Source organism: Anopheles arabiensis, chromosome 3 (assembly GCF_016920715.1).
Source record: "Anopheles arabiensis isolate DONGOLA chromosome 3, AaraD3, whole genome shotgun sequence".
In the NCBI taxonomy this organism is placed as follows: Eukaryota; Metazoa; Arthropoda; class Insecta; order Diptera; family Culicidae; genus Anopheles; species Anopheles arabiensis.
The window spans coordinates 13,324,011-13,393,433 of NC_053518.1; the positions used below are offsets into that span (position 1 = coordinate 13,324,011).

At 44.3% G+C, this 69,423-nt stretch overlaps 8 protein-coding genes and 2 non-coding genes across 15 annotated transcripts in view; 4 read left to right on the top strand and 6 right to left on the bottom strand.

Moving 5' to 3' along the window:
• Positions 1-391: 391 nt before the first annotated feature.
• LOC120904960 (very long-chain-fatty-acid--CoA ligase bubblegum) lies at positions 392-22,790 on the bottom strand. 4 transcript variants are annotated; one of them, XM_040315513.1, is made up of 9 exons: positions 22,319-22,790; positions 10,029-10,471; positions 9,713-9,923; positions 3,184-3,285; positions 2,689-3,089; positions 2,169-2,619; positions 1,815-2,084; positions 1,577-1,697; positions 392-1,468 (listed from the first exon to the last, which is right to left on the bottom strand). In XM_040315513.1, the coding sequence occupies exons 2-9, from the start codon at positions 10,406-10,408 to the stop codon at positions 1,395-1,397; spliced, it is 2,010 nt and encodes a 669-aa protein (XP_040171447.1). In that variant the 5' UTR covers positions 10,409-10,471; positions 22,319-22,790; the 3' UTR covers positions 392-1,394. The 4 variants fall into 4 exon arrangements, with proteins under 4 accessions (XP_040171447.1, XP_040171448.1, XP_040171445.1 ...); XM_040315514.1 differs by lacking the exon at positions 22,319-22,790 and adding an exon at positions 17,238-17,336; XM_040315511.1 differs by lacking the exon at positions 22,319-22,790 and adding an exon at positions 16,580-16,742.
• Positions 22,791-25,559: 2,769 nt separating this feature from the next.
• LOC120903146 (COP9 signalosome complex subunit 2) lies at positions 25,560-27,851 on the bottom strand. The gene is made up of 4 exons (XM_040312396.1): positions 27,795-27,851; positions 27,213-27,533; positions 26,313-27,127; positions 25,560-26,217 (listed from the first exon to the last, which is right to left on the bottom strand). Exons 1-4 carry the CDS (start codon positions 27,849-27,851, stop codon positions 26,073-26,075), a joined length of 1,338 nt encoding a protein of 445 aa, XP_040168330.1. The 3' UTR covers positions 25,560-26,072.
• Positions 27,852-28,246: 395 nt separating this feature from the next.
• LOC120904489 lies at positions 28,247-30,552 on the bottom strand. The gene is made up of 2 exons (XM_040314498.1): positions 30,437-30,552; positions 28,247-30,322 (listed from the first exon to the last, which is right to left on the bottom strand). Exon 2 carries the CDS (start codon positions 30,297-30,299, stop codon positions 28,635-28,637), a length of 1,665 nt encoding a protein of 554 aa, XP_040170432.1. The 5' UTR covers positions 30,300-30,322; positions 30,437-30,552; the 3' UTR covers positions 28,247-28,634.
• Positions 30,553-31,800: 1,248 nt separating this feature from the next.
• Positions 31,801-32,902, top strand: LOC120903029 (BLOC-1-related complex subunit 8 homolog). The gene is made up of 3 exons (XM_040312209.1): positions 31,801-31,979; positions 32,061-32,238; positions 32,320-32,902. Exons 1-3 carry the CDS (start codon positions 31,922-31,924, stop codon positions 32,663-32,665), a joined length of 582 nt encoding a protein of 193 aa, XP_040168143.1. The 5' UTR covers positions 31,801-31,921; the 3' UTR covers positions 32,666-32,902.
• On the bottom strand, positions 32,808-35,189 carry LOC120903028 (probable ATP-dependent RNA helicase pitchoune). The gene is made up of 5 exons (XM_040312208.1): positions 35,014-35,189; positions 34,774-34,902; positions 33,991-34,680; positions 33,627-33,928; positions 32,808-33,555 (listed from the first exon to the last, which is right to left on the bottom strand). The coding sequence occupies exons 1-5, from the start codon at positions 35,075-35,077 to the stop codon at positions 32,905-32,907; spliced, it is 1,836 nt and encodes a 611-aa protein (XP_040168142.1). The 5' UTR covers positions 35,078-35,189; the 3' UTR covers positions 32,808-32,904.
• Positions 35,190-37,983: 2,794 nt separating this feature from the next.
• Positions 37,984-39,639, top strand: LOC120901915 (short-chain specific acyl-CoA dehydrogenase, mitochondrial-like). The gene is made up of 2 exons (XM_040310280.1): positions 37,984-38,201; positions 38,273-39,639. The coding sequence occupies exons 1-2, from the start codon at positions 38,180-38,182 to the stop codon at positions 39,463-39,465; spliced, it is 1,215 nt and encodes a 404-aa protein (XP_040166214.1). The 5' UTR covers positions 37,984-38,179; the 3' UTR covers positions 39,466-39,639.
• A 488-nt stretch (positions 39,640-40,127) lies between these two features.
• Trnae-cuc lies at positions 40,128-40,199 on the top strand. The gene has a single exon. It is a non-coding gene; the product is annotated as a tRNA-Glu (tRNA).
• A 134-nt stretch (positions 40,200-40,333) lies between these two features.
• Positions 40,334-43,424, bottom strand: LOC120901914 (glycine--tRNA ligase). The gene is made up of 4 exons (XM_040310279.1): positions 42,864-43,424; positions 41,079-42,759; positions 40,810-40,997; positions 40,334-40,734 (listed from the first exon to the last, which is right to left on the bottom strand). The coding sequence occupies exons 1-4, from the start codon at positions 43,233-43,235 to the stop codon at positions 40,624-40,626; spliced, it is 2,352 nt and encodes a 783-aa protein (XP_040166213.1). The 5' UTR covers positions 43,236-43,424; the 3' UTR covers positions 40,334-40,623.
• Positions 43,425-52,341: 8,917 nt separating this feature from the next.
• Positions 52,342-52,421, top strand: Trnal-uag. The gene has a single exon. It is a non-coding gene; the product is annotated as a tRNA-Leu (tRNA).
• Positions 52,422-54,600: 2,179 nt separating this feature from the next.
• LOC120902203 (forkhead box protein D2-like) overlaps positions 54,601-69,423 on the bottom strand; it is a 22,582-nt gene continuing 7,759 nt past the window's right edge. For 2 of the 3 annotated variants that reach the window (XM_040310760.1, XM_040310759.1), the window contains 8 exons: positions 59,346-59,406; positions 57,943-58,426; positions 57,777-57,882; positions 56,072-56,445; positions 55,874-55,952; positions 55,742-55,817; positions 55,572-55,652; positions 54,601-55,488 (listed from right to left, as the gene is read on the bottom strand). In XM_040310760.1, the coding sequence (XP_040166694.1) occupies positions 55,391-55,488; positions 55,572-55,652; positions 55,742-55,817; positions 55,874-55,952; positions 56,072-56,445; positions 57,777-57,882; positions 57,943-58,426; positions 59,346-59,406 (1,359 nt within the window). In that variant the 3' untranslated portion in view covers positions 54,601-55,390. The remainder of the gene's footprint in view (positions 55,489-55,571; positions 55,653-55,741; positions 55,818-55,873; positions 55,953-56,071; positions 56,446-57,776; positions 57,883-57,942; positions 58,427-59,345; positions 59,407-69,423) is intronic. The other variant, XM_040310761.1, reaches the window with a different exon arrangement.

Here is a 69,423-nt window from a genome sequence, read left to right on the forward strand (position 1 = left end):
TACGTTTGCCTCTAGGCCAGAGGAAGTCCCCCTTACATCTAGGACATTCTTCGCTTTACTATTGCCGGGACCAGAGAGCACAATCCATTAGATGCTGCCAAGCATTGTACAGTGAATGTAGAGCAATATATCTAGGCTACACTGCTTTAAACGAGAGGATTTGAAGAAGAATTGTTCGCCCCGCTCCCGAGAGCGAAGATACCTTTAAGTGATAAATCAACCAGATCCGAAACGGCAAATGCCATCCAGTTGGGGACAAACGGAAGGACAGAAATCGACGAGGGAAAATAAGACGTCCCGCTTATCACCGGCGAGGTTAAAATCGATCGATCCGGCATTTCGGGAGTTTCCATTTCGGTAGCGCACTGACAATGTATATTACAATAATCTATTTTCTAGTCTTACAAAACAAACCCGGTCGGTGTTTGGGATTTTTATTCCTCTTTTCGTACGAATCGTGGCGCTCCCTAGACGATTAAGAAAGCCTAAACGCACAGGTCATCTATTTACAGCGAAGCCGTCCGTGCGTTGAGCGTAATTGTCTTTCCCATCCCTAGTCGCTGTATCGATTGAACGTACCGAAGCGCAAACTAACCACTGGGCTTAACTTGACATTACGCGCGATACATCGGCCGGGAACGGCTTCTTTGTACATCATAATATTACAACAAGGGACGAAAGTAGGGACAACTGCTACAACCACTACGCTTCGTTCGCCCATTCGTTCACCCATTGCGTCTGGCACTATGCGTTCACTCTCGATTTGCACCACTTCCGGGCGTAAACAACTCTACATAATATCACCAAACAACTTACGAATAGGGGATGAGGAGAAAACAAAAAACAAATGTGGTAACAAACTTATCGGAAATTATTGTTTAGCGCTGGGGCTAAAACGTTAAGGCTAAACAATCACGCTACACGCGCGCGCGTTTGTAGCGGCTAGCGTGGCCTTTTTAGCACCCGCCATACCGTTCTAATAGTGTCGCACCAGTCCCATCGTGTTCCGCTTTCCGCAATGCCACAAAAAACAGCGCAGAAATATGCAGAATGCTTACATAATTTTGTTATATATCTGTGTGTGTGTGTCCGTCCGTGTTTTTCACACTATCTACGATACTCTTAAACGATATCAATTGCAAAGAAGCAAGGAAACATTTTGCAAAACATGTTACCACTAAACCACTAAGCGCACGCACACCCCCCCCCCCCCCACCGAATGGTGGTCCCGTGCGGTTCTGGGTGCGGTTCGGAGAGGGTTGCGTGTGTGTGCGGAAGCGAACGCCCCGGAACGCTTCGCAAAACAAAACCGATAACGAAAGAAAACTTAGCATACATTGCACAACTTGTTTCGCAAAAGACGATAAACCGAATTTAAGCGCCGGGCTTTGTTTCTATGCGTAGAACTTTTCAATAATGTCCTTGTTCTTTTCCGCCACGACGTTACGTTTGATCTTCAACGTAGGGCCTGCGCGGGTAGGATGGAGATGGAAGAAACAGAGAGAGAAGAAAAGAAAGGAAAAAGTTTTAGTAAAAATAGCTCACTGGGTAGGGTTGGCGGCATCCGGGGACGTACCTAGCTCGCCGCCAGGCACGGAAAAGTCAGACTTCAGTAGGGCAAACTTTTGAATCTTCTGTGCGTTCGAGATGGCTTTCTGGTTGGCACGATCGATTCCTTCCTGGAGTGCTTTCAGCACCTGTGAAAAAGACGACAAAGCGACGGAGCTCAATTAATCAATCACATTTTGTGACGCCAGCTCCTATGAACGGCTGGGTCGAACAAGTCATCCAATAACCCAAAAACAACACGCTACCTTCGGGCAGGGACCAGCTGCATGGATCTCGCTCAGCTTGCTGTACTCCACGCCGAGCTCCTTCAGCGCGGCGATCGTTTCCGGCGTCAGTTCGTCCTTCGGTTCGCCGCTGTCGAGGTTCATCTGCGTTTTGAGCGTGAGCAGCATGGTCAGGAACTTGCGCTTATCGCCCACCAGGAACGCATTGCTCACGTACGGCAGCTCATTCTTCACGAGATTCTCCACGTGCACTGGCGGGATGTTTTCACCGCCCGCAGTGATAATAAGTTCCTGCGGTGAGCCAGCAAACAAACAAAAAAAGGGAGCGATTAGCAAAACCGCAAAAGGGTAAACTACTCGAATCTCCCCACATACCTTGATGCGTCCCGTAATGTACATGAAGCCAGCCTCGTCCAGATATCCCACATCGCCCGAATGCATCCATCCATCGTCGTCGACGGCTTCGCGCGTTTTGCCCTCCTCGCCAATGTAGCCCATCAGTACGTGGCGGCCCCGCATGCAGATTTCACCGTGCCCTCGCTCGTCCGGTTTGTCGATTTTCGTCTCACAGCCGCCGAGCGGTTTGCCGATCGTGTCAAAGTTGTAGCTATCCGGTGCGGTTAGCGAGTGCGCACCGGACGTTTCCGACATGCCGAACGCTTCCATGATCGGCAGATCCAGGCTCATGAAGTACTTCTTCGTCTCGCGGTCCATCGGTGCGGCGGCCGTTGCCAGCGTCAGGCAGCGGCTAAACCCGAGCGCATCCTTCACCTTCGACAGGATGTAGTTCTTCACCAGACGGTACTGCCACGAGTTGGTGGGTTTGCTGTGGACGGAGAGCAAAGCGGAACTGTAACAAAATTTTGTAAAAAAACTAAAACTATCCCATACGCACCCTTCCATGGCGTCCAGATGGTGCTGCAGCGTTACACTCTTCGCCCAGCCGGCCACTAGCTTCTTGGCCGCCCCGCTCTGGGCACCGATCGCGAGCATCTTCTCCTGGATCTTCTCGTAGACGCGCGGCACCGCCAGCATGCGCGTCGGTTTCGCTTCCTGCAGCGTGTGGAGCAGCGTGCCCTTCATCGCATCCTTGTCGGCGAAGTACACGGTGCAGGCGAACTGCAGCGTCAGGAAGATGTCCACCATCTGGGCGGCGACGTGGCTGAGCGGCAGGAAGGACACGAGCACCTCCTCGGCGTACCGTATCTGGTGCAGCCGCTTGCCGATTGCGTACGAGTCCCAGGTGAAGTTATCGTGGCTGAGCATGACACCCTTCGGATTGCCTACCGTACCGGACTGGAGGGAGAGGAAACAATGGGAAGCGAATTTAGCCATGGTGCGGCACACTTTTCGCAGCGTTGGTTCGAACAGGAAAGAGTTTCTCCCTTACCGTGTACACCAGACAGCAGCATTGATTGATGGCGATGTTGGCAAGGCGTCTGTTAAACTCTTCTTCCACATCATCAACGTTCATTTCTTCCAGCTCCGACCACTGCAATAAAAAATGAAAAGAAACGAAAAAGTTAAAGTATTGTATTGCTTTAAAATTGTTTTAAAAATAATCTTTTAATGGTGAGTTAAATTGCGGAAGCAGTAAATTAAAGTACCATCTAAGGAATTAAACCACCCCGAACATAGCAATGGAGCAATTTTGGCCAAATGTCCCGTAACGTAATCACACATCGTTTGCGGTGCGGTTTGTCACAGAGGGAATGGGACGGGACATCTTCATCTGCCAAACAGAACGAGTTCTTTCCACACTCATAGCCCGGCAAAGGAGAATGTAGATCGTTAAAAGTGAGAGAAAAACGCAACCATTTCACCTATTTTCTTCCGACATCGGAAGCTGCCAGCCGTGGACCGGTTATGCGCAACCACAGATTGGTGATTCGTGTCCGCAGTCCAGTCACGACCTGGCATGAAGTCATTTTGAGGCGCAATTTTGGTGGGCTTGGTGAAGGAAAAAAAATAATAGCACCCACGAATGCCTTGCCTTCGTTGCCTTTGCCGTTTGTTTGTGCTGGCAGGAAGAAAACGTGTCCTGAAGTGGAAATTGTCTTGTGCAAACACAGCCACACGCACGCGTTGCAAGTTCAAGCAATCGTCGTTTTTTCGTATTCGGCTGGTTTTTTTCTTCTCCCTATTTGCCTTCTTTCATTAGCAATTCCCACGAGACAATTGACAACTTCCGCAATGCAATCGATGGTATGGTTAACCCACGAATCCTTTCGATAAAAATCAGGGAGGAAAAGGAGGGATACAGAAGCCATCTTCTAAAAGGGGTAAAGGAACCGGGTTCCCCGTTCTGTAGATACTTTAAAGATTGCTTTGTTTTCCGTGCTTTGTTTCGACATAAGCGAAGTCGTATCGTTATGTGGTATCCCCCCTTTTTATTAGTGCCAACAGAACAGAACCCGCATGAGGTGGAAAAGCATGTTCTCGGTCGGTTTATGTGGGATGAAGCTTTGTCTTCCGTGCAGTGCAGAATCATTTCTTTCCATCATCATCTACGCGATTCAAACAAGACTGAAGGGAAGAAGTCGTTATGGGAGTATCGGGTCTTGAAGAAAAAGAGGACCTTTAATAACATCATTTGGTACGTGTGTCCAAATAATTCACACGCTTGTTTGCTTTAAAATGTTTTTTTTTATCCGTTTAAAAATATCAATCAATGTTCCTGATGCATATTCTGAATTATCAGACTCATGCTATGCTACTACCTATTTTTACTATTAAAATGAAAAATTAGATTATTTTTAATCATTTCTGGGGAAATTTCTGAATCCAAAAACACATATCTTATCGAATTAATCTTCATATCTTCTTCTTCTTTGGCTCAACAACCGTTGTCGGTCAAGGCCTGCCTGCACCACTTGTGGGCTTTGGCTTTCAGTGACTAATTGATTCCCCCCCATAGCAGGATAGTCAGTCCTACGTATGGCGGCACGGTCCATTTGGGGATTGAACCCATGACGGGCATGTTGTTAAGTCGCACGAGTTGACGATTGTACTACGAGAACGGATCGAATTAATAACGTATCGTAAACGTCGAATTTGGCTGTTTTCTTCTAAATAAACCTATTATTTGTGTAGTTCCACTTGAATTGGATGGTTTGTGCTATTAGATTAATAATTTCATACGACTATGTCTGACGATTACAAGTTTGTTAGTTTTTGAAAGATTTTTAAAAATCAACTGAAAGGATTTTTTTGCATTTGACAATCGGTGTGGTGAATCAATCCAATTAAACTTTGGTAACTATAAGTCATAAATTCATAAAGTTGAAATACAAAAACAACAAAGCCACATAACAATATATTATTAGGCAAAAGATAAGTTTTTTTTGCATGTGCATTACAAGAATTATAAAAAGACAAACAAAACTGATATTGCCTTACTGTATAAAATACTTGAATTGATGTTAAACACATTGGACTTTTATATCCAGAAAAAGTTACCATCATTTGATGGGCAAGGACTATCCACAACATTCCATGGTTCGTCAGAAGCAGAATATGTTCCACCACTTCTAACAAATATGTTTGGAATTCGTTTCAAACTGATGATCTAAATCAGAAATAGCCATTTCATTACTAGCATGGGCATACTGCCCCATCTTTTCTTATTTCTCGCAACCGGTATTACCGGCTACAATCTTAAAGATATTCAAAATATTGAGATATAGAGAGAGCGTGTGTTTTGCAAAATGGAAAATGGAAACTTCCTCCCACATTCAAGTGTTATTTTGTCCTTGAACTAGCGCAGCACTCTACAGTATGATAAATTAATATTTCCCTACAAATGCCCAGCACGCCGGCTACAAACGCGCACACGCAAGGTACCCAAACATATCAATCATGCGCTGAAGAAAATTGACTATTTGTATCCAAACCAACCACCAACCAGCGTATTCTATCCTTCAAAGGCAGTCGAAAACATCCCTCACCCATCGACACATTCCCCCCTCACAGAAGTCCCATCGTTTGGCCACAAAATTGGAACATGATTGGATCGGTACAGGTCGTGGAGTTCTACCGCACTAAGAAAACGCCGGTTGCAACGGCTCGTCGTTCGGGGGAGGTCCTGCTACACTACTTCCTGCTGCCATGAATTGGTAGCAATTTGCTGTCGAAAATGTTTCTCTCTACCAAGCGCGCTCGCTAGCCGCAAAGCGGAAGAAGGCGATGGTGTGATTTATTTGGTCCGATTATTTATGATACATTGGAACGCTTTGGTTTGTTCGCGCTGGAAAATGGTAAGGGATCCGTGCGCGTCTCCACAGCTTCCCAGGGGCAAGTGTAGAAGTAATATGGAACCAAGCCAGCAGCGGGGTTGTACACATGGGACGGAAGCCGTTCGGAACTGGGGCGTCCGTGTGAAATAATGTTCTCTCCAATGGTAGATTTTTAAGGCACAGAAATGCTGTGCCTCCCTCCCAACCAACGGCGGGCTTCGATCATCCGACCTCCACACTGAGGCTGCCGATGATGCTGATGATGATGCGACAATGTTGAGTTTGCAGCAGTTTGAGCAGCACGAGATTTCGCCCTCGCCCTACACCCGGTGGGGCAATCGAAAGTGAAATGACAAGTGAGAATATGTCGAACCGATGTAACCGCCTCCTACGCCCCCCAAGAAAGAACCACATGCCACCGCATGGTTGGTGGTGGTGGTGGTGCTGGTCGTGGTGATGATGGCAAATGAAAGAAGGAATAAAAACCTTCTTTGAAGTAAAATGGGAGAGCGCAAAAGAAAAATCACCTCACACGGTATGATTAATGATGTTGTAGCTGCAGGTTTGTTTTTTTTTTTCTTTTGCAGCTGCTTTTGAGCTTTGCCGATCCGATCGATGTGATTTTTTTTTTAGTTTTTCCTACCAGTCCAGTGACCCTAGCAAGAGGGGGCGCTTAGTTTAACCAAAGGTTAGCGTTTTTCTAATGGTTTTGAAATGAGTTCAGGAAAAGTGATAATTAAAAAAGGTCAAGCAAAAAAGTAACAACAAAAAATGATACTTTAAGGTTGGCTGGAAGCTTACACAACCATATCGTTATCAATTTTAATTTGAAAAATATCCCCTTGATCAAAGAATGGCACACTGCGCCCTTCATTCGTTTTCCATTAAATAACACATCATTGAAGAAACTGAAATGAAACCTCCTAACCTTTGCTCTGCAAAACCTGCTCACTATTCATTAGTTTCTACGGGGAAACAAGAAAAGCACAATACACGAAAGCCCCCCCACTCATTAAAATGATCCCAATCTGCAATTAGTTAAAGCATTCCCCGCTGCTAGAGCTATTCGGCCACTTCTTCTAGTGCCATTTTGCTAATTTAATCCAATTCGCAGCATTTTATGTTTGCTTTTTGCTAATTTCTACACCTTTCAGTGCAGAGAGAGCCCCCGCCGGCGGTGTGATGTGCAAATTCGTGCACGGTGCAATTTCGCTTCCGTTGGCCGTCCCAGGCCCAGGCCAGTACTATTTGCCTGCAGGTTAATACGAAAAAAGACCCCTCCACGGCACGTTTTGCTAGCGGAATGAATTTTAATGCGGATTTTACCGATTGGATCTCTCATTGCCCGTGCAGTGGGGAGTAAAGCGAGAGCGCGGTGGAGCACAGTGAGCAGAAACAAAAAACTTGCTTTCCTCTTTATTTTTTCCTCAACACGCCGATAAAGCAGATGAAAGCTATTATCCATTCTTTTTTCACACGCTACACTCCCGCGGGAAATGGGAGAGACAGAAACAGCGGAGGAAATTTCGATATAATTTGATACGAGTATTTTTTTATTTTTTTTTTTTGTTACTCCTCCTAGGATTGTACCCTTTGATATTATGTCCACCAGCTCTCGAAGCGTTCTGACACCCCACACACACCACAGGTTGATAATGGAAAATCCAATAATATTCTAATTGAATTGAAAACACCTCACTGTCATTTGCTATTCCTTTGTGGAGTGAATATGTGTGTGTTTTTTTTTTTTCATTAGAAACATACTTATTTTTATTTCCACTACAGTAAGCACATCAAACGATTTGCTGAACGACAGTAGTTCAAATGATCAATCAAGGTCAAAATTAAAATAGTTCAAAATCAATAAATTTCTAATTTATTGTGTGACACTAAAATATCTTTTCGAACACCGTTTGGTTTCATAGTTCTACGGAAATCTTTAAATATTTGTAATTAATGATATTGTATTTTATCCTCCAAAAGCTAACCAATACCCGCATTCATGGATTGAAGTAGTAGAAACTCATAATATGTTGGAAATTTAAGTTTTACTCTAATAAGATAGTAAAATTCGGCTTCTTAAGATGTTTCTAGCGTCTTTAATATACATGCGTATAACATTTTAATAATTAATAATTAAAACAACTGAATCCAACCAATGTCAAACATAGTAAAATGCATCAATTATACGTTAAAGCATGTGAAGTGTGTGGAATCCTGAGAAAGTGTGCCTTTTTTGTTACAACAATATCCAACACCAGCTTCGACTAAATGTGCACTAACGCACTATTACAACAGTGTTTCAAGACAATCCTCTTTTTAAACCCTCTTCTTCTATTTGGTGTAACCGTCCTACGCGGACATACCGGCATATATAGGCTTTCGAGACTTAATTCATTACCACGCAGCCGGAGAGTCAATCCTTGATACGGGGGAACGGTCCATTCTAGGCTCGAACCCATGACGTGCATGTTATTGAGTCGTTCAAGTTGACGACTGTACCACGGGACCACCCCCCCCCCTCTTTTTAAAGCCATCGAAGTGCTTATCAAAAACGAAAACATATCGAAAAAAGCCATTCGGCTGGTTTCCAAACTCGTGCTTAGGTTGTATGTTCGACAGTATTGTAACGATAATTCCTCTAAGATCAAATGGGAAAAATGCCTTTAGACATAGTATTGACTAATATTGTTTTGGTTGACTATAATGTCATCTTGTTTAGTACACAAAACCCGTCTTCGTAGGAGAATCTTTGCCTCTTCTTGATTTCTTTTTGACATTGATTTTTATGATTTAAAAAATACTTTAGAATTATAACTTGTCAACTCAAATCAAGTAGAAATCAGTGAAGCTTAAAGAGTACATCAATTAAGCATAATCGTTAAACGATAGTTCAACTATAAATTATATTCAATCGAGGCCTATGAGTTCGTCAGTGTATTCAGGGAGTGATCAAAGTAACAAAACTACTGTTTAGTTAATGAAAGAAAGGTGCGCGCTATTGCTATTACCCATTAGCTTAATCAATGTTCTATAACACTGATAAAAAGAGTTGCTGTATAAAGTTACAAAACAGGCAGTTTTTAAAACGGGAATCGAATTGCTCAAGGGGTCAACCGACACGCATATGATAAAGCACAGTAACACTTCAATAATTTACAACAAAAAAAAGATAGACATCCAACTGACTCATTACTCGATTGACCCTGGCGAAAGAAAGAGAGAAAGCGAGAGAGCAAACAAAAAGCACCGATCCCGATACGGACCCGAAAGGCCAATTGCAACTGTTGATTTACAACAGTGCTTGAATTGATATAAAAACATACATTCCACACCATCACACTACACCGACTACGCGGCGTTTGATGTTTCCCCGTGGCTCAAATGAAGTGAGTGTGCAAAGGGATGCAAAACCATTGAACGCGCATAAAAGATATCGTGCACGGGACAAAAAAAAGCCCCTCATAACTCCAATGGCCAATGGTGCTGACTGGTCACTTGAGCCACATTCGTAAAGCTTGCTGACCAAACCAAACCAAACCAAAGCGACAACGAAAAAACACCCCCTCAAAAACGTCCCTGTGAATACATGTGCTGAACGTTGATAAGTGAATGTGAAAGAAGAAAAAACGCCACAGGAAACTCAATTTCACTGTGGCGTGTGAGGAGGATACTGAAACTTACACGATAGAAGCCATCGTCCCGCTTGACGTACGGTGCGTACGGTGGCATCGTTTGAATGACGGTTTTCAGGTGCGGCAGGTTCTGACGAATGGAGCAGATTTTCTCCATTTGCTTCGCATCGTCCACCACGACGATCTGGGCCCGGGAGCTTTCCAGCACGTGCTGTACCGATTCGGCCGAGTTGGTCGTGTACACGCCGGTGATGATACCTCTGCAAATAGACAGGGGAAAAAAATGGATTAAAAAACGTACCAATGAATGTTTTAGTGTGAACACAGTAGCAAACACACACCAAAAAAGCCCTACTAATGCTTACCCGGCGTGAATGGCCGACAGCTCGGACACGAACCATTCCGGGCTGTTGAACGCCAGCACCGCCACGGTGTGGTGCGGCTCCAGCCCAAGCTTAATAAACACCTTCGCCATATGGTGGACCCGTTCGCGGTACTCGCGATACGTCACGGTTTGCCACTGTTTCTGCGCGTTCCGGAACACCATCGCCGGATGGTCGGGATGGTCGCGCACGGTACGGTTCATCAGGTCCGGCACGGACAGGGGGTCGAGCGAGGCCAACCCTTCCTTGGCGATGCGCAGCTTCACCGGGACGGCCGGATCGGTCGAGGTGTAGCTGTCGGCGGGCAGGACGCGGCCCGTCGGCCCGGCCGGAATCTGTCCATTCTCCTCCTGTCCAGGCATCGTTGTCTAAGCCTGTTGCGGTAGTTGGGAATCGATCACCTGCTGGCGTGTGACGCTACGCGGCTGAAAAAAAGAAGAAAAAAAATGCAATAAACGGTTAATGAAGCAAAACAGCATGGACTGACTTCTAAAGCACAATCTAATGCAATACAGCGAGGTTATTAATGCGATAGCGCAGTACACCATAAAAGGGTCTTTATCTAACGATCACGCTCAATCGTCGCGATTACACGCTAATTCGATTGCTCCAATATTTGCATCGTCATGTATCGGGCGAGTGCTGCTGTCACGAGGATGTGGTGGAGGACGCGTATTTGACGTCATTTAATGGTAAAGGGAAAGCGTTGCGAGGAAAAATACAAATGATTTGACGTTGAAAGTTTAATAACAGCTTATTAAGCGCTACTAGCATGCTTGTTTGTTCTGTTGCTTGATAGATGGCGCTTTAAATTTACAAAACATCTGCTATACTCATAGTACGATGCAGTATCCATATTGAAGCTTCTCTATTCCATTGTTTATCGTGCAAAATCCATACCACAACCACATGTTGCCGTTGACGAGAAGACGTTCGACGCAGAGTACGTGACGTGCATCCTCAAAGAGAAAAAAAACATGCGACAACTGACATGCGAGCTTGATTGATAACGGGTAATCACCATCAACGTATCAAGGGTATTACATACATGATGATGCGCACCAGATAATCCAACCAAATAAGAAAGGAAGCGGAAGCAGCGCCATGTTGCACCACGTTGCATGCAAACAATCCACACACCAGCGCTGTGACACTCCTTGGACATGGTCGCCATATCGGACTTTATCTGTTTTTCCAGCCAGAAGAGTTTGCCACTAGACTTCCCAATTTCACTGAGCTCAAAATTCAACAGCACCAAGCAAGTGGAGGCGGCAAAAAGAAAGCATGCAATACCTTCAACACTTCAAACACGCGAACAACGTGGACGTACAGACAGCAACAGCACACCAACAAACAAACAAAAAAGCGTGGTAACACAATTCTGGGTTATTGCACAATATTTTGAGCACAGCTTAAGGACAGCTCCAGAAGTGGAGAGGATGCGATGGATGAAACTGATGACTACTGATGGCACACTTCACCGACACCAGAGTGCACGCTGCCGGTTTCGGTTCAAACATCAGTCGCCACAGCCACAGAAACTCGAAAGGGGAGACTCGAGTACGATGATGATGCATCGTCGATTCGGAACAGGACATAACCAAGACTAATAGTTCTTGTTACACAGTTTGTCATGGGTTTTCTTTTTTTTGCGGGGAACGGTGGCCAACGATAGATCCTAACCACGCGATATACCGCACCGCCGGTTCAACCCGAAAGTGAACCGAAACCCCCCTTGAAGCAATCAATGGAGAGGAGTGGGAAGCGAGGTGCCGGTACCAATAGGGCTCCAGAGTACACTCCTGACACATACACACACATAAAGAGAGATTCTCTCAAACACTTTGTCGAAAAATCCCAACCACTCGTACACGAAAATGGGCAAAACACCCCCGAAAAAGCTCTCCCGTTACTCTCCGCCGATAGCATCTTGGGCGGTATTTCGCGTGTGATGATAAAATAGGATAAAATGCAGCATATGCAACGCGCTGGTACTATGCGGTCGTCCAGCAGTCGGCCAATATTTGCACTTGCCATGGTGCGCCACATCACGACCAAAGCAAAGGGCGGGAGTGTGGCTCGGCAGCAGCATCGATGCGCTCCCTGGGGATGCCGGGCCACGATTGTAAAACCGTAAAATCCCTATTTATGAGCACCGACAGATTCTGCAGCACCATTCAGTATGCCCGCACCCGCCTTCGGGGCAAAGCAAGCCGAACTTCGACTTTCGCAAACTTGCTGCTCGACCATTTCTTAGCCACGTTTGTAAGGTCGTGGATTGGATTGGCCGAGGTTGAGGTAGAGAAACAACCCCGAAACAACCGAAAACTTTGCCTCCTTGCGGCCATCATCAGACCATACACCATAACCCACTGAAATGGCTGCAATACGTATGGGATAAGCTGTTTGTGAATAGGAGCAGCACAAGGGCCATAGCATCAGCAGCATCAACAACGTTATCCGTAGCACAAGATGATGAAGAAGAACAAGAAGAAAAACGAGTTACCAAAATGCTGTAGCACTCGATGGCGTGGCCGGGCCGAAAGTAATGCCCGAGAATACTATCACTTCCGGATAGCACACCATACACCACCATATGATGGAAGCTGTAATTTCTTTACTGCACTTTCCATCACAACTCCATCGGTCGGTGCCTACATGCGCTGATGCAAACCGGCGCACGATAAGTGTCCTCAGGACTATTAGGAATGTTGTGTTTTGGTGTGCATCGTTGCCCATGATGCTACAGCATCGACGAGATGGTCTATTTTTATGACTTTGCCGGTACGAAGTAATCTCTCAAAGAATCATCCAACCTCATCAAAGCGAACATCCCTTGAGCGGAAGGGAAGACACCATGCGAGAAAGTAAATGTGATGGACGAATCAATCAAACGGAACTGCAGGTATATCGTGCAGAAGCTCGATGCAATTTCGTTGATTGGTAAACATACCAGATGGGCGATAGATTTAATAAGTTTGTGCAAATGCTAACGTTTCAACCGTAATATCGCATCCCTGGTATGCCTGGAAGTTATTGGTTACATTATTAAAAACAAACGAGTACTCGTTTCTCACATGATTCACTTTAAAATCACTTGTTCTAGGATATCTAGATGTTTTATCGAGAAACTACTCCAGGATCTTGCACCTTGGCAGGAGTTTGTTAGATATTGTGATTATACTGTTCAATTTCATCATTTTATTTCATTATTTATTGTTTTTGATTAAGCGTGCTGGAGAATGCAACAACATTACATTGATCACACTGATCAGGAATGATGATGATGATGACCCCTACAGTATAATTCAAATCAGAGCCTCGATTTATCACGTATCAATCACATAAAGTCATCTCATTTTTGAAATTACCAACTAATAGACAAACTCTCTCACAAAATGATGGAAAAAGATTACAATTGTCCTTGGGATTCTTGTTGATTTTTTTAACTGATTCCAAAAATGATTGGAATTCATGCCTTGGTTCATTGATTTATTGACATCAATAATTCCAACAAAGGGTAATACTCAATCAATCGTGGGACAAACCCAACAAAATGCGGGACATAACCTAAAAACCGTATGCAATCCTGTAAAGTACTTCTGGAATATCGGACAAACTTATTTGGACGAACTAACCAGATTAGTGTTGAAATTAACACATCATAAATATTTCAAACAATTGAAGCTCCCCAGTATCATTAACAGGAATCATCTGGAGAAGAATTCCAGTTGAAGAGGAAGATAAATCGTGCTCTGGACAATACTTCTGACTGACAAGAAAATGTCTGATTTATAATAATGCATATTATTATAAATTCATTCAGCCTTCTGTAAACAACAAATAGTGAACAGTAGGAAGCTCTGCCGCTGCCATTGTCTTAGGATCCAGTATCCATATGTTTCCGCCTATGAACCTTCTTTCAACCAACACCGATAGCATCATATCGGCCAAATTTCACACATCATTCAAGGGGCCAAAAATAAAATCTTGCCCTCCCGCTTGCTCACTCGTACCACTCGGGATATTTCTTCCCGTGTCCACTTCCCGTGACGTTATTTCCCGGTTTGCGATAACACAATCGCAAACCCACCGGACTGCACTGCACTCTCAATCGGCAATTGAATTGTATTAATTTCACCCGTTTAATCGATTGATTGGCCAACCATTTGGCAGCAGCCTGGTGCTGCCTGCGGCTCCATCTTCCCATCAGCTGTTGCACCTGCTCGGCTGGCAACCAAAGGTACGCGCATATCTGCTTCGCACAGAAATGGACAGTGCAATTTAAGCAATCTCATCCCGCGCAACCAAGCCCCTCGATAAGAGCCCTCGATAAGCGATTGCGGTGGGGAGTGGGCGCATGCAGCTGGCGACACCCGGTGAAGCTCGAAGCTATTTTTGTACAGCAAATCATTTGAATTCTATCGCTACATATCAACAACCACCATCATTCCCGCTTTTTATTGGGTGGATTTGCACGTATATGCAGCAGGATTTATGGTACGATGCTGATGCTACGAACGAGAGCTGTATCCCCTCTCTCAAGCTCACGCAACCACGCAAAGAAGGCTAAACTCATGTTGCACGTAGCCAGCACGCATTAAAGCCGTTTACTTGATGCAGCTAGCGAAGCGGCAAACATGCATTCTTCCCACCTGCGGGCAATACACATTTCATATGCAATCAGGCATCATCATTTGGTCCGCCGTGTATTTAATTCCATTTTTATCACCGGTAGCAGCACCAACGCCTGGAGCACGGGAGCGTATTTTGTGCAAACACTTCCGCAAAGATAATATTAATCCTTGAACACGGTAATGATGGCCGGGCAGTGGCTGTTCAATGTATTATAGAGCTATACAAATTAATCACCGAATGCAACGGACGATTCCGGAACGCATTTTATTGGTTAATCAGGGGATATGCATGGCTATCATCGTTAGCAGTTTTCAGTTTACGAGCAAAATTAAATAATCTTTATTTTTTTATAATATAATTATGAATTAGTATTCCAGATTATATTTAACATTGTGTCAACCATCAGCTGATGGTCATCGTGTACTTTTTGTCTGGTACAAAGCTTCTTTTTTTTAAATTAACTCTATATGCATGGTAACCTTGTACTTCCTCATATGAAATGCCTTCAACGTATCAAACAAAGCGTCGCCCCACGATGACTTGACAATGTCGAATGAAAAAGCCAATCACAATTCCAACACGCACACTGCTTTGGCAATTGGGAAATCCGTCAACAATCGCTGCTCTTCTACCTTCGACGTAGACAAGGTACTCGCATGTTCCCTCCGCTGTACGCTTATCACAATGCCTGATGACGGGCCAAGGTGTTGCAACAATCCAGTAGCACACGCAAAATGCGTGCCACTAATCAAAACATTAATGTTCAGTGTGTACAAGTGTGTGCAATGCTCTAAACGCGTATCCAAAATTGGTGAGCAGCAATAGCAGCCGCACCACCACCACCGTCACCTTCGTGCTCCAATGTCCAGTGACAATCCCGATAACACAATCGTTGACAGGTTTAATACCCCTCATTAACGATAATCAACAGCGGAACTAGCTTAATTGAACTGTTTACTATTGGAGCTCGATTTCCAATAGGAAGTGTTTAGGATCCAGTTATTAATGCTGAAAAAATGATTTAATCCTAAATCCATGGATAAGATGATCGTACAAAACGAGCACACACACACACACACACACACACACACACACACACACACACACACACACACACACACACACACACACACACACACAATCATACATAGAAAGGCACACCATATATCATCGTGTAGCAACAAAAATGCACCCTAAAGCACACATTTTGAGCGGTCACTATCAGAGATCACCGGACCTTGAACTTTGCTCTTTTGACTGCTGATCGGACGGGAGGGAGAGAGATGTTACCAGTTTACGTAACAGTTTGTGCGATAGTACAACTTCATCTCCCTGCAGCTCCGTGTTACTCTGAATGAACAGGCGCTATCGAGCCTAAAGCGAGATAAGGTAGTATCTCCAGTATGAGCCTGCTGGCCCTTTTTGACTTCTATCACACACCAATAGGTTCTGCTGATTGAGAAACATCAGCAGAAAAATTGTTACAACTCATAGTCGTCATTTATTGAGATGTTCTGGGATGTTCTTGGGGTAACAATAACCTCCATGATGCAGATACTATAAAATCACCAACTCATCCGTAGGTGTAGAATGAATTGTTACTGTTGTACACAAGATTTATGAAAACATCTCAACGCTTCTCAAACGTTGCCATTAAACCATCCAGCAGTCTCCAAAAACCGTCCAAAAACGATATCTCAATTCATCAAACATAAAGATCCAAAGCATTTACCCCATCATGATGGTGCTACTATCACATCAATTATTTCGCCCAGAAATCATAACCACTCACTCGTCCCAATGCGTTTGTCCGGTGACTGAACTCCAATGGTCACAAACTCTCCTCCGCCTTTCGAACACGTATGCAACCTCCTGGTGGACGTCACAAAACTCACCAGAAACAAAAAAAAACCCTGAATACTACGCCAACCACACCAAACTACAGCCAAATCGCACCACTTTCACCGTTCACCTGCGATCTCCGAGCACGCTACGCCAGAACTGAGCACCGGTCACGGTTCGATCTCGCCACGAAACCACCAGTGCCAGCCTCTGATCCCGATCCCGAAATGCCTGTCGAAACGGGTAATCTAATCATCAATTGCTGGTTCCGCGTCCTCCTCGACCTTCCCGTGCCATGGGAGCGGGTGGGGCAAACGAGAGGAGGTACACTGATACCGATGGCAGCTCGAGCCTCGGCACCTTGTTGCATCGTAGCGTGCGCGCCGGTCCAAAAATATGCCACCGATGACGTTTCATTACGTTCATATGGGAACCCTATGCGAGCGACACGTTGTACACGTAGTATAGAAGTTGGTTTTTTGGACACATTTGAAGATTATCAAACCAACTAAAATACATTTTAAACAACTAACTTGCATAAGCTCACTTCAACTGTCACAGACTATGCGTTTCGTTGATGTTGAGCCTCCACAAGCGACACGTAGCACAACAACTTCTTCTGAGTCTAGCGATTTGAAGCCATATAACGGTAACTCTGCCATATCTTACTTTATATTACTTTCAAAATATTATTCGAAATCACTAACTTACTAACACTAACAACTAACTCAAAATAGCGACCCCAACCGGTAATACACCATGTCTAAAGCGCCTTTTCATCGTCGACACTAAACACAATCTATCACAGTGCTGGTTCTACCGTACTACCGCCGTACGATGGCGCTTGCTGATAAAAGGACCATTGCCGGGCCATGCCAAACCCCCCAATACCACCGTTCAACAACGTGCAACAACCTATCGCTGCACCGGTTCGCGGCCTGATAACGCATACATGTCGGCGGCGGTTTAGGAATGAAAACACTTCTTGCCCGTCGTGCCTCTGGGCTGGCCGGGAAAGTGGTTATTTTTACCCGCCCATGGGGTCAAACATGGATGCGTCCTGGAGCAGATATCACCTCCCGGATGCTTTTGTCGGGGTTGGAGGACTTTTTGTGACCAAGTTGTTTTTACGGGACGGTATTTAAAAATATAAACGAGTTGGAAAGACAGCTGATAATAAAAGCCAGGATGAAGCTCTAGAAGTTTTTTTCCCCGTCCCCTAATCTACAAAACGCCCTTTGTACCCCTACTACTGCCAGTATTGTATGCGTTCTAAGTAATTGATTTGAGAATAAAAACAGAACGTGCCACATTCAACTGATTAGCTCTCATTTGAGGAAAGGTCATTGTATTTCGGTAAATTATTTTAGTTTGTTTCCATGCAGTGATCTATTTTAGGGGAATTTAACATTTTTATTTCATTATTTACAATTTGTTTTTGAAAAACATTTACAAATCATTACGTTGGATAGGTTTATTATTTACGAATGAAATTTTAATTTCCTATACAACCTCATTTACAAAATAAAATCAGAAATTCAGAATCTGATGATGCTAGAAATCTTGTAAATCCTAAAAACAATGATTCAGGATCATGAATAGTTAAAGGTTTCTGATTCGTCATAATAAACACATGAATATTTATGGTTCAGGATCATGAACTCTCAAAAATGTATGATTCAGAATCATAGAGATTCACCCGTTCCTGATTCAAAATCCAGAATGCTCAAAACTTTGATCCAGAATGCTTTGAGTCGATCAGATACATAAATTAAATGGCGATTCAATTGTAATTCATTTGAATTCAAGTTATGATGTAGTAAAAGAACAAACTTCTTTTATTTTTCTCCTATCTTCCTACCTATTTTGACCTATCTTTCATATCAGCTCCACTCTCGCGTGAAGATCAACCCACAACTATACCATACTGAATACTCCGTCAATACCCGATCCAAACTCGTTGCACCAACTGGTCATAGTCACTTAGGCTTTCTTGCACCTATTGATCATTCGAGTCGACCCGAACTCGGTACACCCACGAGCTAGATCGGATTCCGACTCCGAGCTAGCGCATCTGCTGTACCCACGGGTGAAAATCGATTCTGACTGGCTAGCACCCGCCTGCGGGACGGGTCGTGAATTGAAACATATGACCCATCACTACTCCACGCTGCTTTGATACCGATCGGCAATCTACGATCGGGTCTTATCGCCTTACTGTACTTCCAATTACGTCAGCCAACAACTCAAACTCATTGATCGCCCATCGTACAGCAATATATCGACGCCGTTCGTGCTTCGTGTCTCCCGAAACCCCGCCAAACACGTTGTTTTTTTACCCAACTCCTTACCCGGCTATGATAATAACCGTGCCAGATAATAAATCAATACCACTACGCATGCAAGCAACCCTGCACTATCGCGCGAAGGGTAAAGATAATTCTAATCGCTCCAACAACCATTCGCCGATGGGTCCCTATCTTTCCCCTCGGGTTGTTAATAAGCTGTTACGACTGGGAATTGAATTTATGGTGGTGTCTTTAAAAAAAAAGGAAAACAAATCTTCTCTCCGAGCGTGTGTGATACCGAGTCTATAATACAGCATTTTCTCGAACGTAAAACAAACAAACAAACATATCATTGTACAGACCGCATATCACTTGGATTCCTATAAAATACAGCTACAAAACCTAACTTCGAAGGCACTGGGTTGTGAGGAGAAATAAAATGTACAACACTGTACGCAAGAAAGTCTTAATCACACTATGCCGGAACCGAACGAATCATCATGTAACACATCTCTTCCTGCTGCTCTAGTTCGATGCTGGGTTGCTCTCCGCCACGTCAAAGGTTAGGAGAGATTAGAAAGCAATCACTTTTTCCCCCTCGAGCCGTGCGCTTATCTGTAAAACAGCAAAACAATTCTGTTGCTCGCAATGAGGCCGAGATCCACATGCTACTTGAACTTGACTCAACTAAAGGGCAGCTCGATTGCAGTTTGTGACCGACCGTTTGATTCGCTAGTGTGACCTCAGCGCCGTTTTGCATGTCATTTATGGAGCAGCTTTTTCATCAAGCGTATGAAGTGGAATCGTCACACCATGCCATCGGTACGCAAACAAATATTTTGGTTTATTGTTTTGTTGTCGTCACGCCACTACGCACATCACCCTATATGCAGCTGAGGCGGTGATAGGAATCATCCGATGATTGGAATGTCTCATTGGTCATAACTGTTATCTTTGCCGAACAATGGTTGACACTATCAATGCGAAGAGAGGGCACGTCTTCAGCGGGTAATTGTTTCTTTGCAACAGCAAAACACGCCCAATTATCTATTGGCACGTGCTTGCCGATGAGTGCATTTGATACATATAATTTAAAATTTATGCTCTTATAGAAATAGAAAAAGAAACTCATGGTAAAAAGCAATATCGAATGTGCAGTAATTTAAAAGATCTTCAATATATATTTGCTTCAATTGTGCAATTCTTTATTAAGGAACTCATGAAGAACATGTAATATTTTAATAACACATGATCTCTAAAGACCGAATTTGTCGCGTTTAAAAGGCGATACTTGATAATTTCAAGATTCAAAGACTCACAAATCCCAGTTCTGTTCAGGAATTAAAGCCTTACATGTTTGTAATAGATCCTACATCTATACCGGCCATGGATCTTGTACTCTGTTTTTATTGTTTCTAAAATTGATCCCAACAAACCCATACTGATCTTGAACGTATCATGTCCGGATTGGAATTAATCCCGAACCAGTAAAGGAACTGCACCTGATCCCAAACTCTTATCGGCCCTGGAACTGATCCCGAACCAATACCGCTTTTCAATCATCCTAAGCCCAGAGCAGTTTTATTAAAGCACCGTAGCAAAATTAGAAATTTAAGTACTCAATCGAAAAAATCTCAGCTCCGCTATCGATTTGTAGAAGTAGCGCCATCTGTTAGCTAATAGCATTACTAAGAAAATGATGCCCATAATTCTACAAAAGTACTAGGCGTCTCCGTCTAGGGGGGAAATGGGAACAAAATGAGTGAAGTGGATAAAACAGGAGATAGAACAACAGTAAAACAAATTATTTACACAATATTTAAACACCGCTAAGTAATGTTTTATTGCGCTTTAATGAGTAATGGGTTGCAGTGTAGCGATCAACTGCTTACAACTTAACCTTGGTGCGATAAACCTCCTATGGCCTCCTCCGGCACCCTCTCGTACTAATTAGTCATAGATAGCCATTAGATCAACATTTTTTGTGTCAAATAGAAAGAACACTCTAGAATATAATTAATAGGATGAGTAAGACAAAAAAGATTTTTAGTGAGAAGAACCGCTTTTGATTAATTGTAAAATAAATTTCACAAAAAACAGCAATCAAAGGGAAGGGTACCATATTTGTATGCCCAGAATAATGTAGTATCGTCTTGGTTAGTTAATTTCAGTGCAATGGTAAAGCTCGTATAAATGAAAAAATAACTGAAAAAATACAATAACACTTAAAAAATAGCTCAAATACACCTTTTTGTTGAAATTTTATTCTTTTCAGTGTTAAGTTAAAAAAATGCTCGTTTTTATTGTGCAATAAAAAAAAGTATAAAACAACAGAATTATAGAAGCATAAAACAATTAAGCCTTGTTAAAAGCAAAATATACCATACTCATGTATGCTTTTCCACCTGGTTCGAAGCATGAAAATGTAACGCAAACTTTTTACCCACCACAATGTGTGGAACTTTCCTATAGTGTATCATCAGCAAAGTGGAGTTTCATTGCACTTGTGTAAACCACGCGACCCAATGTTAGCAACATTGTTGTTGTTGTATTTTACTGTTAAAATAAAACCACATGCGCCGGTCCGGAGCACGTTTTCAAGCGTCGTTCCGTTATTTCTATGTCATAATCTTCGAAAATTATCTCCTTGCAAATCCAATAAAATGGACAAAATGTCTCATTTCAACGGAGCATAACATTCGCACACAAATGTGTGTTTAATTAGAGGACAAAACGAGCAAAAATAACCCAAAACCCAACGGGTTTTTTCGAGGTCATTGGCCACAGCCATACACAATCTCGCTTAAACTCGGCGAGCCCCTAAAATTGCCCTTCCGGAAGAAAGTAAAACAGAAAGCATGGAATCAAATGTGACGAAAGCGGAGAGAGGAATAAAAAAAAACAAAACCGGAAAAACAAGTGATAAGAATATCATCGCCGTAGATCGTTAGTTACGCGACAAAGCATGTGTGTTGCAGACGGATGTTTTTTTGTATTTTTGTTGCTTCCCCAACTTGATGATCATCAAATTTGCTAAAATACTAGACCTTTGGACGGCGGCTCTCGTGATTTTGGACAAGCAGCACAACGTGGTCATTACCATTTGCAAACATTTACCACACACATACACAAAAAACACGCACTTCACCCCACATGGTGCGTGTGGATAGGCAGCAGCAGTAGCAACAGATCCTCCACGCTCAATAGGCTTCTATTGACCTTCGGTTCTCTCTTCTAAATGGTCTCTCTTTCTCCCTCTCTCTCTCGCTCTCTAATCCTACGGAGGGATTTCTCGATCTCGTCTCTCGTAGCAACCTGCGCCGAGCACGCGTTAGATACCTGTGTGTCTGCCTAGACAATGCGATAAACAAGAGCCCAAAAATGGTTCCCTTCCTCCTTTGGTTCGGTTGGCACAGTTTTGAGCGACCGAACTCTTTCACTCACTCCTTCTAACGTCCACGAACCGCAAGCCCTACCATACCAGTAGCACAACAAAAGCCTTACCTGTTCTTTTCTGCGCGTATGGCGCGAGCTACGACCTCGTGGCCTTCGCGCGTTGACGCTGCAGGCACGCGGCTTCAAATAGCTTTCGCGGGCAAGGCGATATTTTTATTGTGGTACAGCGATTCGCATTTGAGGAACCACACGATTAGAAACACAAACTGTTTAAGGGACGATCAATAGACACATGCACACACACACACACTATGGTTGGTTCAAATGCTTCAAATGTAGAAAACATTCGATTCGTTTTGGCAACTTCTCTCAACTATAAACCCTGTCGGTAGCTGAACAATAAAACACACAACAAACTGCTTCCCTTCCCTTTTCAAACCACAAAACGACGCCGGGGCAGTCCCGTACAAACACTACTGCGATCGGCAACAACACGCGCGTTGCCGCCTTCGGAAAAACCCGCCAAAGCCGACTACGACGACGACTACGACGAACTGTGTGTGTGCGTTGTGGGATGCGCGAAACGACTAAGCGAAGTACGACGACGGTTGGGTCATTTCGACACTGCGACACCACCGGGACTGCCGGCTTCTTCCATCAAAACTGGCAAGGGTATTTTTTATTACTGTTGTTCCTCTTCTAATCGCGCGACTCTTTTCCTTCGCTCCGCAGCACACAATCCTAGTTGTCTCATCGGATGCTGTGTTGTCTCGTTCCCGTTTCGCGTGTGTTCGTTTGTGTAGTTTTGTTTTTTGTTTCTGCTTCCACACGCACTTCAGCACAGTTTGAGCAAACACTTCCCCCCATGTGTACGTATCTGGTAGTGTCGTGTAAAAAAATGGTGACGTCATGACTTTACGCTATAATCGAAGCTTAAGCGCACTGTTCTAAGGGCTAATTGTTAGACGCAGAAAAAACATAGCACATCGTGGATAAGTTAATCGTCATCGGTCCGAACGTCGTCAACCTTACAATCTGCTGACTAACACCTGCACCGATCGTGCGATTTGTGATCCATCGTACGACCGCGAAGGCTATCGATTTACAATAATGATGTTTGTGTGTAAGTGGGGGCGGAGGAGTGCTGGGCGGTTTTAGAAGATGCAGTTGTAGCAACAAAACAAAACATCCCTCCCCGGGTCGGTCACTCGACCACGACCACGACAAACCAAATGCGGCACACACGCGTTTTTTAAGGGCAATTTCGTGCCCCACCGTTATGCTGACCGAGCACCTTTTTTGACGACCTTTTTGACACACGTGTAGTACGGTTGCCATAAGCAACGACACGTTAGCCGTGGCTGCATATGACTTTGGGTGCATTTTTATCGTCTCTTGATATGGTGCTTGCCGCTGGTTGGGGAGGGAGGTGGACAATTATTGCCGGCGTCTGAACGTGTGCAATACACAAGTTACGATGGAATGTCTTCCTGCTTCCTAGAATGCGCTAAAAGAATAAAGCAATTATCCGCAGTGCGCGATACTCAATAAACGCGAATTCGCAGTAGGCGATTCCTCTAAATGTGTGTTTTGCAAATGCAAAAACAGCTTCATGTGTGTTTTGCAAATATTTTAATTCTTTGAAATATTTTATGCTCTTTTTGAATTTCTTTAATGTTCTTAATGCAATTTTGCATTAAATTTGTGCAAAAGATACCTGTTTTATAACAAAAAAACTTTAATGCAAAACGCTGTGGCGATATTTTTCAACCTTCGAACCGGTCGTCGAATAGATAAGTCAGTCAATCAATCCTTGCTTAGGGCGACGGTCCATACGAGGCTTGAACCCAGGACGGGTATGTTGTCAAGTCTTCCGAGTTGACGATTATACTCCAGGTAGTGGCGGGTTTACAGTGTTGGGGTCCCTAAGCGGTAAGAATTGTTGAGGCCTTCTGTACATGATTACCTGTGAGTACCCGTAATCCGTCGTGGATAATGTAACATTTCAACTTAAATTTTGTTGCTGTCGGTGGGGGGGTGGTGCTCAGGGTTCGTCTAGCACGGGGTCCCAACGTCCATCACCCACGGGGCCCTCCTTGATAGAGGCTGGACTAAAGTAGATTCGATAGTTTCATGATTAAGATAGATGCTGGTACTATTTTTGGACCCAAATTAAAAAGTTAGCAATATCAGGGCCTGCAATGAGGGCAGAATCTGTTTCAGGACCGATATGGAATATTAATCAGTACAAGGACCGGTATGGGTTTGGTTCCATTACCGGTAGGTACTAGGTTTCAGGATCTGTATGGATTCAGTGTAAGTTCTGGTATGGGTTCGGGATCAACTCCAGAACCGGTACGGCTTTGGGAGCAATTCCAGGACCGGTATAGAGTCAAGATCAATTGCAGGACCGGTGTGGGATCGGCATCAATTCCACGACTGGTATGATGTGAGGATCATTTAAAGCAGTGCTCCCCAACCTTTTTAGGATCGCGGACCACATGGCTTTACATTTGCCGCGGCCCACATCCGTTCAGGGCATACATTTTAAGATTTAGTTCAAAGTTTTTTTTTATCAAACATATGTTTAAATCTCATTCTAGACATTTCTGTTGAACATTTATTACTGATTGTGAGGAAAAATAAAAAAAAGCTTTTCTTTTGCAAAAATAAATTGTTTCGCGGACTACACCTGTTAACGCTACGGACCACAGTTTGGAGAGCACTGAGTGAAAGGACCGGTAATGGGTTAGAATCAGTTCCAAGACCAGTGTGGCTTGTTCTAAGACCTTTATGGGATTGGAATCAGTTCCAGCATCAGTATGATATCTCTAAAATTCCAGCATCGACATGCGTTCATGATTAGGCACAGGATCGGTATGGGTTCTTAACCAGTTTCTCTTAATGTGTCCCTTGGAGTTAAAAATCCCATAGAATTTGCTTTGTCTTTTAAGAAATCCATTGCTCGCATCCTAAAGATATAAAAATGTCTTGAAATTAGCTTGCATAACCCTGTAACCGAGCTAAATTAATTAATTTTGAAGAAAATAAAGAAAAAGTAAGATTTATAAAAATCAATAAAAGTAGTTTTACATAATAAATAAGTAATCGCGCATAATGGAATAATAATAACATTTCTGAGTGTTTACTTACCTTCACTGTGGCATTGAAAAAGGGTGCAACATTGAAAAATTTCTTAAAATGAAAATGCAAGTTATAACCAAATTTTCACGAACAATTCATACCTAGAACGAGAAGAATATGTTTAACCCGGACAAGATCTTCCATCAAAAGCCGGTTTTCCTTCTCTGGGTATTCTATCAACAACATCAATCCACACACACACATACACGCTGTTGTAACAATATCGCCATCCGCATGGGGTTTATTCCTTTCAATTATTGTTTCTGCCAGCAAACTCTCTGTCTCTCTGTCTCTCTCTCTCTCATCTCTCCCTGTCGTGTGGTGCGAGCCGGTGTCGGTTAGATTATTACCACCGTAAGAGTAATACTCCAACCGTACCATTTAACTTCAAAAATATTGTGCCTTAAATCTCGCGACTCGTTGCCCTGCGCGCATGCCGCTGTGTGCCGCCAGCTGCTCTTCGAAAAAAGGGAACATCAATAAAACAGTGTGAATTCGATTAAGCGCAAAAGAAACCATGAGCACGGATTTCCATCGCCGCGGACACTTTTCCTTTTTTTTTGCGTGTCTTGTTGCGTGTCTTCGTTGCGTGCGCCTCCGTCGTCCGAGATTTCGTCTTCGTCTTATTGCTCCGCGGGATCCACTTCCTTGCTCCACCCACATTGCCTTACAGTGTTTACACAGTTCCGCTGGTTCCGTCGCCTCAGCCGTCCGGATTTCAGGCCATCTTGTTAATAATGGCCGCCTGCACGGAATTGATCTGCGTCGCCAGCTTCTCGATCGCGATGTCCCGCTCGCCGCAGCGGGCCTCTTTGTTCAATTCCAGCACCTGGTTCACCTGATCGATACGACCCTGAATCGTGCTGCATGAGATGAAAGGTGAACAGGTGAATTAAACTCACATAAAACCCAGCCACTCACACACACGCGCGCGCGCGCGTGCCTCCCCACCACTTACTTGTCCAGTATGCAGGACACGAGCAAACTTTCCACCTCGGCCGGCTCGATGTTCAGCTCGCTCGAGATGAACGGTATCGTGATCTTCGTGTACGGCCGGATCAGCTTGATCAGCACCTGGGTGCGGATGTTGCGCAGCAAGTCCTCGATGTGCTCGCGGATGAACTGGTCCGCCATGATGTTGTTCCGATTGTTGCGCAGGATCGCCTCGAACTCCATGATGTCGTTGTTCTGGTACGCCATCACCAGATTCGTCATCGCCAGTATCTCCGGATCGTTCTTGTACGGTTTCGCCTCCTGCGAGTCGAACGGGTTGATGCCCGACTTCATCAGCATGTTCGCGAGCACCAGATACTTGAGACAGGTCGTTCGCCGCGACGAGCCCGACTCGTCGTAGTTTTTGAACGCCTCGAAAAAGTCCGTGTGCGCCTTCTCGAACTCGCCCTCGCGCAGATGCATCTTGCCGCCGCACTCCCGTATCACGCCCATGATCAGCGGGTGCGGGATGGCCGACTTGATGTGCAGCGACTGCTCGTACAGTGCCTTCAGCTTTTTGTTGTTCTTCTGCACCGTGTACATCTGGATCTCGAGCGCGTAAATTTCCAGCAGCTGCGTGCCCTTCTTCAGATCGTCCTCGCCGTCATCGGTCTGGCAGGATTGGTGCAGCTGTTTGAGGATTTTCTGCAGCTTGCCGAAATCGTTCCGGTCGAAGTAAAGCTTGCCCAGTTTGGTGTTCGTCTTGAACCACAGCCGATCGTTCTTCGCGTCCTTCAGTGCTTCCAGCGTGGTTTCGTAGAAATTTTGCAACAGCTCCATCTGTGGAAAAAGAAGGAAAACATAGCGCAGTGCAACCGTAAGCACTTTTGCAGGTGATTTTCCCCCGCTGGCCCCGGCCACTTACATTTTTCGACGTGGAAATGTAATCCAGAATAGAGTTGATCGATTTCTCCGAATGGTTGCGGGTGACCGCACTCTTGATGTACGTAAGCAGCTGCTTGTACCGTGCCATCATTTCCTGGTAGTTTTGCAGCTTAAAGTTTAGCTTGATCATCTGTTTCAGCGCCTTGAAGCCCCATTCGCCCTTCTCGCCGTTCTCCAGGTCCAGCACCTTCTGGAACGATTTCAGCGCGTCCTGGGGCGCTTCCTCCTTCAGCGCTTTGCTGTTGTAGTACTGATTTTCCAGATCCACGTCCGGTTCCGAGTTGCTGTCTTCGGAGTATTCCTGCGAGTAGAGGTAAAAATGCATTACTCCTTCTTGTTTATTCGCCGATAATATCGTGCGGCTAGGTCGATCTACGACGGCTGTGTGTATTTCCACACCGGGCCACTGGGCAGTGAGTTGCAGCAGCAGAATGCACAGTGCAATCGATCGATCGGTGTTGTCGGTGGTTGCTTGATATGCACACGGTGCAAGCAGCAGCCGAACACCGGGTCCCACCATCATCATAACACGGCGAGAATGTGTATGCCGCAAGTCTCTTACCAATCCGTAATCATCGTCGTCGTCGTCGCACATGAAATCGTCATCGATGTCGGACATGGCGGTGGCTGTATCGCTAGCTTTTCTTGCTTAGCCCCTCACAAACTGCAACAAACCAGAGAGCTTTACCACTTTCGCACCGTTTCTTATCACGCAAATGCTCATCAATTGAACAATTATTCAACACAGAAGAGCAAGAGAGCTCGGAAAAGTCGCGTTCGTTTTGCTTGTGGGCAAAGAAGCATGTAGAATGGGGTGGGGGGGGAGGTAGCGGCGCAACTGTCACCGATGACAGCGCGTTCCGTGATGTCAACAAGGGGTAGGAATGTAGCTAATTTAAAATGGAGAAACCACAACAAAAGCGCGGCAAATTTAATTCTAACAATTTTCGATGTACATAACAAAGCACTCAAATTTGTTTTACTTTTCATTGTATTTTATTATAAAAACACTCCCATTACATCACTCATGGCGATTACAATCGAATTAAAACCGTTCGCATGCAAGTGTACGTCTTCACGGCGAGTCATTTTTTTAAATAAAACCGTTAGTTTACGATTAGAACGATTCTGCAATAGCAGAACTGTTTAAGGAACATTCAATTGATCATTAAATTATTTGCCACATTAATCACACTCAGAAAGGCCCGAACAGGGTATTTTAAATTGTCACCATTATCGTACCCCTGCGGTAAGTGTGCCAGGCAAGTAAAATCTTACAATTAGAGTTTGTTGTTTTGCTGCGTTTGTTAAACCACAGCGTGCAGCTGATGCTGCTTCTGCATGCACGAAAAAAGGTAATATACGGGACAACCGTATCTACCGGAATATTATTAAGTTTGATTTAAAAATCTTCAACTGGCTCGAGCGCTGCTTCATCCTCTTCATCCTCGTAAAGCGCATGCATGACAGTCTCAAAATGCTCCAGAAAGTACACGATCGTACTGTAGTCACTGTATCGTAGGTATTTGTTCAATTCCTTCGGCACAGGCAATAGGTTCAACCGCTCGAAGAACAGAGACTTAACATCGGTCGCTTTCATCCCCTGCAGTACGGCTTCCCGCACGGCATCCCGGGCGGCACGTTTTAGTGTGAAAATTTGCCTCAACGGCACGCCAATCGGTAGCAACTGAATCGTATTCCACGTGCCGAACAGGTGCACGAACCAGTACAGCAGCCGATAGCCGTGCAGGTAGGCCATACCGATCGCGTCCGGTCGCATCAGTATGGTGGTGCAGTACCGCAGCAAAGGGAACACTACGATCGCTCGGCTATGCTGATCGTCCGGCGTCATCAGCAGCTGAACAATATCATCGGCTGTGTCGTTGTACATCGTCATGAGACACTCGATCGCACGGTGATATGCTGCATTGTACAGTGTGCCGACGTCTCGCACCTGCATCTGGCAGAGCCCCAGTTGGGCCACACAAAATGCGTACCGCACGCCCACACGTATAACCTTTTGAAAGTATCCCAGCTCTATCGTTTGTGCAAATGTGGCAAAATCGGACAACAGTTGCAGCGTCGCACATGTGTGCTGCTCGGCGGATGGGGTAAATGCGTTGACGTACAGTTCGCCCAGCTGATCGTACCAAACGTCCTGAGCAATTTTGCTCCCCATTTCTTCCAGGATTGGTTCCAGTTGCTTTCTTTTGACCGTTACCGGGGCACATTCGCACAGCACTAGCAGTGCGAGCAGCTCATACTCGGGAAGCAGCCGTTTGTACAAAGAATGGATCTGTACCCGATGCTCCCATATGCGCTCCGTTTCGATGAAATACGGTATCAACGAGGTCGACAAAAAGCTGTGCAGGGCCAGCTTCAGGATGTCGTTCACGTTGTAGCGTCTGGGAGCGGTCGGGTTCGCGATCGGGTGTGCCACATTGAACAACGCCTTAAAGCAAGCGACCTTCTTATCGAAGCTATACGATGCTACTTCCGCAAACCGTTCCATCCCTGTTAGATCGTCTTTCTTCTTGTTGATAAACAAATAGCCTACGTTGCTGGGTCCGTCCAGAAAGCATTGCAACATTTCCACGTTCCCCGTTGCCGTGGTCACGCTGTACAGGGCTGCGAGCGAGCGTTTCACGTATCTGGATTTGTGTTTTGCCTCGTGTAGAATTACTGCCTTCGCGAGATCGACACGGTTTTGATTGACGGCATATTCTAGCGGCGAGGGACTGTTGTACTGTTTCGTATGCTGCATCAGATAGGTGATCAATTTCACCGGAGCTTGCTGATAGCAAGCGAGCTGTAAGGGCGTCATACCATCTTCGGTTTCGGCATCAACGTCCGGCTTGATGAATTCTGCGACCAACTGCACCATTTCGAGATTCCGGCTCATAACTGCATGGTGCAGTATGGTCCAACGTTTGCTGTCCGCCTGCTTTCTAATTTTAGCCTTCCATGTGCCTGCGTTTATGAGTTTCCGTAGCGTCTCGATGTCGCCCGTTACAACTGCCGCCCAGATGTTCGATTGATACACTTTACTGCTTTCCTGTTTGTTCATCGTCAAATGTGGGTGCTGGTAGGCTGCAATGGAATTTAACAAAAAAGAGTTAAGCACAATTGCGGCTACTGTTAAGGAAATTTACTACCGTGCGAGAAACTATAATGACTTTATAAACTATGCTAAACCATACTTACTTATGCTGCACAAAAACTACGCTTTATTGTGGAGTACTTTTTTCAAAAAAATCCAACCCATTCCAGCAAGGGAATCCTCCTCTGCGAACAGTACGTGCACCGGCTTGTTTATGCCGACTGTGTACATTCCCGATACGCAAAGTTAGTCATCGCGATCTTGTACAGTGCCCAAGCTACAAATTCTGTATACAGTATGCTCTCGAGTTACGCAATACACTGTGACGAAAACGATCCCGACAAACTAATTCGAGCAGTTTGTGAGCTTAGCCGAAATGGTCTTACATCTGCACAAAAAAGGAAATGTTTGCAAAGCATTTATAAGTTTTTTTTTCGTTCACACATTTTTTCACAAATAAAAAAAATAACAAAAATTAAAATATAAAAATATAGGAAAATCAAATATCTATAGAAAAAAACGAAGGCTTCAGAACTTCTCTGGTTTGCTCAAAAGATGGCGTTTTATAACTCAGCATTATATGAATGCCATGCTGTCCTTTTATGACAATGTGTTTCGCCTAGGTTCATCTAACATACCATGGTTATATATATCCTTCTAGCTTTCCGAGCAAAAATCTATAAGCCGTGTGGAGTCATTTCAATATGTCTGCCTCTGGGGTTGAACATAGTTCCTTGAAACCTTGCAAGCCCTTCTGGTACTAAACTAAAATATCTACAGTAGAACGTCGATTATTCGGGCAGCTCGGGACCGGACGGTTAGCGGGTAATCGATTTGCACGGATAATGGTCTAAGAAATACCACAAAAATCTGATTGCCCATTTGATTATCGCTGCAAATGTTCGCTGTACGTTTGAACAGCTGTCACATTTATGAAACGCACGGTTAAGCTGCTCCCGGTTAATCCACCCCCGGATAATTGACGTTTTACTGTGTATATATGTTAATAAAGAATATTGCGAATATCAAAGTTTGGAAAAAAATTATAAAACTGGTGTGTCAGTATGATAATTGATGACGAAGGACGGTAACAAGTGTGAAGGAAGGGGAAGGGGGGGATAAGGGAAATATAAAAGGATAGTTAATCTTTACTACGTGGGAACGGTTCATTATAGAATTGAGCCAACGACGGACATGTTGTAACTCGTGTGAACTGACAACTGTACTAAATTATGAATTTTAAATAGAAATCATAAAATTGAGACCTCTAATAAGCTCTTAAAACAAAAAAACATCGCGTTTTGCTTTCATGCGAGCGCTCTGGCACTACGAAACTGTCCCATTTGGAAGGCATCGTACAAGCTTGCAAACTGCTCGAATTTTACAGCGGATGCATTTTTACAGCGGTACTGTGGTACCGATTATTTCTTACATCATATCCGTACGGTGGCCCATAGTGTTATGTTTGTAAACAATCTATATTTAATTAGCATTTGGTGTTGTCAAATATTCGTTCTGTTACTACTAAAAAAACAAATTTTCTTGTGTTTTATTGAGCACGTTTGCTAAACTTTCTTCATTCCTCCGCGATGAACCAAAAAGTGTCAACCGTGAACGATCCGGAATTGCAGGCCAAAGTGAAGAAAAGTAAGCACAAAGCATTATTCCCGTCTGTAGGCCACTCTGCATCAGTAATGATCTTTCTCACCGCCCAATTCTGTTCCACAGCGACTGAAAAAATATCGGAAAACATGCACATCATCGCTAACGAGCCTAGTTTAGCGTTTTACCGCATCCAGGAGCACGTCCGGAAAGTAATCCCGCTCATAGTGGAGCGTCGCGCGGAGGTGGTTCAACTGCAGCAGGATTTACAGGGCAAGTGCTACGATATGGAGTACGCCATAGGGTAGGTGTGGTAACGGGTGAAGAGCTTTACAAAAGGAAAAGCAATAACGCCTTTGAATGCACCCTTCTCCCCTGTGTACAGTGCCGTGAAGGATATTGAGGCCGCCGATACGTCGTTGAAGAATGTCCAAGAATTGCTTAAGAATGCCATCTTTCTCAAGCAACAGCTAAAGTACGTGGAATCTAGACGACCGAAGAAAGACACCAACAGCTCCGTATACAAACGGTTGTCGGCCCACATCACACTGGACCTGCCCGACCTTACCGATCTGTCCGGGGTGGTGCGGGAAACAACCAACCGGGTGGAGCACATGATGTCTCAGGCGCGAAATTCGAACAGTAACATCAACAACAACCCTCCCGCGGGGACGGCCAACTCCACCGCAGGACCGACCGAGTTGCAACGGTCCTACACAACGCTACACTGAAGCCAAACGCTTGTCGTGGTTGCTTCGAAAAGTTACGCATCAGTTTCGTTCCTTTTCATTTTCCCTATCTGTGATGTTACTTTTGTTCACGCCCTTGTTTTCTCGACATTCCTCGAAGAGGAGATGAAAAAAACGACAAAAATTTAGTATTATAGAGGACACCGTTCCGGGATAGTGCGGAACGGCTAAATAAAATGGGTTTATTATTTAACGCTATCTCACATCGCGTACAGAGCAGCCTACTCGTACTTGACCTTCTTCAGCTGTTTCCGATCGGTAATGTGCTTAATTTTCAGCTTGCCCTCCTTCTCCTTGTTGAGCGTCTTGAAGTGGCCCATTCCACGGTTGCCGGGTCGCCGCTCGGAGTTGTGCAGCTTGAAGCTCTTGCCAAAGTCAACGTACGGTGGCTGGGTGAAGCCAAAGTTCTTCGCCACCTGCACCAGATCGAGATTGGCTATGTTGAACACGTCCTTCATGTGGTGCCCTTCGTACGCACGCACGTACGTCTTGAACGCCAGCTTGCCCGACTGGTTCAGGAAATAGTTCTTCGCCATCAAATTTTCGAGCTGCAGCTGAATGTCCGCTATTTTGCTCCAGGAGAACTCGAACTCGTTCAGCGGTACCTTCGCTTGCTTGAGATACTTCAAGAAGCCAACCTCTTCCGGACGGAGCATTAGCAGCGCATGACCGCACAGGTCCTCCCCACGAGCCGTACGACCGACGCGATGGATGTACTCCTTGGTATCGTTCGGTGGATCGTACTGCACGATCCAATCGACGGCAGGAATATCGAGCCCACGGGCGGCCACATCCGTGCAGAGCAGTATACCCGTCTCGGCGTTACAGAACTGGAAAAATACCGACGTACGCTTCGATTGCTTTTGTTTGCCCTGTAGCAACAAGAAAATAGAGTATTAGGACCATTTTTCTTAAATATTATTACACTTCCAATGATACATACGTGAATCGACATCACCGGCAGATCGATGTAGTTGAACAGCTCGTGATGGAACTTGACGGACAGGCAGGAGGAAAAGAAAACCATCACCTTCTTCTTGCGGTTCTTCTTCAGGAAGGTGAACAGCACGAGCAGACGCCGCTCGGAGGGACACACGATGTAGCCCTGTTCCAGCCCCGTCACCGTTGCTTCCTTCTTGTTATCATCCACACCGACGTAGATGGGTTCCGATTTCAGGGCGAGCTTTCCCAGCTCTTCCAGACGCGATGACTGTGTGGCGGAAAACAACATGGTTTGGCGCTTTTCTGTAACAAAAATAAACCTCATTAAATCTGCCCTCTAAACCCTTCCCCTTCGCTCTACTTACTCGGCAAAATGCTAATGATCTGTTTTAGGTCCTCCTCGAACCCGATCTCCAGGATGCGATCGCACTCATCGATAATCAAGCACTGCAAGTTCTTGAACAGGAAGTTGGGCGTTGATTTCAGATGGTCCAGCAACCGGCCCGGCGTCGCCACGATAATGTTGATGCCCTTTTCCAGCTTCTCGTTCTCGGTGTGACGGCTTGCTCCTCCCATCAGCAGCCCATACGTCTGACAGTGGTACGTCATTAGCTCCTTCAGGACGCCGAAAATCTGCATCGCCAGCTCGCGCGTCGGCGAGATGACGATGACGCCCGCTCCGTTGCGCGGCTTGAAGCGCAGCTTGTGGATCAGCTCGACGGCGGGAATGAGGAAGGCCAACGTTTTACCACTGCCCGTTTTGGCCGAACCGATCAAATCTCTACCCTCCAGCAGTGGCGGTATCGATTTGGCCTGAATTTCCGTCATCTTGGTGAATCCCATCTCACCGATCGCTTTCATCGTCTGGTCCGACACTTTGCCCTCGAGCGACTTGAACTCCCGGTTACCGAGGATGATCTCGTACGCACTGTTCGTCATCGACGGAACGGTTTCTTCCTGCTCGACTTCCTTGTCTTCCCCGTTAGTATCGGCTTCTTCGCCGTTCTGCTCTTCCTCCTCCTCATCATCAGTATCATCTTTAGGCCGCTTCACACCTACAAAAAGGGACATTATTCACACCAGATTTCAAAACGTGTCTTTACATTCTAGCATCCATAGAGAAGTCCCAAATGCTTTTCCCTGCTTACCTCGGCCAACTGCCACGTCCTGTTCATCCTCCTCCTGTTGTGGGATTTTATTCTTTTTCTTCAGCTTTTGTTTGCCTTTCGGCGTTGCTTCCTCCGCCTCGTAATTTTCCTCCAAGTCTTCTACGGAGGCTGAAAGATTTAGAAGCAAGTTGTAAGGTACCGTAAACAAGAAGCACATTGTGTGCGTCCCCGGCGCTTTCCGTACACATCCCGCTTCGTAAAACGCATTTTCCAACTTACCATGTCCGTTTTTCGCATTTCCATTGATGACCGGAGATATTTTCTGCTTGTTTTTCTTTCCCATAGCACAATCTTTGTAATTTAACACAGTTTATTAGATGGAAAAATCCAGAAAAGCAATCGTTCTGCTCGCGCTCGCGGAATTCGGCGAAACACACGTGCAAAGTGACAGCTGAATGTTGCTGTTCGAAGCAGAGTGACCAGAAATACCGATTTATCTGTATTCCTACCGATTTTTTATATGCCTACCGATTCACAGATAAGCCTCCTAAAACGACCGATTTTTCATTTAACCTGCCGAAAATCACAGATATTTGATTTTTCAGTCGTTTAAGCTTAATCTGTGGCGCATGGGATGCTGTTTCAAGGATTGTTAACCTCATTTGTTACTTATCGCGCTGATGCCCCAAGTGCCACAAATCCACTAAACGACCACTAAACGGCTTCTAAACGACTCAAGTTCTCTACCTAAACGGAATATAGAAAGACTTCGTTTAGCAGACGGCAAACGACTCATGCATTCTAAAAATAGCGATAAAGCTGGTGGCGCTCTCTGTTGGTGGGATACCCCAACCAGTTGAGCTTCATCGCTTGGAGGAGAGCTTTCTCATATCCTCTGTACTGTTGTATGGTTTCGCATTGAAGTTATGCATCGCTAGAACTAGAACGGCGATACGATTGTTTAAATACTAAACTCCAACGGAAACCACCAGCACTGAAGCAAGTGAGATTTGAGTAATGGTCGTTGGTGTTGATACCCGCGTATCTGACCACACGACCATTCATATAGATTTTTGCTCAGAAAGTTAGAAGGCTATATAGGTCATGATAAGATGAAACTTGTCGAAACACATCGCGAGAAAAGGATAGCAATATAATGATGAGTTGTAATACGCCATCTATTGATCAAACCAATGAAGCTGTGGAGCTTTCATTTTTTTTACTATGGATATTCAATTTTCCAGTCGTTTAAGCTTAATCTGTGGCGCTTGGGTATATAATAGGTATTATAGCGAAACACATTGCAAGAAAAGGATAGCAATATAATAATGAGTTGTAATACGCCATGTATTGATCAAACCAATGAAGCTGTGGAGGTTTCATTTTTTTCTATGGTCAATTTTCATTTTTTTTTCAAATTTTTTCAATCGTTTAAGCTTAATCTGTGGTGCTTGGGAACAACACAGTTCCCTAGCAAAATCTGATATATAGGAAACAATTATTGAATCCGTTCAGTCAGCGAGCAAGGAGAAGTGTACGAAGCGAACCAAATATGAATTTATACTGAAAGTGAGGAATTTATCAGAGTGCCAGTGCATATGTCCTTTGCTCCTGTTCAACGGACCATGAAAATATCTCAAATATCGAGTAAAATTGTGAAAATTTTGGATAAAGTTAGTAGTGAGTCCATAGAAAAATCATATAAGCATCCAGTTTGTTATGGATCTAACTGTCAAACCAGGGCTTCTTCCTATTTTCGTTATTAGACGTCAAATTGCACTGGATAAGCCCACCTGATATATCAACTCATTTTGCATTTAACCTTTGTTTCTATGACCAAAAATACACCCCCATCTTTATGATCACCTACCCGGATAGGTCATACATTTTGTATGAGAAATTGCACTTTTGCGTTATAAATTGATCATATCTTCTCTTTTAGTTATTGAAATAACTTCAAATTTTCAGGAAAGCTGCATGTAGAAAATTACACCGGGTGTGAAATTGGAGGAAAACTTGTGATATTTTGGGAATAAGAAAATAAAGTGTAGAAGGTTGAACTTTCACTTTCACTATTGATGGCTGTTCGAGAATTGAAAGCATTCAGCGCCTCTTTACCAGGATTGCTTTTCGTCGTTTGTTTGGTGCTGCCTCACTACCTCCCTATGAAACGCCATTGCAGTTATTAAATCTTCACTCTTTAAGCTTCCACCGCCAAGTGTTTCAGGCTTGTTTTATTGGTGGCTTATTACTTTCTGCTACTGATGCTCCTGATTTACTCTCGTCCATCTCGCTGTATGTTCCCTCTCGTTCTCTTCGTCCACGTGATCCTCTGTCAATTGAAACACGTCATACTCTTTATACTTTCAATGACCCTCTTCTGTCCTGTTTCAGGTTGTTTAACCACTTTTACTATCTCTTTGATTTCGACTCCTCTCTACGCTCTACCCTTGTTTTTTTCTTTTCTTTCTTGCTAGGTCCAGACTAGGTTAGTTAGGCTTAGTTTTTCATGAATTATTTTGTTTATTTGTTAGTATTTAATTAGTTTTAAGTCTATTATATTTAGCCTTGATGGCGGATATTGTATTAAATAAATGAAATGAAATGAAATGAAATGAAATGAAAATGTATGACCTACCCGGGTAGGTGGTCATAAAGATGAGGGTGTATTTTTGGTCTTAGAAACGAAGGTTAAATGGTTGCGTTTTCAACAGAGCTCCTGCCGAAATCTGCCAATATAATCTGGCCACACTGGCCCACAGAGCAAAAGCTCGCTCGAAAGGTCAATAACCGTCGCCAAACGTCAAAAACGACCGTCGCCAGCGCCTCGAAATCGTTGCGAGTTTCGCTCGCTGGCGACGTCGGTTTGCAGTACATGCGACGCCAGTTTTGACGTTTTGCGACGGTTTTGCGACGGTGGCCGCCAAAAAGTTCGCCTTGCCCTGTGGGCAAAGTGACCAGAAATATCGATGTATATATATATATATATATATATATATATATATATATATATATATATATATATATATATATATATATATATATATATATATATATATATATATATATATATATATATATATATATATATATTTTTTTTTTTTTTATTGTACCGGCTTTTGTTTTGTTCAAACTTTGATAATTTTAATGTACCGAAATATTCGATCATATTGTTTTCTTTCTCAAAAAGTTTTAATTCGTTGAAATGGAAAGTGCTGTTTCAGTTTTTTTTTATTTGTTTTCCTTCCAACCGCTGTCAAATGTGTTTTCTTTTCTTTACGTAAACAAACGAACTACGCTTCCGCGGTGCCCGAAAATACGAGCGATTTACATTTTAATTAAACATGCAACAGTCGTCGGCAGTGGAGCTATCTAAAGCAACTTTACGTATGTCGTTTATGGAGTGAAAGTGTGTTAGCCGTTCTATCGTAAACTGTACACAATAATGTTCCGGAAGGTTACCACAGGTAAGTTTATCTTCGTTTTACTCGCTCGTATCGTGAAGAGATAAGCCATTATTTTATCATTATTCTCGAAGCATTCAACTCTCGCTGCGCACTTTCACGGTCGTTCAGTGTGTGCGAACTGTCCAAGGAACACCAACAAGTCCAGCAGCTATGCCGTCAGTTCAGCGAGCGAGAATTAAAACCCGCCGCAAGTGCCATCGATCGTAACGGAACGTTCCCGGAGCAGCACATCGCCAAGCTGGCGGAGCTGGGGCTGATGCGCGTTACCGTGGCGCCACTGTATGGTGGATCCGGTTTGGATATGCTTTCCCTTTCGCTGGTAGTCGAGGAACTTTCCCGGGGATGCGGAAGCACCGGCTCGATAGTGTCCATCCACAACTGCCTTTATGCCAACCTGTTGCATCGCCTCGGTACGGACGATCAGAGGGCACGATTTTTCAACAAATACGAAAGCAAAACCATCGGAGCGTTCGCTCTTAGTGAGGCAGGGGCTGGCTCGGACGTGGCCGCTATGACGACCAGAGCCACCAGGGATGCCGATGGAAGCTGGATACTGAACGGCACAAAGGCCTGGGTAACATCGGGCATCGAATCGGTGGCGGCGATCGTATTTGCCACCGTCGATCCAGCGCTAAAGTATAAGGGCATAACGGCATTTCTGGTCGATTTTGACAGTGGCGCACTGGCCGGAGTACATCGGGGCCGCCCGGAAGACAAGCTGGGAATTCGTGGTACATCCACGTGCGATTTGATGCTGGAAAACGTGCGTGTACCGGAAGCAAACGTTCTTGGTACCGTCGGTGGCGGTATGCGCATTGCGATGGAACAGCTGGATCGTGCACGAATTGGCATCGCCTCGCAAGCAATCGGAATAGGTCAAGCCGCTCTAGAAACGGCCGTAGAATATGCAAAGCAGCGTACCGCGTTCGGTGGTACACTGATAGACCTTCCTGCCGTGCGTACCAGAATAGCCGTAATGGGCACACGGCTTGAAATGGCCCGACTGCTAGTTCGTAAAGCGGCCGGTGAGATTGACCGTGGACTGCGCGCGACAAAGGCTTGTTCGATGGCCAAATGGATCGCCGGAGAAACGGCAACGTATGCGGCCCATGGTTGTCAGCAAATTTTGGGTGGCATGGGGTACGTGAAAAGCCTGCCGGCCGAGCGGTATTATCGCGATGCACGCATTACCGAGATATATGGCGGTGTGACCGACGTGCAGAAAGCGATCGTAGCGGACCAAATCATCAAGGAGCTGGAATGATATTGTACTCTGCTGTAGAGGTGGTGGGTAAGTGTGAGAGAGAAACACAATTTAATTGTGTTTTTACAACAAATTTTCCATTTACGATTAATGGCGAGAGTCTGAAAGACTAGGAGGTGTATTTTTGAATTATTTTTACTACTGTAACGTGCAAATATAAAAAAAAGTATACAAGACTATGCTGTAATATTCTAGCCGAAATTAACATAAGCATTGGTACATGTAGTAATTACTGTAATCGTCCCAGAATTATTGGATGTACTTTTTTCATTCATTTTTTTGTTGTAACTTACAACCGGAGTAACTTGCGATGCTTCTGAGAGTTACCAAATTCATCCCTGTTCCATAATGTAAAGCTCCTTAATTTTCGAATTTATTTAATTCTAAAGAGGAGTTTAGCATTAAAAAGTCGCATTCTAGTACGATTAGAGAAGTAGCCAACACATTTTGGGTAACAAGTTTGGAAATAATTTGAAAGCATCACAATTATTCTTTTTTCCTCTATTCTTAACAATTTTATATTCATTGTCGTATTAATATAGGTATTGTAATATGTTTAAACCTTGCAAGAACTGAAAAAGATGAAGGTGAAATGGTCATTTTGTTCAGTTAAGATGACGTACAAGGTTTAAATGTGATGTTTTGCAGCATGTTGGTACCAGTCCCATATTGTCTAGTGGTTAGGATATCCGGCTCTCACCCGGAAGGCCCGGGTTCGATTCCCGGTATGGGAAACTACTTTTTTGTGCCCATTGTTTACTCCTCGATTGTCAAAATGAGTTTTAATCGTTTTCGTATTTTTCAAAATTATTGTTTATTAATCAACCGTAAACATGTTCCGTTATGGATGAAAAAGCAAAAAAAAATGTACTCGATCTAAGCGCATGTTAGGCATCTCGAACAAAACTTTATTTTGAATTTTACACTTCTTTTTGCGCATAGCTAACTGAACCGTGTAGAATACGCTGGCGTGATAGCAAGCAATTATCTGTTTCGGTATTGTATGTAAAATTATGCTTTAAATTAAACATTAAGTAAACAAACACTGGGGGGAAAGGGATAGAAAGGCGATCGCTATCATATAAAGCGTTTAGTGTCATTTAAATTTCCAAATGCATATTATTCTTCCACGCCTAGTAACTCCGATTTGTTTCTGATTTACTTCGCGCTCGCTTCTTGCTGCTCAAATCGTGGATACTTTTGTTCCACCTCGGCCCAGCTTGTGCGTCCTGTTGCTAGATCACGAATAGTGTTTGCAACTTCATCCAACTAAAATTAGATTAAAAACACAATGGGAAACGTTACAAAGGGCATTTACATAAGGGAGATTAAAGTAACACTTACTCCAATGCGAACTTGCTTCATCGAGTCCCGTTCGCGCAGCGTCACCGTATGCGGTTCCTTCAGCGTGTCGAAATCGATCGTAATTCCGTACGGAATGGCAATCTCGTCCGTGCGTGCATAACGACGACCGATCGAACCGCTCGAATCATCCACCTTGTGCGACACGTCGACGGATGTGAGGGCCGAAGCTAGAAGTAAGACAATGAATCCATCATTAACACAATTTCATTTAGATATGCGATGAAAATAGCTCTGGTTCTAATACTTACAAATCTTCTTCACAAACGGTGCAAACTCGGCATTGTTACTCAGCGGAAGCACGGAGCACTTCAACGGAGCCACAACTGGTGGCAGCGAGAAGTAGCTGCGCTGTTCGTCGCCTTCGCGCATCCGGAAGCTATGCTCCAGCAGTGAGTACATAATGCGACCAATGCCGAACGAAGGCTCAATGACGCTCGGGGTGATCTCTTCAACGTGCACCGTCTTGGAGGTAGTTTTCACCGCAATCAGATCGTTCGTTAGCTTCACATCGGTGCCATTGACCGCCAGCAAATGCTCCCCACTGTCACCGAGACTCTTGCCAATGGTCTCAACCTCACCCAGGCTCAGCTTTGCCAGCGCCTCTGTAATGGCCTTCGCTTCCTTCTTGAACGCCTTCCCGATGGCGGCCTTGTTCGGCACAACTTCTGTCACTTCGATCGTTTTCGGTGCGGGTAGCTTTTTCTCCGCCACCAGCTTCACTCCCGTCGCGTTCGTGTGCTGCGTCAGATCGTACGCAGACCGATCGGCACATCCGACGCACTCGATCCATCCGTAGCTGGTGAGACATTCCGCATCCCAGCAATCGCACGCGTAATGTGCCATCTCGTTGCCCATGTGCTGCCGGAACCGCAGCCGGTCGGGCAAAATGCCAATCCGGTGCAGGTACATCTGTATGCGGGCCATAAAGTAGCCGAGCGTTTCGTTCGCGACCAGACCACTCGCTACGGCATCACCGATCCGGATCTGCTGGGCACTCTTTCCGTCCATCTGGTTGCAGGCGGAGTAGAGCGTCATTACCGTGTCCGCGACGTTCTCGAACTTAGGATGGTTTTTGGCCTGCGGATCGCAGAAGTGTTCGATCTCGCACATGGTAAACTCGCGCACCCGGATCAGACCGGAGCGGGGTGAAATTTCATTCCGGAAGCTGTTGCCGATCTGGGCCGCAGCGAACGGTAGCCGGCCCTGGTTGAACTCGAGCAGTCGCTTGAAGTTCACGAAAATTCCCTGCGCCGTTTCGGGACGCAGGAAACCTTTCACCAACCCGGTCGGTCCGATCTGCGTGCCGAACATTAGGTTGAACTCGATCGGCTCCGTCAGATCGTTACCGGTGATGGGCGATTTCATGTTGTACTTCCGCAGAATCGCTGCCATCTCGTCCTTGGTCATGCCGTCCAGCTTGATCACGATATCAGCACACTCGTCCTTCAGCTCCGCCGTCGCATCCTTGGCCGCTGCCAGCTTCTCCAGGTGATTTTTAATCAGATGGTCCAGCCGGAAACATTCACCATTCTTGACGTCCTTCGTCATCAGATCGGCAAAGCGATCGACATGGCCGGACGCCTTCAGGACCGGTTCCGGCGTCAGGATGGAACAATCCACCTCAAGCATCTGCTCCTCGAGCACGAAGAACTGACGCCACGTGTTGATCATGTTGGACTTGAGCGCACAGCCCATCGGTCCAAAGTCGTACTGGCCGGTAATGCCACCGTAGATGGCAAAGCTTTGGTCGTAGAAGAACCGTCGCTTCAGCAGATCCTCCATACGGGCCCGATCGAAGCTGGCCACCTGGGGAGCGAGGCTCAATTCACGATCTTCAAGCACCTTCTTGCGCGCCTTCAGCTCATTGACCGCTTTCTTCACGTCAATTTCTGGAGCACCTTCACTTTTGAGCTTGCGTACCAGGTCGCCCTACCGGTGGTACGCGCGTGTGGTGAAAGGAAGATAGAAAATTGCATTATTAGAAACGCAAATTTAGAAAGGCTGCATCAAATGCATCTCGAATGGCCACCTACCTGCTCCTTAACAGCTTCACGCAACGGCGCCAGCTCTGCCTCAATCTTTGGATCAGTCATGTTTTCCAACAGCTGGAGACGAAGCTTCACGTCACGATGCTTTTTGTTCGAACCCCAATTGAAGGGCTTTCTGAATGAGGGGTCGCTTTGGCTGGCTGCTACCGCGTACGAGCGACTCAGTACCGCTGGATTCCACTCGATGTGTCGTCGGGGGATTGGCTGTTGCTGTAGCTTTGTGGACGAACTGACGATTAATCGAACGCAACGGGGAGGAGATACTAAGGAGGATAAGTGTCGCACTGCTGCTCCGGGGCTGCTGCCGCCTCGAGGAACTAATCTACTGAGGAAGTTGAGAAAAAGCTGAGTGGACATTTACGAACGCAATCCACCACCATCCGTTGGAACAATGGTCACCAACAGTTGCTGTGGGAGACGGGGCCAAACTTTAGGGGGTTTGGCCTTTTAATTAGAGCACGTTTTAAATTACTTTATGCACCGAAAAATACAGCAGTAGCTTCACGTTTCTACACCGGCAATATATTTTTTTGCTGCCAATTTGCTGACGTTTGTGTGACAGCAGGGCAGTTCAGAATACACGACCCAATGAACATTTCGAGCTGCTTTCAATGGGTGTTTGGAATTCGAGCACATACGTGATTTAGTGCGCTCGATAGGTGAATTTATTGTTTTATGTGCAAAAATTGTATTTTGCAAAGTATAAATCTGCTGAAACCGACTATATTCATCCTAATTTATGGAATTTCACTTAGTTTAATAACTACAATCATATATTTGGCAAAACTAAAGAGTTCTCTTTGGCTCGGGCTGTTAAGCGCCTTAAGGTATGCAATATGAAGTGTAACATTACTTTTTATTAATTATGGGGTTTCAATAACGGAACTGCACGATTCCGGAGCCGATTTCGTTTCTGGAATCGATTTCGATACTGGACCCGTAATCAGAATTTTCTCCGGAAATGGAAAGGACATCGAAATTGGAACCTGAATCTGTTTCAGAAGCAGAATTAGTTCCGTGATTTCTATGAGCTCATTTAGATACATGCAATTGCATTTGGATCCTTTGCGGCTATCGATAAAATCGTAGTTGCATACGACCCAATCACCTATTCTCATGGAGGTGTTAAAATCGATTCTGTTTCCGGAGCCGATTCTGATTTTGGAACCGAATTCGATTACAAAGCCGATTCTGATTTCTTAGCCGAATTTGATTCCAGATTCCAGACTTAATATCTGAAATCGATTGCATAAAAATTCGGACATACCCGGAATCGATTCCGATCAAAACCGTATTTTTACGATCACGATCACGATCACGAATTTATTAATTGTGAAAGTTTAAATGTCCAGAAAGTTGACCAGTTCGGGATCAGTTCCAGAACCAGTTCCAGAAAGAAAGAAGAAGTATTTTTTCAATGCAATTTGCGCCAAGCAGCTTCGGACAATCTAGACAATCTATTTGTCTCTTGACGTGAAACACTCGGTCGCAAAATTTGCAAACTGCTAATCTAGGTTATGGAGGATTATGACTCCTAATTCTTTGGTGCCCGTGATTCTTGCTTCTTGAAGCGAACTTCGTTAGAACGAAGTCCTATGCTGGTGCAGTGGAATGTTCGATTCCGTGCTATTTTTGGTCTCTATTTTTTTCTACGCACAGTCGTAAGTTAATATAGAGATACTTAATAGATCATACTTGGAGATATTTTTTGTTGAATAACAAATGTAGCAATCAAAACGTGATCATTCTTGGAGATATTTTTTGTTGAATAACAAATGTAGCAATCAAAACGTGTAGAATGTAAAGAAACATACTGAAATTAATTTAAAATCTAAAAGAACCAGAACCAACAGAGAAATGAAGCAAATGTACAAATAGGATATAATTGTAAATTAATAATGTACTATTATACGCAATAAAATGTTTGTCATACTTAGTTCATTTGGAAATGTAGTAACATTAATTCGTTTGCTGATTGATCTAAAGAGGTTAAGTAAAGGTCATTAGTAAAGTCATTATATCCAAGTCAAGGGATAACTAGTCAAGCTATTGATCATCGCAATGTATCACAAAAACTGTTAAATATCAACAGATTGCAGAGATTTAATCACTGTGCAAAGCCTGCGTTCCAGCTGTAGCCATAACCTAACCCAACCGCACGAGAGTCGGTTGACAAAAACAAATAATCTTCCCAAATAAAGAAAACATACCGAAACAAAACGGAGAGAGAAAAAAAACCACACACAATCGTAAACCAAACGCCCAACCCCGGCAGCCGGCTCTGGTAGTGAATGCTGGCGGGCACATAGCCATAGTATAGTAAACAAAAAATAAAGCTGAAATATTTTACAAACATTTGTCAGGGGCTACCAGCATTCAGCAGAATCACACCCGGACCAAACCCAACCGGTAGCGTGTAAATGTGCCGATGGAGAGGCGGAGGCTGGGTGGGTTGGGCGTTTGGTTTTGGAATTGGTTTGGCTTGTGCGGATTTTATGTTTTTCAAAATATGTAGACATCACATACATGCACACACACAAGGCAGGAATGGCGGTGTACAATCTTCACGTTCAAATGAGCTGTGAAAGAAACAAAATAATAATAATAATAATTACATATTTTTGTTGAACGCCTTTTTTCAATGGGTGTAGTAAACAAGCCACATTACGAGCGTGTTTTGTAAGCACTGGCGGCAAGCTTAGGTGTAAGGATAAGAACAGTGAAGGCGAAAGTGATTAACGTTGCGCCCGGTTTCAAAATAACAACAAAGATCGCTAAATTGAAATAATAACTCTTCCCAGTGGCGCAATTTAGAGTTAATTTACACTTTGTTATGATCACGATGCCCCATTAAGTTGCCGTGAGCACATACGCATAATAAATTTTCCGGTTGTCGCATGAAAAGCAAAGCAACAAGGTGTAACGGATATTGGAAAAGGATTTTCCTATCCCCTGCTCAAAGCGTGGCTTGTTTGGCCTAAGCCACCGACGGTGCGACAACGATCGGTGACAAACCGAGTGTTACTTCTACGTCGAATGCGACTTAGTAAACATGCCAAAAAAGTTTACCAAACAAAGTGCGCAATATTTACAAACAGATGCTTTTCGGTGCACGGTCACACGGATGAGCTGTTGAGAGTTGAGCCGGCGGACGGCGCTTCGTGCGGTTGGTGAGGATGGTGATGATGATAGAGATCGCTTAGTGTAACATAATTTAGTTAGCGCATTGACTGGTTTGGTGACACATCATGCTGTTACGGTGCCCAATATTTTCGCCTTTGCATGTGTTTTGGCATGCGCCTGTGTCAGGCACACACAAACAAACGCAAACAATCTCCTCCGGCCGATTCCTCAGAAACCGAGAGGCGCCGAGAGATGCGTGTTGTGATGGTGTTCGCGTGTTGGTTGAACGTTTGAATGCTTTGAATTTACGTCTAAGGATTAGTGTACAAGTGGTTCCTTTCTACTATTATTTATTCTTCTATGCAGATCGCCTGATATTCATTGTAAACAAAACCTTTAATAGGGAAAACTCAAATTTGGAGTTAGAACTTCCTATTGTATCGCATTCGAGTAGGGGGGTTTCTTTCTAAATTTTCAAGAAAATCAACGCTTATTTCGCTTATCGGTTGGCTGATTAAAGTTGTTCGTCCTAGCAGACGCATTTTTGTTTTCATTCCTCACTCACGGAATCAAAATCACTTTTCTATGAAAATTAACTGTATGACGGATCTTACTATATTGCATCGAAATAAGTTCATTAGGTTCCAAGCTAGTCACAACTTTTTGCCTTTTTTCTACTGAATATCGCACTTTCTTTTCATAATCGGAGCTACTTCTTTCCCGCCAGCAGTGAAACATCGATCGATGGAACTCATAGAACTTGGCGGACCATGGAACTTCACACAATTATGACAAGACTTTGATGTGAGGATTTGTCACTGTTAGGGTTCTGGACGACATAGTCCGTCGTTTCACACTATCTAGAGAAGGTTAGTCCAATTTCTTAAGAAAAATAAGTAACCCTTTTAAAAAGGGATATCTTTGTGGCCGTCTGACTGAGATGATGACTAAGACAACTGTCAGACATTCCTGAGATCACGATGCAGTTGTATAGGCTACTCTTCTGTGTAAGTAAGTAGCTTGTGGGTATGTGGGATTATGCACCAATGTGTTATAAATAATTATAGATAATTATCTTTGATTCACACTTAACGTATAATAATCAATCGGAATGCATCTTCAAAGTGCATCAATGAATCTGTATATGATAGTTTAAAACTTGTAAATCTTCAAAGATTAAAAAATACGTAAAGAGACTTTACCTAAAGAGAATATTTAAATAATCACAAATGTCCAGTGGCTATCTTAATCGGTGAGGACGAATGATTGGACGAATGTATGCCCTTCTAAAGTGTCGAGCGAGAAGTTGTATGAGGAGTTCGAAACCAGAGAAAGATTGAGAAGCAAATTTACTTGTGTGCGAGGAGTGGGTTCCTTTGTTCGAGGCCCCTCAAGACCTCGGCCGCTTAGTTTGCGTACTGTCTAATCCTGTCTTTGCGTTTTACTTGTTGTAAGTCATCGAAAAAATAAATAAATATTTCTTCTTCTGAAATCGTTACATGAATGTATGCAGTAACGAAGTAAAATTAATAATGACCCGAAATTAATTCAAACACAGTCATTCTACCTTCGGCTGTGTGACATCTTTACCAAAGGGATTATATAGCAACTAACAGGACAAATGTTACTGTGCAAAAGTCAGCATAATGCTAGACGTTGTTTATCTTTCTTGACATGTGGATTATTTTAGCTACTCAACAAGAGTCACCGAAGAGACGAGCTCATGCTGTTATTGCTACATTATCTAATACATAGTATATTTTATAGTACACACATTTTTGAAACACGTTGATAAATTGTACTCCTAAGATGAGAAATCACGTATGACCTAATTCAGCAGCTTTCTTCTTAGTATCTGACTTAGGGTTCACAGACCGTGAAATTGCGTCCTTTCTGTCCTAATCAATCACGCTTCACACTAAGCAATGAGCTTTTTTCGCAATTTATAACACCAACTAGTGGTCAGCAGAGGAGTGTAATGGCTGTGTGTAGAGTGTGGCGGCGATCGGTGGTTCACTTTCACAGCGTGACTGAAGGTTTCCTGCCGTGGGGTCGTTAAAACAGACCACAGGACACGACACTGGTCAGATGTTTTGTAAACACATTTTGCGCTTTATTTATATATCCACGGGAGATGCTGCGGAACTAAACATGGTTCAGTAGGTTGCTTTAAATAATCAGCTCAAATTAGGCAAACAGTTCTATAAATCAGTATCGGATTTAATGTGTTTTTTTTTCAAGTTCAGTGGAGGTGTATCATAACCAATAAAATAGTTTATATTGTAATTAAATTTCTTAAATGACAGTTAAATGCCACGTGCTTTGTTAGATTTTATTTTGCAATGAAAAAATAAAACCGAGCTAATGCACTTCGGAAAGACTGTTGGACTTGCATTACCGGTTTACCCTTCAACCGCTCTACGTCAAACAGCATTATCAGATCTAATCGAGCAAAACTGTAAATCAAACACAATCTTCCCTCATGTCTCCCCGTCCTACCATTCACATTCGGCTCTTATCTGCTATCAGCAAGAGTTGTGTGATTTTTCTTTTAATTTCTTGTACAGATAGTTTATGACCAGTCCGCTATAGCTCAATCGCCCGCGCCCTGTCTATTGCAGTTGTTTTGATCGACACAACAGGACACAAGCGAAACGATCGCCATGCGAATCGCTATGGATTGTTTTGTAAATTTGATTCCCGCCACAGATTAGACGAAAGTCGCAGAAAACGCATTTGCACTGAGCAGTTCAAGGAACAGCATTGCACATCCCGGCGAACTCCCAGTTTAATTAGCTGCTGGTAGCCGCGTATTGTGTAGCCTTCCCGGTGACTGATTTGTTTATGTTAGAGTCAGTTTGCAATGAGCGATGCTTTTCCGGTATCCTTTTTTTTTATTAAACACATTGTCGTGGCGACGGTCTGATTGAACTGATACTGGTGGGGCGGACTGGGACGGAAGCCTCTGGCTAGGTATTATTCTTACCCTTCACAACTCGTTCCATCCAAACGACTGGCCGCGGGGTGTGTGCATTGATCAAGTAATTATTTTAATTACCGTCGAAGAAGGAAGGGTATTGGATTGCAAATGTAAGTAATATTTTTACTGCAGAGCTTCGGTAGGAGAGAAAGTTATTTTGTTAGCAAGACTTAACTCGTGCGTTCAATTTTTGTATGATTATTTTATTCATATTTCTTTGAATGCAGCTTGTAGACAATCCTACTAGCGCACATTTTCCAGCTAAAACCTGCATGATGCAACTGCAAAACTGTTGCTTCCCTGGAAACAGTTGCACATTTTTGGCTGCAAATCAAACCTAACTTGACCGACATGATGGAGCGGCGCGGCCCCAGACTTACAAAGCGCAAAGCGGAGCGATGCGCGCGGTGCGATAAAACGATTCATTTTGCATGCTGCAAACACACGCCGGCTCCTTCTTATCAGTTCATCCCCGCGCGTTCGTAGGGATGGATGAAATTGGAATCTAAGCAAAAGCCTGAGCGCCACACATGACGCGTATCATCAACGTCCACGGGCCTCCACCGTCCTTAGATGCTGATCGTGCTGGTGCGCGCCCGGATCGGCTGGAGGTTTTTTCAGTGAAAAGGTTATCACCGTATCATTGTGCCCGTGTGTGAGGGCTTCTTGGTTTCGTTTTTTATTTTTACTTTTTTGCTTCGTTTGGCCCACTCCACCCGGACATTTACCGATCCGGGCTGGGCCGAATCGGTCAAGATCACGTTGCCTCCATTCCCGGGGAACGATGTTCGGATGATGGTGGTTGCTGAAATGATGGTGCAGCAAGATGAATCATGCGAAATTTTAACTCCTGTACGGGAGCGTGTGTTGAAATGACATTCCTATTTCAGAGCAGTTTTACTAAGTGAACTCATGAACTTCATCCAATAGACAAGCTGAAGATATCCTTTTTCCGTAGCTACGACCCGATTTCCCGATATATTAACCAGCTTCATATGTTGAATCAAACAATGATTAATTCTATTTAACAATCACAAACAATAAAGAGTTTTTTAAGTTCATGAAATACATCATATCGTCGTACTCCATTCATTTTATTTCGTTTTATGTCAAATCATGAAATTACTTATGTTTTGGGAGTTCTTTTAACACCTTTCCTTTATATGAGGTATGATTTTCTGGTTCATTTTTTAATCATTGCTTTAAAAAGTTAAAAATACTTGTGTTTTACGCAAAAAGTTAGATAGAATAAGCTGCCGACGTTTTGTTTTAAAATTAACTTCGTCAAAAAATGAAACTGCAAATCAAGTGCAAATCAACGCTGCCAACCATTTTTATTTAAGATGTCAAAATCAGGAAGCTTCTAGTTATGGATTTCTATTCAGAAAGCTTCTAATAATGTTTCATTTTTAGTGTTTTGTTTACCTAGGCATGTATCTTTTACCCATTGATGGAGGCTATTTTTTGCTAAAATTGTGTTATTATTGATTTTTCTACTTTATTCCATGCAAAAAATACTTTCTACGAATTTGAATTAAACATCCTAAAGATACATCCAGCAGTTAGGTTCTTGTACATCGACAGAGCATTCTAATTGCGACCTATTTGGAAAATAATTACCAAAGCCAGGCACAACACCATTAAACTTAATCATTTGTGATTTCAAGTGCAGCTAAAGCTTTGGGAGAAATCATTCTACCAACTTAACCTGCATCTCAACCGGTCGCAGTTTAAATTTCCACCTTGAGGAACGAAACCCCGTACACGGCTTTGAAGCGGACCACTCTCCTCTCAGTAAACTTCGCTCGAAACGCACCAACGCAAACGTTAGCCACGGCGAACAGTGGACGGAAATAAATTACATGCATTTATGAAAACACGTGTTCGCGCGCGTTAAACGCTGTCGTCACGCTGGACGGCGGGAGTGAGTGGTGGTAAATGCATACGAACCAACCGACGACCATTCCCTCCGCCGTAGGGAACCACCACTACAAGGGATGGAAAATCCTAGCGTGTGTCGTTTTTGTTACCAAAAACCTCCAAAAATCGTCTCCGTTCGTTGAAGTTGCACCGTTCCATTTGCTGCACCCGATGCGTTCGGTGCAGTCAAAAGTGCATCGTACATCATTTACATTTTCCAGCTTTTCGGCTGATGATGGAGATCCATTTGAATTCCCGAGGGGAATTGTAGTGAATAAGTGTCGCTTTAGAAAAATGCAGCAGTTTCCCAGCTTAGATGATTGTGATGGTGCCGATTATTCATTTTCCGTTGTGCAGCGAACGCCTTTCGATGGAAGATGCGCTTAAGCTGTCTTCCCTTTTCACTCTCGCTCTATCTCTCTCTCTCTCTCTCTCTCTCTCTCTCTCTCTCTCTCTCTCTCTCTCTCTCTCTCTCTCTCTCTCTCTCTGTCTTATTCTTTCTGTGTCCTTGGGCTGCATGAAGCTTGAAAAATGCACCCGAAAACGATGCACCCGTGTACTCAAACGATGGGAAATGAAAAGAAAAAGGGGAAAAAAGGACAGGACTAATTTGTTTATTTTGGCTTGCTGCTTCGGGAGTAAAAATACCAAACAACTTAAATATTATTAAATATTTGTCACATTGTCATCCATCATGCGAGGGTTAATTCGAACGGTTCACGAGCAACAAACAAAAAGAGCCCCTAGGGCTTGGGATTGGGAAGGAAAAGACCGCGTTTTCGGCGGTGATTATTATGTGCCAGAATGGTGCATGTGAAATTATTGTTTCACGGACTAAAACCAGCAACAGAAGAAATCCACCTCACGAATCTTGACTAATGGAGTAGCACATGCCCGGTATCGTCGACGCTCGTCGTGCGTGCTCATTTCCGGTTGGAAAGGAAATGTATTCTTCACACCGATAAATGATGATGAGGCTTAATTAGTAATGTTTCATCTTGGAGAATGGCATTACGCAGCGGACAGTTTTCTTATAGTAACTTTAAAATGGAAGACGCAATATACCTGCGTAGTGCTATGTGAGTCGAAAGATTTGTGTGCACTTGTTGCTGAGTGAAAAATCAATAGCTTTTCTCTCCTACCCCTAACCAGGGGCAGTGTTAGAGGGTGAAAGAACACCTTTAGATTGGCTATGAAACTTATCACACTTATGAACAATCATCTCACTATAAAGCACATAATTTTACGCAGCATCTAAAATTTATTTAAAAAAAAGTAACAGAAGCCATTTGAACAGCGATAACAACTACCACTACCACCACCGTGTGCGATAAGGGGTGAGTTACGTAAATGCCCGGCGCTGGTTGTACGTGTAGCAGTGGCACGTGCAGCCGGGGCGCAAATCATCAGTCCGGTAACGAGATCTGCGCAGTCCCGGAGGGCAGCGTGGCCGAGCGGTCTAAGGCGCTGGTTTTAGGCACCAGTCAGAAATGGCGTGGGTTCGAATCCCACCGCTGTCATGATTTTTGAATACATTTTTTGTTACTACTTTAGTATAACTGTGGAACAATATACTGTTATTGATTTTTATGTTAACCAAATTATTTTGGCTGCTTGGTTTATGCTTTTGAATTTTTATAAAGAACTTTTTCAGAATATTTTTAATAAAAATATGTTTTTTTTTCTCTTATCAACGATACAAATCTTTGGATAATTTATTAAATATTATCATAAAATTATATTACAAAAGATATTTAATTATACGTAAACATTTTAAGCTTTTCTCTTTTCTTTTTTATCTTCTATATTTCATATCAATATTTATTAATTTAACTTACAATTATATAAACTAAACATACTCTTCATGCTTCTAAAACAGTTTGAATTGATTTTATATTTCATCCTTCCAACAAAAAATCGTTCTAAGGATAATTTAAGGATAATTAAATTCATGTAGTAAAGAGAACAAAAAACAACGTTTTTTACTGTTTAAAATAGGTTTAAAATATTTTTTATCCAGGAATACAACTTTAATTACCCATAAGTAATATTTATATAATTTATATTTACACATGGATGATTTACTTGCTGTAGTCACCTACTTACAGCTCCTGCAAAATAGCTTAATTGGAAAATATAGCATGGAAATGGAAACAAAGTTTCATTCCCCTTCCAGGCTTAATCTTAATTGCCTGCGCTTTGGTGGAACGCAATAAAAAGGCAAAATTGAAACGATTAAACATTCATAAATTGTACCACCCTTTTAGCCGAGTCCCGTACCATCAGCATTAGAACCAAACATCAATCGCCTCATCACCATCAGCACCACACTTGCAACAATGATTCATGGAACTGGATGGTGTAAAATATCTCGCCTGCCTAATTGATAAATTTGTTCAGCTGCAAAGATTCATTAGCCTGCCACACCGCGCCCGATGCACGTACCTTCTTGACGATCGCGCCATGGCGGAGTAAAGATGAACTGAAAAAAAAAACACAAAACGCACCACTCAAGCTCGAAACGTCTTCATCGCGAAAGGGTCATTGGAGGAATCCCTCCCGGTAGGTGAAACATGATCCCCGGGAGAAACCCATTCGGTGGCATAAATCATGACTTAAGCATGCGTCCGTCCAAACACAGCATCCCCGGGTGCATTATTATCCCTCCCGGCTTTGCTGCACCAGTTAGCAGAAGTTGCAGTTGCAGCAGTATCTCCCGCGTATGCCCGCGCGCGTCTCTCATGCTCGTGGTGTCCAATTGCGTATCCGAGTGGCACTGAATCGTCATAAATATATTATGCTCGCTGCCCCTGCCTGCACCGGTGGCTGGGAAACACGATCGATTGGGATCTCTCTTTGGGTTGAGGTTGGGTTGCCAGGGATGGGGAGAGGTGTCAATTGGTTTCCCTCGGTTCACATACACACAAATAAACACAGCCAGTGCGTTCCAACACGAACACACTGTGTGTGTGTACCCTTTTACTTCACTTTTTATTTGCAAACCAAGCCAACACACACACAGAGCATCGAGCAGTCACGATCAAAAGCGCTTAAATTGCAATTTTTCATCTCCGAATCTGCACTTGTAGACGGTTGTGTGTGGGGAAAGGGAAGCGGAAAGGGCATATGGTAGAAGGGTGAGTGGAGTGGCGGTAGTTCTCATTTCAAGCGAGTTGCTGCTACTAGAAAAAGTTACGCTTACGTTTGCTCGGTCGTGGTATGCGCAAAGCGCCCCGCCAGACGAGAGACGATCTCGATCTTTTGCCCGTTGATCGCACCCTGCAGATGAGGGAAGCGACACAGAGGGAGGCGATCGGAAGCAGCGTCGGAAATGTGATCCTTGTGGAAATGTGATGATTGGACGGTGTTCGGCGAGGGTTCAAGATGATTCGTAAAGAAAATATGACAAAAATTGCCGACGACAGCCAGCCGACAGCTTTATGATTAATAATCATTTCTTCGGAAATTAATCGCACCCCCTTCCCGGGGAGGGCAACACACGACGGGACGGGACACAACACACTACGCAGCCTCTGTCACATCCCGTATTGATGCATTAAATCGTTGAAATATTTGCTGCCCATGTAACGCCACCCCTGCCGCCGTCGGTGGGGAAAAGAGGTGTGAAATAAATTTAATTCAAGCAAAACAGAGCTACCTTGAAGCTGGGAAACTCGCGCAGGAAAAGACACAGGTTGGTTTATTTGTTTGACAGTACTTTATTCTCTACATTACGCTTACAATGCGCACACATTGATTGTTGATGGCTGTACAGAGTGTTTGTGTGTAGTTGCTGCAGAGTCATAATCCTAAGAGTTACTACAAATATACGTTACTTGTCCTTAAAACCATTTGCTACCCCTTTTTTCTTTTTGTTTTTCCTAAGCAAAATAAAAACAAATGCCTCGTTTTAACTTTCGACTATGCATTAGCAAATTTTGGACGGTAAATTTCATGCTTCCCTTGTCTTCAGATCCGAGCCTCCAATGTGTCTGAGGAGTTTGAGTTTGGTTTGGTACAGTTAGCATCTTGCTTTGCTGGAGGATACAGATAGTAGCATCGATTTGTGTTACGAGTTGATAAATACAAAGAAAACAGATCAAATGGACATTCCTGATCTAAACAAAGCGAGCTTATATGCATCTATCTGAAAGGCGTTAGACAAATAAATGATACCTAAGAAGAGAACCGAAAAAAGCAAATTTACACAGCATAAAAGACATACACAACAATAGCATTCACTTGCTACTGTTTTCCTACTTTGAGTGATCGTGTCTGTTCAGTAATAATAGATAGTGCTTTAGAAGCTTTCCACAGACGTGCGGCGCGTCTAGCTACCTTAATCCAGCAAACGCCGGCGATGGTACGCTGACGACAGTTGCCACAGGTTACGCATGAAGCTGTCGTTGTTGCTGGTGGAGTCCGTATCGGCCATCAGACTACTGCTCGGGGGATTGGAGAGAACGTCACCGACGTTACCGATTAGCCGTTAGGGTTGGGACAGGTACGACTTCTGGTAGGAGTTCTGTTGCGATGAGGATACGCTCATCTGATTCGTCGGTTCGTCTTTAACCACCGGCAAAGGTACTGGTTAGTGTATTGAGATAAGGGTAAAGACAAGCTAGCTTAGTATGGAAATTCTGTAACTGAAGAGGCGTGCGGATACTTACAGGTCGTGTCCCAATAGGGATAGTGTGGCTCGAACCGCCGTGCGCAGGGAGGTGTTGTGCTGCCCGAAACGGCGAAAGTGTCTGTACAAGAGTAACCACAATTAAGAGAAAACCCCTCCAATTATTGACTACATTCTTATCGATTCACCCATCACAAGTGCACCACTCACCTAGATTGTTGGACAGCGATCCGTACGTGTTGATCGTTACCGGTTGTACCGACTGTTGGAGCTGCGAAAAATTATACTAGATAAAGAAAGGTTGACATACGATCTACTAGCGTGTGCATGTGTCTTACTTACCGGTGCTGAGTAGGTGTAGTTCGTACGGCTCGAACAGGACGTGTAGCTGCTCAGCTGCGTCGTCGGCATCCAGGGTGCGCTGCAGGGATGACAAAAACAAAGAAAACATATCACTAACCCTTCCGATGGAACACGAAATATCACATCTCGGTGTCTTGCAACGCGTGCGTGCCGAACAGCCGTACTGCCACAACCTACCCGGCATCGTAGCGTGGATAGGTCTGATAGGGATTCTGCGCAAACACCGGCCGATGGCCAAAGTTGCCCGGGTTGGTCACGTACGAGTCGCCGAACATTTTCGAGTAGTGTCCAGTCCGGTACGGGCGCTTCATCCGTCGGCGACGCTTGTAGTTGCCATTCTCGAACATGTCCTCGTACTGCGGGTCAAGCGTCCAGTAGTTGCCCTTCCGCTCGCCACCGCCCTCCCGCGGGATCTTCACGAAGCACTCGTTCAGGCTGAGATTGTGGCGGATCGAGTTCTGCCAGCCCTTCTTGTTCTTCTCGTAGTACGGAAACCGGGAGGTGATGTAACCGTAGATTTCACTCAACGTTGCACGCTTCATCTGTGAGCTCTGCAGTAACCCCGATGGCGATCGCGGTAGAAAGAGGGAAGAGGAAGAGAAAGAGAGAATACGGTCCCGAATAGGCTGATAAGTAGGGAGCTTCCACGTGGTTCAATAAATTCTAGCTTCATGGTAACGCAAACGTATTAAGAATATACAATTTATTCCCTCGGTAACACCGTGCTGCCACGTAAAAGATACTCCAAATGTGTGGGTTTTTGTTTCAAAAACTGTATTGTTGCTTCGGAGCAAGATCATTCGCGCAAGATTAACTGCACTAATTAAGACAAACTGTTGTAGTGCATACCCCGCACTAGAATTAAATTAGAAGATTTGTTATAATATGTATCTCGCTCATTTCATTCCCTTTCATTCTTTCCTTCCCTTCCCACACGTAAACTTAACCTTTCTCGCTAGACCCTAGGCCCTGGTGATCTTGATCGTGAGATCAGATCCAAACTGTCACAGGATCTGATGCTGCCACGGGGCAACTTTCGATGATAAATATAAACTACTACGCGCGCGTTAATAATCGTGCTCATTTTCCCCGTAGACCATTCGTCCAACTCCCACGAAATTCGGCACTGGGAAGAATTTGATCCGACCGATCTATATGCGACGGTGCGATGCAAAAGACTTCAGACAGTCCCGCGCCTTGGCGTCGGATTAAAGTGCGATTTATAAACCTCTCGCCCTTACCATCATTCCCACAATTTGCCCGTTGCGAGATACGTTGCGCTGCATCGTGAAGAGAGTTATAATTTGTGACACAATCATCACTCAAACTGGTTGATTTGACAAGCAACCGGCGATGGACTGGGAGCGAAAAAAAAAAATATAGGGCCGCCTAGTAAGGACGTACTACGCCGTCGCCGTCGACCGAACCGCTCCCATCCTCGCGCAAGGTTGAAAAGTGATGGTAATGGATAGATGGGGATAGATGGTTGACATTCACGTCTTACGAAAGATTCTGAAGACGTATTGCGATCATCAGTGTTTGGTGCCTCGGCAGTCCGAGGCAATTGAACCGGGGAAAGTGATGCGAGTTGCAACACATTGTTCTCCCGACTGCATAAGGTAATACTATTGCAGCGCATACGATCAATCATTTTTGCCAAGTTGTTGGTGGAAAATTTGTCAACCTGTTGGTAGGTTGGACGATGGCAAACAGGATGAACCGTTAAACGTCTTGACTAATTGCATTTGAGCTGTGATCACACGGTCATACATCACGCAGAGGGTAGACGCTACCTTATAACACATATTGCCTATCAGGGCATTATTACATCCTGGCGTGTGAGGAAATTCACTAAGATCTTCCAAGCAAGAAGCCATCTTACCTGTATCGCCATTGCAATTAACGCCACATAACTGTACGGTGGCTTCACGTTCGAGTTCCGGCTGCCCGTCGGACTTGTGGTGGAGCTGCAATCGTATGTGGATAGACTGGTGGATAGGAATTGTGGTTAATGATACGTTCGGACACTCCAGAAACCATATTCCAACCTGCTGCTGTTAGTCGTACTGCTGTTGCTGACCGTCGACGCACCACCATTGCTGGTGGTAGAGTTTGTGGAGCTCTGGTTGCTCGTGGTCTGATTCTGGTTTGGCGTGTGGTTGTTGTTATTGTTGTTAGTGGAGTTGGGTTGGGGAAGCGTTGTCGGTATCTGGCCACCGTGCAGTTCATCCGGTGCTAAGCTATTGCTCGGCAGCTCATCCGGACCCTGGCTGGACGGTTTGGAGGATGATAGCGCCAACGAACCGATGTTATGATGCAGTTGTTGTTGCTGCTGCTGCTGCTGCTGCTGGTGTTGCTGGTGTTGTTGCTGATGCTGCTGCTGTGCAAGATGCTGATGTTGATGGTCCGGTGAGCTTCCCGTTTCCTCGTGCAGCCGCTCGATCACGGTCGGCAGCTGCTGCAGGGAGGAGGGCGATGAAGATTTCACCTGATCGTACGCTGGGAGCGATACTGCAAGCGGGTGGTACACGTCTGAAATCAGAGTGCATGAATAGTTGATGTGTGTATGAGAAAGAGTGATGGATTAAAAATGCCAAACAAAATCACTGAAATAATTGTATTGGAGCTAAAATTAACGAAATTCTATCACTCATTATCATTTCCCTGTTACTACGTAGTATCTGTGTGTTAAACGAGGGGAGAGTGTTAAACCTGAACCCACATCCGTACAACCAACAAAAGATGCTGCTGGCAGTCATTGGTTGGTAAACGTTCATGTTGTTTTTTTTTGTACTGTTGTCCTATCGTTCCGGACATGTGGCCGCACGAGCATACACGACTGTCAAGATGCATACCACGCCTAACCTTCCCATCCAGCCCTTACCAGCCACCTATCTTGAAGGCAGAGCCGTTTTTACGCAACACAGGACGGCTCCGCTGTTAGGCACGATCCTCATCCGATTTCCCTCAACACTCTCGCAACGTCAGAGAAGAAGAGTAAGCGCTGTTGATAAGCGATTGAAAAAGGTTCACCGTGGGTCATTGCGAGCTGATAGCATGGATTCCATTTTTTCCCTTCTTTCGTTGCTGCTCCATCGATATGAACGAGCAAGCGGATGGGATGATGATGATGACGATGCTCCACTTTGCCCGTTACTATAGTGTCAATGGCAATCCTATGCCCATTTGCCGCGCGGCCATAACAGCACTCAAGCGTGCCTATGGGTGTCCTTTTGTCCATTGTGGGTAAGTATTGCTCATGCTGATACGGCGAGCGAACCAATGTCCGAGAAACCTAGTTACGAGTGCCGGGGCGCACTATGACGCTAGCTTTGGTTATGTAGTTAATCAAACATGTTGCCTCATTCACGGCGTGCGCTATCTTAAAACCTGATCGTTTGTCCTAAATAAACGTGATATTCAAATGGAAAGGAAGGCATACGCAACATACCTAGATGACTTAATACGTTGAAGCCCTCTTGCTTGATCTTGGTCGGCATGCTGATAATGTTCTGGAAAAAAATATGAAATAATTACATATTAATTGGAATGCTTTTCGAATTACTTTAAATACATTTCTTCATGAAATTAGTATTGATTGAGGTTTACAATAAAAACTAGCATGAATGCAATTTATCCTTCTCACTTATCCAATATCTCATTACCTACGCCCTAGACATAGCTCTACATTGCAGTAAACGTAAACAAGAAACCTGCAACTGCAAATGCAACGGTTGGTGCATGTGCAAGAGTGCGCAAACAAAATGGTGATTTCCCCCACCGTTTTCAATTCACGAATTCACAGCAAGCTGAAATGTAAGACAAAAAAAAACAGGAAAGAACATCAACATCGCCACCTCTGCCCGACTCTGGGTGTGCGTGTGTGTGTCTGCTTGTTGAAACCAGTCACCGGGCAGGGGAAGACATGCCCAAGAAGTGATTTAATTACGCCCATAAATCACTCCCAATCGCGCGGCCATTACGTGCGGATTCGGTTGGCTCGCGGTCGGTCACTGCGGTCGGAGATCCGTGCAAGATGCGTTCCTCTTAGCCGCCGTGATACGGGCATCGGTTGCATCGCTTTTCAGCGCTTTTCATCCAACGACGCAACGGTGGAGCCAACGACACCGTAATCTTGCATCCTTTATTGCACTCTTTATTGGACACGGATCAGGTTTGATTTGGGATCTCGCGCCACTCCCTTCCGTGCTTATTTCGTGCCTTTCGGTCGATCTTGGGCCGGTCATTGGCAGGATCTGTACCGACCGGAAGATAAAGCGGATGGTCACGGTAGGAGACTAACGTGATTACGTGACAACGTACGATTTAGTGCAAAGCACGAAGAAACAAGACGGAGATTTAAGCAACAGAGAATGAATTGAAGCTCTTCTTCTCGCTCGTTCACTTGCTACATTTTGTTACGTCTTGCATCTACTCAGAGGCTGGAGTGGCGGTTGCTCTTGCCGTAGAGTTGCGAGGACACCCACGACGTCAGCAGCATGTGGCTTTTGAACTCACAACAAATGGTGAAGTGGCCCGATGTGAAACCGGCAGACCGCCAACAATCACCCACCCCTGCAGTGCAAACCCGGTACTCCTGGCTGCACCACCCCTGCAGCATCTGTTGTGACGTGCTTGATCGTCCGGAAAATGGTCGAAAAGGCACGCCCGTTCGCGGAAGTTCGATTCATGGGGTGTAGTTTTGCCTCAGCGCTGTTGGTTTATGTTGTGTATTTCGACTTTCAAGTGTACTGAAGGGAAATGCTTTAAATTTTCGTGCATCATCGTTGTGTCAATCCGTTTTGGAAAAAGACGAAACAATCAAGCAGAGGTTTGATGCATTTCGATTGGTGAATGTTTAATTCCTGACAGTATTTATCTTCTTGAACTAAAAGTAATATTGTTTCACTTATTTGTACATAAGTTGTTTTTTTATTATGAACATTATTTGATATGTGTAGATAGATGCCGAATGAAATTGATAAACCTGTTTATGTGTTGGTCGTAAACTAATCGACATCTTAAAAAATGTATATATTTCATTTCATGTTTGATGAAACATGAAAAACTAGACTCAACTTCTCACAGAGGATTTCGATATATATTGGATATATATTCTCATGATCGCAGTACGAAGGTCTTACAGGATCTTATTGGACATTTGGAGGAACTGGAGGAACATCGTTACAATGAACTCAACTGCTTCAAACAGTAAATGGCCCAGTCATGAAATACCAACATCAATGCCTTGAACGGAAGAGCATTCGTTATTCCTCATAATCTAAACTCTGTAGAACTTAGCCCAAGTACGTGACCTTGTTATGGGCGTAATCTTCGCTGAAGATGTGCAAGAAAGAGAACGATTATTTGAAATCAACTGACATAATTCCATTTATTTCTGATTAATAGTAGCAAGATTGCTTTGTATGGAGGACCATGATCAAATTTGATGTAAGCTTATATTTCGTGCTTATTAGAATTAACGTTCTGAAGAGTTTATTTTATCTGATATTTAGGATTGGACGAGAAAAGAGCTACGGGAGCAACACGATATAAGATGATTATATTATTTTTTGTCATCGTCTATCGTCATATGCAAGTCATTATGAACATAGGTATTTAGTAATTGTCTTGAAAGCTCAATTGCTTTTGTGATCAAACCCGAGGTTAACTACCAATCATATTTAATTTTAGGATTGAATCAAAATTATATTTTTATCTGCATTGCAATAATAAGTACAATCATGTGATACAACATCCAACACAGCAGTGAGCACTGTTACCCACACAAAACAGAATGAAAATAAATCACTCACCTCAACAATCCCTTCTTGGACGGCAAATTGAAATTTATATAGCAAAAGTGTCTTTTTTAACCACATTTTACTGCTTCTAGACAGGGTGTCGTTAAAATGAAAGGAAAAAGCGCACAGTGATATAAATGCCCAACCCTCTGCAGCACTGACAACCACTGAGGTAAACAATTATTTTGCAATTAAAAATTAACACATTTTATTTGAGTGCATCCCGGGCATGGGGGTTCGTTCGCACATTAGCCTTGAACCATTTCGCCACAGCCGCCAGTACCTCGAATGGTTCGAATGAGGGGTTTTTAATTATTTTTATACCGAAAAAGTTTATTCGCAGCATCAGCAGCAGCACATAGAGCGGACGCATGATCACGTACAAACGGTATGCAATGACAACGCATTCACTTGCATTCGAATGTGATAAAACGTCGCGACACGGGTTTTTTTTTTTGTAGGTCAACTTGTTCCTGCTGATCGATGATCGCGCCGCTCAGAATGCGCCATATAGCTGTTGTTGTTTTGCAGTGTTGTTGCGATAGCAACCCCCTCTCATAAAGATCCAATTTTCACACGGTGATCACTGTGGCATTGAACAAATCGGGCCAGTGCGATAAAACCAAAGGAACAAAGTAATCGGAGCAGTGCTCATGTTCAACCCGATACGAACCCGGGGGCGCCTGCTGCACGGACGGCTCCACTGGAATTCTTCGGAAATCGAGCACGAGCCATGAATCTGCGACTGGATCTGTTTGCCACACGAGCACATCTGGGGAATTTCCGGGGAAAATACGGCCTCTTTTGTTGCGAGGGCCTCTCTCTAAAGGGCCACATCTAAGGGTTGGCAGCGCAAGTTCTAGGCAAGCAAGTAAGCTCTTTGGTGATTTTCAAACGCAAAACTAACACGTGCACCGACCACCGACGATGGATGACTACGAATGCTTAGAAAGGTTGTGTTTAATTTCACACCTTTCTTAGCCAAGGAAGGTGTCTTGTGGTGGTTCTACATTGCGTCATTTTTAATGCAGCATAATCAACTACATTGCGTGTGCGCGCGCGCGTTTGTGTGTGTGTGTCTGACGATGATCAAGTAACACCAGAAGATAAATACGACACAAAATTCCTCTGCAAACGGTACTGCGTCGTTTTCCCCCCTTTTTGCTTTAAATTTATACCTTTCTTATAGCAAATCTACCCCAATCAGTTGCAGCCAGCGACACGAATTAAAGACATTCCGTCAGGGTGAAGGTTTCTGCTCCATTAGCACGTGATTAATGGCACTGTTCGTCGGGACGCGTTGACGTTGGACGTTGGCTAAAAAAAAATAATTTTCTTCCGCTAGCTTCCGCTACATCCGAATTACGATCACCGCCATCTTCCATTTTGTTCGTTGGATTCGGTAAAGTCTCGCTCAATTTCAACCACTAAATCACTCGAATGGCTAGCAAATTTACACCAAAATTTTCTGGCATGTAAAAGTGTGCGGGAGTACAAAAAGCAACCCGCTCGGAGATCGCTTCACGGCACGGTGTAGAGAGAAGTTTTCATAACAGAAAAACACAAATACATAATATTTATTTAGACTCACAAAATCAAAACTGCCTCCCCAGGGTGCGACACACTGTTGTTTTGATGTGCGAATGTCCATTTTCACTTCCGATCGGCACGCGATCTTCATGACGGATCGACAAGGATTTTTTGGCCTCTTTCACACTGAAGCAAAAAAAAAACTGTCGAGCGTGTGTGTGTGTGTTAGTGACACTAAATTACAGTAAACTAAAACACACACACACTCCGGATGTGGTTGAACCCCACAGTTACGGGTGCAGCAAAAGGAAAATATTTACATTTGTAACAGTCAAATAATTTAGATTGATAACAACGGGCCGCAAAAATCGGCCAGCCCGGGCGTGTATGTTTTTATTTTCACCCCGTCCCCATGTGCAGCTTTATTGGTTTGCCCTTTTTCCCGGGCCACGTGGTGGAAGGTAAAAAAGGCAGACAAGTGTCAGTATTTAGTCAGCGCTCTGTGGTTGACCTTCTGACCGAGTTTTGGGATGCTTTATATCACACCTTGCACGATCGGTGTGAAAACAAAATACACACATTCACACACAGAGGGAAGGAAATCAACAAGGAAACGCATAAAGCAACTTCTTCTGTTTCGTGAGGGGTTCGTGAGTGAAACTTGCGTGCTCAGACACAGACGCTCTGATCCGTCGCCCGATTTTTATGACCGTTTTGTTGTACAATTTCTAATTTAAGAGAGCAAAGCAACGCCATAAATCTTGCACCTAAATGATTCTGGGCAATACGGTGGGCAGTTGTGTTCTTTTCCTAAAATCGTTTTCTGGCGCTCTTTCTTTCATCTTGGGAGGGGAAAAAACAGCATGCGGAATACATTTTTGTTTAGCATTTTTCACATTTCTGCGCAAGAAGCTTAAGGCTCCCGGTGGTGTTTGCTTTACAGCCTTTCCCTCTGATTTGATGTCTGTCGTTCTAGGAGGAGTGTATAAAAATGTTGTAATTGGATGATATCCCTAAAAACAACCCAACAAAGCGACTTCATAAATTATGCCCCTTTCTGTTCAAACCATTTTGCTGTTAACTTCATTAAACTTGGTTCTGCACCATCACCGATTTCGCGCTTAATCTCGCGTCACACCAGTTACGGCCTTAACAGTGCGCCTTAAAATGCGTGCAGAATTATCCCATTACTGTACACCTTAACTGGCTACAAAACATAGAACCAATTCACAATTCCAATTCTTTGGCCGAGGTCGTTACTGCATTTAAAAAGAAAAGAAACACACATACGCACATCTCGATCGCTATCACAACAGCGTCGTCATGCAGCAGTGCAATTGGTGCTCACAAATTCTGCGGCGCAGTTTGCAGCAGGTTGCAACGCTTTTCACCGTTCCCCCTATTCCGGCGCGCAATTGCATTTCGCTCTCTTATCGCAGCAGCAGCCTCCGATCGGAGTTTAGCGAATCGATCGTGCACACACACGGGAGACCCCGGTGTGCCACAGGGAGATGTGTTTCGCTGATAGGTAGGTGTAATTGTAGCAGTCATGCACACGGCCGTGACGCAGCAGGGCTTTGCGCTGCAATAACAGCCTCTTTACTTCTTGGAGATGCGATGCCAATTTCTGTACAGTTTCTCACAGCGCGCTTGCACCATGATTCAGTTATCGCTAACGAGAGTTACCGATCGCTCACAACATGCACATACCGCAGCATGTCTGCGAAAACGTGTCGAATTGCGGCGACAAATTGAGTTTCACTTTTCTCTCTCTTCCACTTGAACATGAAGGTCAATTCGACGGGTGTTTGAACTCGCGCAACTGGCACGGTTTTAAAAGTTGAGACCGGAAATTTGAGAGCACGGCAGGCCAGTGTTGTGGAAAGCATGCGGATCAATGCGACGGGGGCTGGCTATGTCTAGTCTACACGATCTTCACAGCTGCCCGTTGTGACTGTGCGAGTTCGAAAGAGACGACAACTGATCTTCTAACAGCAAGCGAAACGAGCAGTCGCTAACAACATATCGGAAAGGTCTTGGTAGAAGCGATCCCGAGCATAGTGCTGACCCGACCGCAACGACCTCAAGGGATGACAGGGTTTGGCCTCGCCGCGGTTGGGCTGGAGTTCGGCCCCGGTTTGTCGTTCTTTCCATCGGGCCTCTCGCGGTGGGATTTACACATCCGCAGCCCTTAATCCCAGTGCTGCCAGCCGAAGAACTCCACACGCCGGTTGGACAGACCGGGGGCAGATGCATTTAAAGCCAGCCCCGCGTGTTGTTCTGCTGCCTTCGAAAGAATGCCATTGAAATTTCCCGACAGCTTCTCCCGGACTGCAGTCCGGCACCCCTCGGAGAAGCAAGTTTATGATGCATGTGATGGTGCGGTAAAAATAACAAACAATTGTCATCGCGGAATGGTAATCGATGACAAATGTAGCTGCCTGTGCCTTGCGAAACGTTTTGCGGCGCTATTAAGCGCGGAGGTAGGAACAATTTAAGTGACAGGTTAGGTGAGAGGAATGAAACCAATGGAATATGATGGTCCCTTAACTGCACTGCTCGTTACGGTAATAGAGCTACACCGGATTTAATGGAGCTGTCAAGAACAATATCTCTTTAGTGGCTCACACACACACATAAACACGAACGCACAAGCGCATTATTGAAATTCAAGCAACGTTCGTCATTTCTGCATCTCCATCTTTCCGCTTGTTGGAAATCGGTGTATCTTGTCGTCATATATTCAACTGCATTAAAAACAACATCTTCGTTCCACAGCGCAGATCAAGCGGCGGATGAGTTACGATGCCAGGAGGCGCCTCGCGATCCTGCTGCCGCCTGTTGAAAGGTGGTGATAATTTTATGACATTTTTTCCTCTTTATTTGCTTCACACCCCTACACACACACGCCACACCACGCCACTCTGTTGGAGCCGATGGGTTGTGTGTTTTTAATACTTTTTAATTTGTTGAAAATTAACGGGCGTAACAGCGGTGTGCGATCGTATTTCCGTCATCGTTTTTACACCGAACGTAGTGTGACGGAAAAGCCAACCGGCATCAAGTCACACACGCTGTTGGATTATTTTACTATTTCATGAACCCTAAAGGTTGAGAGATGCTGTGTTACTGTGTAAGAGTGTATTGATTTACGATGGAGCTATTATGGCGACTAGACGTAGTGGTGGGTGGTAGAGGATGCTATTATACACTTCAATTTAGTCCCACAACAGCCCACCTTGTAGTAGCTAGTGTGTGTGTGTGTGTGTCACTTTATGACAGATAATAAAATGCTATTACATTAGCCGGTGTCATAAATCGAGCCGTAAGCAACAGAACATCATCATTACAAACGATCGTATGGTGTTGAAATAAACAGAAACATGTTTAGGATCATGTTTTATTGAGAGGATTGCATCGTTTTACAAGATTTGCCCGTAGCGATGTATTTAAAAGTGTTTTAAACGTTTTTGATTATGGCCCAACGTTTTAGTAGTGATTTTTAAATACATAGTTTCAAGAGAATTGTGTGTTAAGCACTGGGGATTTATGTTATTTCTTAGTATGTTTTGTTTTTAGTACTATTTTCAGATCTTCAAATCTAAATTACATTTTACTCAAAAAAGGTACAACGACTCTATGAGATATTCTATGTCGAATTTCGTATTTTGAAGTGATGTAAATAACATTGAAACACATCTCTGTTTTAGATGGATTCTATAATTTTCTGTTAGAGTACCTGGCTTGCCAAACGATTGAAACACAAAAGCTGCTTTCTGTGTAAGGATACTCATTTTGATCGTTTATGAAGTCGTTTTATTGCACCAAAAAGACTTTATTGCACATCCCAGTACCTTGGAAAAAGCAATTATTCAAAAAGTTATGCGAAATTATGTGTAAAACCATGTCCCTAAAGCTCACCACGCCAAGATACAAATAGTGATCTAACAACAGTGATCCTAACTAAACCTCTTAACATAAGCTATAGCATCATACTTGATTCAAACCGTCATGTTTTATTTACAACATCTCATTGTGATGTTCTACATGCTAACCCGCCTAAGCTCCCGACTAGCTAACCCCATCCAACCCACAGCGCGCGAACCTCTCCGATCACATCCCAACTCACAATCGATCACGACACTTTTCTCCTCCGTATCTGTAGCGGAGTGGAGCTGCCGGTGATTGAAACGCTACACATGAGTGTATCCTTGTATGACAAGGTTATGGAAAACATTATCACTTCATATTTTACGACACCCGATTATGTCGGCGATCATGCTCTCCGGCGCGACCTGCTTCTTCGCCGTTTTTTTCTGGTCCCTTCGCCCGATTTCGATTATGTACGCATCAGTGTTGTGTCGGGGGGTTTTCTCTTTCTGCCTTTTTCCCCCAGCAGCCGCTCGTTCAGCTCGTTGTCACGCATGTGTCGCTTGAACCGTGCGCTTGTCCAGTGAACCACGAAAAATTACACACTTTTGTTGGAGGAAATGAGGAACAAAAAAAAACACTCACACAAGAGCTACAAAACCGGTGGACAAAATGGAACACATATATATACCGAGGAGGGGGCGAACGAGGGCGGGCCCGGGTGGGAATGATCGCTATTTTTAATGTGTAGGTGTATCGGGGCAAGCGCGATTTGGGAAAAATGCGCCACACTTTGGTGGAAAGCGAGTGTGGTGTGTCTTCAGGAGGGGCACACTTTTTTGCTGCTTCTGCTGCCGCTGCTGCTCAACAACACCGCTCCAAGTGATGTTTCGGGTGCGTGCGCTGTATTCTAATTGAAATATTCGGAACAGCTGTTGGAAGTCGAAAGAGCACGGCTAGTGGGCCGCTTTGTGAGTGCGGGCACCCACTTGAGACGATCGTGGCCGATGCCACACTGCAACTGGGTCCTTGCGAAAGCGACACAAGACGGAACCCCGGGGAAGAGCAACTCGGCTTTTGGGCGAATATAAATGGCAGTCTAATGCCTGATGCCACCAGCCCCGTCCGCTACCGATCGGACACACCACTTTGAGGGCTGTTGTCCGCGTCACACCCACCCGCTCACCGTTGTTGTGCGGGTGTTGTTGTGTTTGCGTCCACTCTGGGGCTGTAAATGTCCCGGGAAGAGGTATGCCGGGTCTTTCGGCTTGATTGAATCTCGCAACTAATGGAGCGAACGGCGGTGTCAAACCGGTGTTTCAAGCTCTATCTCTATCAGTTCCTCGCATTTATCTTTAGCCGAATTTTTCCTTGCTCTCACTCGAAGCGGGATAATTACTCAAGTGTGCAAGCGTGCGCGGGGAAATGCAACACCAGCCGCTTCTGCGTTTGCCGGAAGGCATTTCGAGTGTCGCGCGCCACTTCCGTAAAACCGTGCAGAGACGGATCGTTTTCCAATTGCGCCGGGAGACAACGAAGTGCGTGAGAGGAAAAATGGCCCCGGACCACGGTGCAACGGTGCGGCGGGAGGGGGGGGGGGGTGACAGCGAACTAATAGCTGTCGTTTGGCTCATTTACATTGTGTCCGATGACATCTTCGTTTTTCGGAGACTGGGCTGCCTTCGTGCGAGGGCACGCGTGCCGGGGAAGGTCCCTTTTCATCGGCTGTGTAGCGAGTGGTGAGAAGTGGGTGTTAATTTTAGCTGCACCGATTTATCAAAACACCGGCCGTCGTTCCCTCCATCGGCCCTAACGGTGGCTTGGGGCGGAACGGTACGGACGGGGACGTAGGGGTTCTGCAATGGGAATTTCATTGCCTTTTAATAGAATTGTTCTTAGTTCATACTTTGGTGATCGGTGTACGAGGAAAGAGACAGCGAATAAAAAATGGATCATGGAAGTAAGGTTTTCAAGTATTTCGAAATAGATACTGTGCATGTTATTTATTATTTTTCGGCTTTATTTTCAAACACTTTATGTGCTTTTAATTCCAAAATCAATACCCAGCATTCAGTGTTTATTAACTCCCAATGTGTTAACATTCAAAATGGAGGGTTATGGTCAGCCATCAAATGGACCATCATGGAGTACACGCCCAACATGAAAATTGGTGTCAAGCGAATGGGAGAATTATCGTCCGCATTGAAGTTTATCTCCCACCACTAACGTGTTGCGCGAAGGAACCGGTTATGCTGCATCGCCTCAGTGATCCGGATACAAAGCATAAGAGTAAGAGATACAACAACATGCTATGTTTCGATTCGC

Coding starts and splice junctions, on each gene's coding strand:
- LOC120904960 (XM_040315513.1), bottom strand. CDS start 10,408: ATGCCTGGACAGGAGGAGAATGGACAGATTCCGGCCGGGCCGACGGGC. Junction 2,620..2,688: donor CATCTGGACGCCATGGAAGG/GTGCGTATGGGA, acceptor CTCCGTCCACAG/CAAACCCACCAACTCGTGGC. Junction 1,469..1,576: donor CGTGCCTGGCGGCGAGCTAG/GTACGTCCCCGG, acceptor CTACCCGCGCAG/GCCCTACGTTGAAGATCAAA.
- LOC120903146 (XM_040312396.1), bottom strand. CDS start 27,851: ATGTCCGACATCGATGACGATTTCATGTGCGACGACGACGACGATGAT. Junction 27,128..27,212: donor ACATTTCCACGTCGAAAAAT/GTAAGTGGCCGG, acceptor CTTTTTCCACAG/ATGGAGCTGTTGCAAAATTT. Junction 26,218..26,312: donor GTGTCCTGCATACTGGACAA/GTAAGTGGTGGG, acceptor CATCTCATGCAG/CACGATTCAGGGTCGTATCG.
- LOC120904489 (XM_040314498.1), bottom strand. CDS start 30,299: ATGAACAAACAGGAAAGCAGTAAAGTGTATCAATCGAACATCTGGGCG.
- LOC120903029 (XM_040312209.1), top strand. CDS start 31,922: ATGAACCAAAAAGTGTCAACCGTGAACGATCCGGAATTGCAGGCCAAA. Junction 31,980..32,060: donor GCAGGCCAAAGTGAAGAAAA/GTAAGCACAAAG, acceptor TCTGTTCCACAG/CGACTGAAAAAATATCGGAA. Junction 32,239..32,319: donor GATATGGAGTACGCCATAGG/GTAGGTGTGGTA, acceptor CCCTGTGTACAG/TGCCGTGAAGGATATTGAGG.
- LOC120903028 (XM_040312208.1), bottom strand. CDS start 35,077: ATGGGAAAGAAAAACAAGCAGAAAATATCTCCGGTCATCAATGGAAAT. Junction 33,929..33,990: donor GATCATTAGCATTTTGCCGA/GTAAGTAGAGCG, acceptor TTTTTGTTACAG/AAAAGCGCCAAACCATGTTG. Junction 33,556..33,626: donor TGCCGGTGATGTCGATTCAC/GTATGTATCATT, acceptor TTGTTGCTACAG/GGCAAACAAAAGCAATCGAA.
- LOC120901915 (XM_040310280.1), top strand. CDS start 38,180: ATGTTCCGGAAGGTTACCACAG. Junction 38,202..38,272: donor GTTCCGGAAGGTTACCACAG/GTAAGTTTATCT, acceptor TTATTCTCGAAG/CATTCAACTCTCGCTGCGCA.
- LOC120901914 (XM_040310279.1), bottom strand. CDS start 43,235: ATGTCCACTCAGCTTTTTCTCAACTTCCTCAGTAGATTAGTTCCTCGA. Junction 42,760..42,863: donor GTGAAGCTGTTAAGGAGCAG/GTAGGTGGCCAT, acceptor TACCACCGGTAG/GGCGACCTGGTACGCAAGCT. Junction 40,735..40,809: donor TGAAGCAAGTTCGCATTGGA/GTAAGTGTTACT, acceptor ATCTAATTTTAG/TTGGATGAAGTTGCAAACAC.